At 37.5% G+C, this 72089-nt stretch overlaps 1 protein-coding gene across 1 annotated transcript; it reads right to left on the reverse strand.

Annotated features, from left to right (window-relative positions):
• Positions 1–835: 835 nt before the first annotated feature.
• Positions 836–10701, reverse strand: LOC131940220 (uncharacterized). Its single transcript, XM_059298848.1, has 3 exons — positions 10335–10701; positions 5806–6140; positions 836–5264 (listed from the first exon to the last, which is right to left on the reverse strand). Exons 1-3 carry the CDS (start codon positions 10440–10442, stop codon positions 1331–1333), a joined length of 4377 nt encoding a protein of 1458 aa, XP_059154831.1. The 5' UTR covers positions 10443–10701; the 3' UTR covers positions 836–1330.
• Between the last annotated feature and the right edge of the window lie 61388 nt (positions 10702–72089).

Raw genomic sequence — 72089 nt, forward strand, 5'->3', positions numbered from 1 at the left:
GTACTTGCCTCGTCTTTGACTAATACTTACTTTATCATTTTCACTCCAGTTTTAAAATCTCTTCAAACTGTTGACACAAGTCAATGCCTAAATATATAATTATATATATATATATATATATATATATATATATATATATATATATATATATATATATATATATATATATATATATATATATATATATATATATATATATATATATATATAAAATATATATATATATATATATATATATATATATATATATATATATATATATATATATATATGTATATACATATATGATTTCAGTCAACACTTGCTCTGACTTAAGTCAAGTGATGCTCCAGCAATAATACACAGTAAAAGTCATGCAGTTACATTCCCTCTAGGCCACATAAAGGATTTGCTCTAACATACACACCGTTTAATTCAATTTTTACTCCATAAATTATCAAAGTAAAAAAAAAAATTGCTACAACCATTTTATTGTGTTACAAAAGCGGAGGTTGTGTGTGGTTTCTGAAGAATTTTTATTTTGATTACTTCCCTTTTGAAAACATCGATCACAGATATATACCTTACTCTTAAGTTACACTAACGAAAAATATACATATAGTTTTACGACTATCTCTTAATAGCCTAAATTATGTTAGTTAGTTAGGGCCTTTTTGTTATTAGATAATTTTGGAAATAAGTGTTTAATATTTTATATTTTAATGAATCAAATTGAAAGTTAAATTCATTAATTACTTTAGTAATTTCAAGGGGAGTATTTGTTAAGGGTAGGAAAATTATTTTCTTGCTAAACTCATCCGCATCACAGGAATACTTAGCCAATGTTACGTTATCTACGCCTTGCTTTAGTGAACGAAACAAATACACTTGAAAAGAAATATTTACTTTCTAAATTAAAAACATAAGAATGTTCACTACATTCGGTTTATTAAATTATAAATTTCATTTAAAACAAAGCAAGGAACAGAAAATGCCAAATAACAATTTATATTATTAAAATAACTGGCGCGTTCAATACAAGGAGCTATACACATCATCATCTAGGAATTTAGAAGTATCACTTCAGCTAACCAAATGCTGCACTGAGTTAATTCCCTTACAGTGTACACAAGTAATGGAACAACAGCCGCTATTCGGCGTTGATGCCGCTGTAAAGAGACGCCGCATCTTACTGTGCTACTCAGAGCTAACGCCATTGTGTCTTCTGTACTGGGTATGCTATTCGGAGCTTACGTAACTGTCTCTTCAGAACGTTGACGCCACCTTCGGGTGTGCTATTCGGAGTTGACGCCACTGTATCTTCTGTACATCGACGCCGCCTCTGGGTGTGCTATTCGGAGTTGACGCCACTGTATCTTCTGTACAGCGACGCCGCCTCTGGATGTTTTCTCATGTGCCACGTCAAGGCGTTTTTCTGCCGGCACCTGTAGTCACAGAACTCACACCGTAACGGTTTCTCGCTGACCGAGGACGCAGCACAAGGTTTATCTGGCAACTTCACAGGACTGTCCTCGACAGGATTCGATCCCGCGGGGATCGTAGTCACGCCATGATCGCACCGAAGATGATTCTCCAGTTCTTCACGCGATATATACGCAAAGGTGCAATCAACATGAGAACAAGTCCCGAGACTGGAATGCTTCTTCACGAAATGCATATCCAAATCTTTCTGCTCTCTGAAAAAATGCGGGCAGTCCTCAACAGGACAGGTTAAAGTTTTATGCGCTAAAGACTTCTTCGTCTTTGATGCTTTTATCTTTTTTATCGTATCAGTTTGTACGGGTTCGTGCCAGGGTTGGGGTTTTGACAATTTGTTTTCGTGAACATCGCGAATGTGACTTAGGTAGTCACAGATTTTCGTGAACTCCATGCGGCATAAGCTACAGAAAAGGTGGTTGTTGTTGACTTTGGCTGTTTTCATCCCCGCGGATTTAACATCCATTAGTTGAGAAACAATGGATGAGGCTGTGGTTGAAGGAGTGGATAGCGAACAGTCTAATGGATACGATGCTGTTGTGGATGTTGTAGGGGAATCGTGGAAGGAAAATAGCTTGGATGATTTAATGGATGTATCTATGGATCGGATGCAGGTTTCACATCTGGAGCTGGGGTCGGAGAAGTGTTTCTGGAATATTCTTCCACATGTGACGCAGCATTCCGCCCTGGATTCTGTATCACAGTTCAGTTTGTGCTGGTCTGATAACGGGGTCTCCTGCATGCACGAGTTACACTGGTTGTTAAGGTACTCTTCACTGCCTAAGGGAGTTAAGGCTCCACAAGTAACACACACTGATCTCGGATCACTTCTCTCCCCTGCCTCGTCTTCCAAGCACGGGTACTGCTCGTGAAACTTCCACGCGACCATCGCGAGGTTTTTATCCGCCCTATCGCTAGCAGCGTCTAGAAGTTTCTTCTGTCTGAGATTTGCGATAGTCTCTGCTGCGGCCGCTGTTGTAGCTAAAACATCTTTTCTCTTTTTTCTCGTTTTCCTCGGCATGAGACTTCCAGTTTTAGGTTTGATTTTAAAAGTGGCGTAAATAAAATTTTCGTTTGATTTGAGCAGCCTGGAGACTTTCTTCCTCCTGGGTTTGATTTCAGAACGAGGCTCGGGGAAACTGAGCTCGTCTTTTCTGGTCTCGCTGGTTTCAAAGTTTCCTTCAGCCACACCTGAGGTACCTGCAGGCAATTCAGGTAAATCAAGGTGAGACATTTGTTGAGGGTTCGCGAGCGTCAAGGAATTAGATAAGAAAGACATCTTTTGATCCAGCGCTAATTCAGTTTCGTTGTCTGATTGTGTTTCTAATTTTGGCGTCAGTGCCGTTACGTTTTCTAGGTCAAACGAGTGATGATATGGAAGCTCGGTTTTAGTAGTGAGAGTCATGTTCACTGTTGATACGTTTTGTGTGCTTGTAGGGGCTGTCAGGTTTAAGAAATTATCTGGTGGAGCTGAGATTAAGTTTCCTGTTGAAGTTCCATCCAAAGACGTTTCCTCAGTAGGTCGTGGTAGCGTTGGTGTTTTAGGAGGCCGGCCTCGTTTTCGTGGTGAGGATTTTAAACCGTTGGGATCGAGGCTGGAATACACCATCATCATAGGGTCTCTGGACTGTGGGATAATTTGTTTACCGTACAAGACATCGGACAAAAGGTGGCAAGATGGAGGAATTTGACCAGGAGAAATAGACTGGGGAATTTCGTTATTCATCTCATCCTGTTTAATGGAGGAACCGGGCTGCGATAACATCGAAAACGCGACCGAACTTGGTAGAGACCCGGATGTAGCAAGGTACGACATTTCGATTTGTTTTGTCAACTTCCGCTGCTCTTCTTGAAGCCGGAGATGGTACTGGGCGTGAAGACGCTGTTGTTGCTCAAGATCTTTCTGTTTCTGTGCATGAACTGACTGTTGTTGTAGCTCTTCCTCCAGTTTTTGCTGGCGTTGAACTGCCGTGAGACTATGCTCGTTTACGTTCTTGGCAGTTCCAAGATCTAGCGACTCCCTCCTGTCTTCTAAAAACGAATCACAGTTCTGGACATCGACGTGTAGTCTATTGGCTTCAGACGTTGTAATTTCAGACATTGTCTCGTTAAGTTTATCTTGCGCTATAATCTGTGCTTCTCTTTTCAGTTCAGAAACTGTTTTAACTTTTGATTTATTTCTAGAGCGTCTGCTCCAAGGAAGTTTTAAAATACTTGTGTAGACGCCAGGGAAAAGCGTGTTTTCTGTCAGAAGTTTCATGTCTTTGTTCTGATTTCTTTGTGACGGTCCTCTCCCACCCCTGCCCCTGGGGCGCCCTGGTTTAGACCTGACCTGGGACTGTGTAGGGGAAGGCAAAGGCTCCATGTTAAATACAGGAGACTCGGGGGATGGTTTGGTGGATTGGTTAGTGTTATCAAAGCTGGAGTAGTGCTCCGTGGGTTTGTTAAGATCTGAGACAGCAATATGTGGAGGTGTGGACATCATTTGTGGAGATGAAATAGACGATGAAGTTGAAACGGGTGTGGGATGAGGTGCAAACGCAAAGGGCTGGAGTCCGGTGATTCCCTCTGGAAGACTGTGAAGCAAGGGTATGGCGACCATGTTGCTGACTCCGTTGGTGGTGGATGTGACGAAGAACGCAGGCATTGACATGGATGTTTGTGGATCGTTTATACTCGTCGTCCTCATAGTTTGAGGATCCAGTAAAAAATTTGGGAATTCCGTGCTTTTCATAAATTTTGGATTTTCGGGATTTTCTTGTTTGGCGGCTTGCACTGGTAACATCTGAAATTTAGGAACATCAGGTGATAACTGTGGCTGTTGGTTCGGCTGTGTGGGTTTCTGTTCGTTTGATTCTTTCTGCAACGTCGATTGCGCCATAAACGATTTATGTTGCTGTTCGCTCATCGGTGACATTAATTGCGGGTTGAAGTTAAACGGTATAAATTTGATATCCGCATCTTCGGTGTGGATTTGAAAAAACGATAATCCATTGTTCGTCATGCTTAACTTTTCCTGCGTCGGTGTTTGTTTTTCTGAACTGGGCGCTGTATCTGTATTTACCTGCGACTTCTTAGGCTGTTTGTGTGAGTTCAAAACTGAGTTTAGAGCTTCGGTGTAAGATGGTAAGCCACCAAGTTTGGGAGTACTCACCAGCTGCTGTTGAAAGGATAGAGTGCTCACTAGAGGAGTGGGAGGCTTACTTGAACTGGGTTTTGTTTCAGACGTGTAGGACTCGCTCGTGCGTTTAGCCGTGTTCCACAGCAAACTACTCACGTCGGAAGTGTTTGCATTATGTTTACTGGATGAGTTTGGCGCAGTCCCGAGACTGAGAATTTGAGACAATGTTGATATGTGAGAACTGGGACCTTCAGTTGATGCTGATTCTAAGTTGATGACATAGGAACCTGTTGTTTTTAAAGAATTACGGGCGCTGGATTCGGTGTTCTGAGATGAGGGGTAGGTAGGAGTTGAAGGTGTGAGTTTCGTGGTTATGTCTTCTACGATAGCCGAGTCAGGTGACGCAGCTTGGTCCGGCTTGTGAAGAGTCAGATCCAAAGGTCCCGTGTCGTCGTCCATCTCAGCCTCGTCCACCTCGCTGTTGTACATGCCCATGGCGACCTTGTCGTCTGCCACTGGAGAGTTCGCGCTCCCGCCCGCCTGGCAGCCGTACAGTGCCGCACCTTTCTTGGACAGGTCAAGGATGCTTGTGGTCCTCGCGGCCACCAGGTCGCCGATGACGTCATCGAGCCTTCTCTCACGTGATGCTTGGTTAGATGACGTCATTCTAAAAAACACATAAATCACATTTCAGATGCGCATTGCCGCAGATAGGGTGTATACTTATTTTAACTCATCACACACAAACACACACACACCAACACTATGAGTACATTGTGCTTTTATATTACTAAACCACCCTTCACCCTCTAGTTCCACCACCCACACCAGCCTACAACTGAATACCACCCCCAACACCTTACTCCACCCTTTTCCTTAACAACGCCCAAACCTAACACCACACCTAACACCCTACAACAACGCAACCATCTTCAACCTCCCCAACAACGCTACACCACCCCCAAAAACCGACACCACCCTAAACCCCCTCCATCACCCAACACCAAGACACAACACTACACCACCTACACCAACCCCACAACTGTACACCACCCCACACCCGCGTGGGGAAACCAGTGCCCATATAGCCATTCTCAATCTCGACCAACAATTTTACGTTAGTAACCTTAAGCAGCACCAGATCTATAGAATGTAAAGATCAGTCATTACACGAAACCAAACCACATAAGACACAGACACGCACCCACCTCTGATAGTCTTTGAGTAGTTTTCTCATTAAGTCCCCCGTGTCGAGTTTGGTTAAAGATTTCAGAGCTTCAAAGTCGTGGTAGATATCTGAAGGTATGGCGATGTGTGGCCCCTGGCCATCTCGTGATGTGTGTGGCCCCTGGCCATCTCGTGATGTGTGTGGCCCCTGGCCATCACGTAATGTGTGTGGCCCCTGACCCTCTCGTGATGTGTGTGGGTCAGGGCCATCTAGTGTTACGTGTGGGTCAGGCCTATCTTGGGTCGGGTCATGCCTGAGTTGAAATGCAGCCTTCTTGGGAGGGTTGAGGCCATTGGCTTCATTCTTTGGTGAAATCTGTGACATGAAATGTATCAGAATATAATAATGTATGTAAGTTTAATTAATATAGACCTAAGGCGAGATTGATCACAATAACATATGACAAACAAAGTAGTTCTTGTATTTGTTCTAAAACTATGAGTCACCCCACTTCATTACCAGAACTAAATGCACCTTTAATTTACGGAGAGCACACTTAACGTAATGTAAACAGTGTCTAAACAGTTCACGATGACTGATCTAGTTAACACATGCAGCCCTTTTGTGGTAGGTAAATTTTAACCAAAAATTTTGATTGATAGATTAAAAATAAAAGAGCCTTTCTTAATGAAATTAACTATCTTACCAATGAGAAAATATGTAATTAATATCAAGGTCCTCGTGCTGATGCTCAATCAACCCTTCCCCACCCTCACCGTTACCTCTTTAAATGACCACTGTAGGATATTGACATTGTTATCAATAATTTATTTCACATGAATTGTGAGTTTTCACGTGGTTTTTGTAACCCTTTTATAGTGGGGTTTTCAACTACTTATTTAAGAAATAGTTTCTGCTTTAGATGTTGTGCCTTTTTTTGTTTTCAATTATAATTATAAAACATAATTAACTTTTGTTAACAGGTAACAAACTGGAACACCCTCCTACCTCCACACCCCCATCCCCCCTCACCGATCTAAAACATGTGCTTCAAATATAGATCCCATCAGTTATGAGTCATAGATTCTTATAATTCCAGAAGACACACTTCCATTTACAATTTTAAAATTACGTTGTTCCTTTTTATAAGTGTCGGGAGGCTTTGAATCTTCTACCTGTGAGGAAGAAATACAGTGTTTTGGAACCACTTCTTTATTTACCAGTTATCCCCCTTGTTCAGTATTTTTCCCACGTTTTCTTTAACTTGCTTTCTCTGTGTGTTTATTTGTTTGTCTTTCCAATCAAATCTTGCGATCGAAATTTCTGGCACTTCCCAGTTAGCTAGCGCGCTGAAATTTTCAGGGAAGCTTTGTTTTGGATGACAATTGAATATTCTATTGTTTTTATTACTAAATTGATCAATGGAAACATTTTATTGAGCATTTTAGACCGCTATATAATCTATATATATAATTCTCCTCTGCTAGCCATTAGAAAAAAAACCAGCGACGCGTACCTCGCGCGCAGTGAAGCGAACGATCACATGTCGCCACAGGCTTAGGGGCAGAGAATTAAGCTTGAACCGAGTTTAAACTTACAGGAGGTAGGCCAGTTTGGGGGAGACGATATGGTCGAGTGGTTGGGCACACGATTGCTATCCCACTCGACACGGGTTCAAATCTATGTGTTCTAGTCAGTAACGTATTCAAACAACGTGTTTTTTACGAGTTGTCTTTTTACGAGTTGTCTTTTTACGAGTTGTCTTTTTACGAGTTGTCTTCGTTTACCCAAAAAAAGTGAAAAGATAAAATCGATAGCAAGATTTTAATGCAAACAAACAGACAAAGACTAAAAAGTAGAAAATAATAATCATTAAAAAAGTTTTAAAAAACCCACGTTTTCTGATTGAACTAAAAAGTAGAAAATAAATGCTATAGGCCCTACATCACAATAATGCAAGCGATCACTCTACTATAAGCGAGCAAAAACGTGGGGCGCCGTGATTTTCTTACAGTTTCTAATACTGTTGACTCTCTACAAGCTCCCTAATAAAAGTCAATAGTATTATCTAATCAATAGTAATATAACTTTTACTTCGGCGCCCCACGTTTTTCATCGCTTATAGTAGAGTGATCGCTTGCATTATTGTGATGTAGGGCCTATAGCATTTATTTTCTACTTTTTAGTTCAATCAGAAAACGTGGGTTTTTTAAAACTTTTTTAATGATTATTATTCCAAAATTTACCTATTTAAATACAATTCGTCTATGAACGTTTGTTTCATCATTACATTAAATATAACGATACTGAAAGCTTGAAAAGAAACAAAGATGTGTTTCTTCGCCTAAAAGAGCTTAACGTTATATGAAGATGAATATATATGGCCTATACATATGTATGCATTTATTATTATTATATATATATATATATATATATATATATATATATATATATATATATATATATATATATATATATACATTTATATATATATACATATATATATATATATATATATATATATATATATATATATATATATATATATATATATATATATATATATATATGTATATACATATATATATACATATATATACATATATATATGTATATATATATACATTATAAAGATTGCTTAAATAATATATAAATATATGTGCGTGTTAGTGTGTGTCTATGTGTGTGTGTTACAATTAGGAGTGCAGTTTTTAAGACATCATATTTCATCGCCATGTCAGAGTAGAGAGTTTAACGAAAGAATTCATTTCCTCGCGAGTGTCTGTGTTGTATGTGCGTGGTGCTATATGCGTGTGTGTTTGTGTTGTAAGTGCGTGGTGCCATAGGCCCGTGCCAGGCCAAGTCTGGTCGAACGCGCAGAGAACTAACCCGGTTGTTCCAAATTCACTGGGAACTTTGGCAAGGCAGCCAAGATGTGCCAAATAAGGAAGTGGTGCGTGCGCGCAGGGGCCTGTGTGCCTGCTACAATCGACGTGAGCGCTGTGCATGCATGGTATGTTACCCCCGGTGTGAGTGTGTGCTCTTGTCTGAACTTAGAGGTAAAGGGGGGTGGGGGGGACGTGTAAATATTGAAGGCTGGAAGGTGTGTTGATATTAAATAGAATCAAGCCGTTCATAGGTTTGGGTTAAAATAGAAGGTAGATAAAAAGGGAGAGTAACAGTTGGATTTTGTGAAACTGTAAAGTTATTTATAAATATATTACCTTTTTAGTAAATTGGTCAATCTAATTCCATCCATATTTTATTGGTTAAAGTTAAAATGCTTGTTTTGTAGTTTAACGTAAACATAGCCGTTTTGCGACATAAATATGGCTTTTACTATTTTTACAATAGGACTTTTAGGCTGTTTGTAAAAGTATTTTGACAAAACTAGACATCGTTAAAAGAATGTACTAGTTAGAATAATGTTACAGCAACAAACAGACTATGCGAATGTTTACAATATGACGCTGTTATAATTTCTACACCGAATTAAACAGATTAGATTTTGTTTCAACATTATCTATAAAACGCAATGTCTCATTTTAGCACAGAATCCCGTTCTCCCCAAATAATCTCCCCCCTTCCCCCCCCCCCCCCCCCACCCCTTAACAAAACCTATGTTCTCGTGTGGCGCGAAAGTTTCCCGTACATCGTCTGCTACACGTTCACCGCCACAGTCTTAACGTCTGCTTCTTATACCAGCCTGATATTCTTCCTTTGATTCCACCGTCCCCCACCCCCTTCCCCCTCCAGCCTCCAATGTATGTATTTTATACCGTCTGATCCGACAATTCATCAGTTACACACATTGTGTACGAAGCGCACTACACAGTTTAATTAATTAATTAATTAATTAATTAATTAATTAAAGCGTTTTATCTGAATTATATCCTGCCGAACTTTAAATCAGTTGGCATAGGCCTCTCTCGTGTCATTGACCTTAGAAGAAACAATAACAATTCTTCTAAAGAGAAAAACATCTTATTTTCTATGTCCTAAATACCTTTTGTAATTATAAAAAACACGATATGAAATTTGGTTTTGATTAGGTAGGCCTACTCGTTCTTTCTGAGACGTGATCTTGCAGTGGATATAGTGCTGACCATATATGGTCTCAACATTATTGCTAGGTCACGAATGGATTATAACACATTGCTTCATCCGACCTATGGACCTTCCGATCTCTAAACAGTATTTAATTTTTTCTATTGTATTTATTGAGTAGGCTGTAGTCCTACTAGGAACCACGTTTAAGGATTACTGTAACTAATCCATTCTCCACTAAATTATTCTAATTTCTTTTTTTAAATACTTAAAATATTTTCTAAGAAGCTTTGCGAAACAGAAAACACAATTTTAAACATACCTATATTCGTTTTTGAATCATTGGGCTAAATTTTATAACCTAAGATTTAAAAATTTAATTTTGTAAATTTAAATGTATGTAGAAATTTAGTCAGAATCTTGTTTTTACCTTGTATACTATCACATTTCTTAACTTTTCACACCTTTTCATTTACATTTACCTGTATATTAATCTAGGTAGACGTGTCAACATTTCCTCACCTTAGGTTTCATCGCCTCTATCATCTCAGTAGTATCATCATCGTCGTTTTCCTGTATCTGTTGTCGTGATTTGTTCGTAGGCCGTGCACTCTTCCGTCTTGATGCCATTTTAAATATTTTTTACCTCCCTTGATCCAATTTTACCGCAGGCAACAGAGATGTTGTGTGTATTCACTTCATTCATGTATCCATAATCCACAGTAATCCATGCTCGAACTAATACATCTGTTTGCGATGCTGTGAACTATCTTTATCCATAATCCAATAATCCATCAGAGAAACCGATTCACAAATTAAAGTTTTCACTGCAAAATTACCGTACCCTGTTTGGTTTTTAAATATGTTACTGTTGTGTACCGAATATCCCATAATTTTAAGAACAAGGTTTCTTAGAAATCTTTTCTTGTTGAGTATTGTTTTGTCTAAAATCTGGTATAATTATCACAATGGTCTTTTGTTACCATTTAAAACTGGGCTTTCTAATAGAATATTATGTGTAGAACTGACTCGCTGTTGTGTAGACAAAGTCCGCACTTGAGTTAAATTAAACTCACCACCACGGCACAGTGCACACGTCTTTACCTGCACATTCCCCACCACGCACACGATCCCTACATCACAACAAACACACGAAGAACATCAACACAAACAGGAAAAGTGAACACTCAAATCCCGCGTCACCTATTCCGTTGAGTCCCCGGCGCTAAGAAGTCTAACACAACCACGAAAAGTGAGTAAAATCTTCAAACAATTCCACGGGAGTCAGATCCAACTACCGTTCGTTTTAGTGGGAAGTCACGTGACCTGCCAGACTTCACCCCCTCCCCTTCTCGTTTCGTCCTGGCACTGATTCCTATTTTTCTTCTGCTCAAGCGGGAGATACCTTTTATAGAATTTTGCAGGTAAACCGGCGGGCGATTAAATGTTCTCAATTCGGCCATGGCTTTCAAAGAAGTGGGAAGTGGGAAGGGAAGGGGGGGAGGGTAATGTGTACCTTGCTGAGTGTGTAAAGTCGGGTGGTAGCTCATGGAATCGAGGTGTATTCATGACCAAACGCCTTAATGAAAAGATACAAAGAGAGATTGTGTTTATGTGAGATTTACATAGATAATGGACACGTCGGCTTGGCTTAGATATTCACAGGTTAATGCGAAAAAAAAACAACAAAAAACAAATGCCGATGGTAGATTATATTTTATATATTTTTTTAGAACAAAAGGATTATATTTTTATTGTGGCGTTTATACAAATTAAAGTTTTGAACAAAAGATGATGTTTTTATTATGGCGTTGTGGGACGGTGTGACCGAGTGGTAGAGCGGCTAACACTAAAGTCTCGAGTTCGAATCCGGGTTCAAGTCAGTAGAACATACTTGAGTCCAATTACGTTTCCTCAAGTCCACTCACGTTAGGGGCAGTGAAGGAGGTTGGGCATAGTGGCTGGTGCTGACCACACTGTTCTTATTGAAACAGGTGAACTTCTACTTCACTTGCCCCATGGACCGTCAGGTAAGAAAAGGGAGCTTTACTATTGAGGCTTATATACAAGCTGACATAAGGCAATCAGAATTTCGAAATGACTTTTTTAAAGACACCGTAAAAGTAAAACTCTTGGGGTTAGTATTGGTTATTATATTACTGTTCATGTCCCCTATGAGCTGGGTGGTAAATAGTTTATATGACGTCCCTGAGTCCACTCAGCTCTGATGAGTACACAACTCGCGTTTGGAAAAGTAAAGACGGCTAAACAATTGCCCACAACACAATTACTTCACGTACCAAGGTAACGGTTATAGTCGCACTCTACTTCAACTACACCATCTACATCTAGGATATCTTTTATTTTTCTCCTTTGTTTCATAAGGCTCCTCCCCCATCCCAAACTATGTCAGGTATTTATTTCAGCTGAGTGCGCTAAGTCATATAGCGACATCCGAGTTAAGTCATTATTGTTTTAAGGGGCGATTGCATTTCCTAAGATATACCGATACATTTAAAAAGTTCTGGACTAACACCCAATACTCCCCCCTCCCCGACCCCGACCCCCACCCCTTAACCCCCCACCGGTACCCCACTTCGACATGGCCGTTCTATAAAAGCTGCAAACGATACCTGTTTCTAAGTTCATCACTTGGCAATGCAAGTCTACAGTACAAAGGAAACGATACTCATCATTCTAATGTAGAAGGGGAAGCAAGCAGGCAAACGATTTAAGGTCAAGGTGGATTCGGCATTGTTCCATGCACAGGGGCGGGCTACTCTGAAGAAAAATTGAATTGAAAATATCGCTGTGCTTATCCGTTTGTGCTGTATGAAAGCCCGGTGTAGCAAATATAAAAACAAATTCAACGTTTCAGTGAAATGTCGAGAATTTTAAAGATATTTTAATAGATATATCTTTACTTATATAATTACTAGCCGTCCCGGCCAGGCCCTGCTCTGGCTTCTGTGAAAAACCTTTCTGTTAAAGACCATTACCTGTGTGTTTAGTAATCATCATAAACCCGGCATTGCCCACCCAAACCATCACCAACCAAAACAACAAAACGCAAACATAACGCTAACACAATTACAAATACAAAAGAAAACAAAAACCTAACAACAAACCCAACCACAACCACAAACACCAATACAAACACAAAGAAAAAACAAACAAAAAAGCAAACGAAAACAAAAACCTAACACAAACCCAACCACAAACACCAATACCAACAAAAAAAAAAACGAAAAAGCAAACGAAAACAAACCAAATCCAAACGCAAAACCAACCAAAAACACAAATACAAACCCAAACAAAAAAACACAAACAAAAACGAAAAAAGAAGAACAAAAACGAACCAAATCAAAACACAACCACTAACGCAAACCCACCTAAACACAAAGAAAGCACTAACGCGAACATAAACGCCCGGGGCGGAATCACCTGTTTTAGCTTAATGAACGACTATAGTACCCCAAAGTATTCATAGTCTTTTGCACTCACTTAAACGAACGCGCCTGTTTCAATTTAATGAACAATTTTAATACTCCAAGCTTATCCGTAAAATACCTACAACATTTGCACTTGATCAATCCCCGCTAATTATGTAATTATTTTTTTTTTCCCAACACCAAAACAAAGTAATAAAAAGTAAATTATTTTCCACTAATGCAATGGTTTTATAAAGGGAAGTAATTGTGTTTTCCTAATTTATCAAAGGGAAGTAAGTGCTATAGGACTAAATAAAGACATAATTCGAATTTTTGTAAAAGATGATATTTTTTAAAAACTTTTGTTTAATGAACATGCCGACAATTATTACTATACTTTGAAAAATGAAAAATATTTCCCAACACTTTCAACAGTAATTTTTTAACTCATAAATTTAGACAAATGCGCACGATAATTGTCTAACACTTAAATCCATTCAAGACCAACGACAAACATATGCGTTACATACAGAACTGAGCTTTATATATTAGATAACAAAATTAACAGCGTAAATAACTTATTTAAAATAAGTTCGAAATTTTATTGAAAATTGAAATATTCGTGTAAATTTTAAAGAAAAAAGTGAAAACTTAATAAAATGGTGCTGTTGATGCAGTATTTAATTGAAGAATAAATTAAAGACATAATCTTGTATAGTATTCAAACATTAACATAATTACGAATTGTAAATATCTCACAACAGGTGATCGCTGTAAATATGGAATGTGGTAAAACGGGTTACCGTACTATACAATAATCAAACGAATCACGTTTTATTTACTGGCAATAACAGACTCCCGTTTTTGTTTTACAATTATTCTCACGTGGTTTAATACGTCACATGACTTTATGCGTCACGTGGTTTGGTGTTTACAGGCTATGCTTACGTGCACTGTACGGGCAGGGTGCAAGTCTAAATATACGACGGGGTAAGGGGTGAGGATGTAGTCAACCTGGAATCAAAATAGAATCTTGATTTTTTTGTTTATATTTTTTGCTACTAGATGATCTATTTTTAGGATCTCTCGAATGTTCCATCCACCGAGCACTTGTTCAATAAACATCGAATGAACTTCCTCTCAGCATGAGGTACTTTAGCTACCAATTCTCCAAACCACGATCATCCCCAGTTACCATCATCCAAAGTTTTGAACACCCAAGGTACGAAGGGTAAGAACATCCAGTTTACGAACACCCAAGGTACAAAGGGTAAAAACATCCAGTTTACGAACATCCAAGGTACAAAAACCCAAAGTACAAACATACAAAGTACGAAGACCCAAGGTACGAAGTACGAACCCCCAATGTACGAACACCCAATGTACGAATGCCCAATGTACGAACACCCAATGTACGAACACCCAAAGTACGAACACACAATTTACGACAACTCACAGTATGAAAAAAACACCAAAGCAAGAACATCCAAATTTACGACAACCCAATGTACGAACACCCAATGTAAGAACACCCAATTCACGACAACCCAAGTACGAACTTTAGTTACAAACACAAAAGTAAGAAAGCACAAAACACGAAATGCCAAGACACGTGTACGAATACCCAATGTACGAACACCGAAAGTACGAACACCGCAAGCAATAAACAACAGAAGTATGAGCACGTTAAAAAACAAACAACAAACCACAAGGTACGAACAGCTTAATTATGAATATATGGGTTTCTGTAGCGATAGTTGTTTTACGAGATAAGGTTGCTGACCTTATGCTGAACCCCCAACCTGGAGGACCGGGGTCAGAGGCGTATACAGGTTTTCGTTGTAGGGGGGGCGAAATGAGCAAAAAAAAGGCGCCGAATTTTTAACACGTTCTATATACGTGTATTATATATATATATATATATATATATATATATATATATATATATATATATATATATATATATATATATATATATATATAATTACTAGCTGTATGTCATTACTTCGCTATTGTGTAAAATAAATTGAAAAGTAGCACTCTGAAGAAATAAGAAAAAAAAAGACAACGTAGGCCGACAAAACAAAAATTGTGTCAATCTAAACAAATATATATATATATATATATATATATATATATATATATATATATATATATATATATATATATATATATATATATATATATATATATTTACACACTACAACCAAAAACAATGAACGTAACACAATCTGTCTTGTAATTCTTGTAAAAAAAGTTCTTACATAATAATTCCTGGAAATATATTTAAGACAAGTGAAATAGGGGAAATATTCATTCTCTTAATATAAATATGTATATATCTACACATTTAATTTTAAATGTCAAAACAAATAAATAATTACTTAAGAATAAAATGAAATTGTTTAACACTATTCGTGTTTACAAAATGTTTTTGTCTATAATCAGAATTTAATATATCGTCATCATAAATGTTAATGTCTTACAGCATAATGAAAGTTTTTAAAATCACAGTTGGTATAAAACCACACTTTTCGTTGTAATTGAAAAATATTCGGAATAACAGCCCACATTTAACTAAAGACCGATATTTTAGTTCAGAGCATATATTTTAATAAACTACTGCTTCTTTGTGTTCTTTAAAGATCATTTTTTAAACATAGTGATAGGTATGGGTTACATCACTGTATTGATCACACACCTTTTTGCTGGTAATTGCAAAAACAATATTCACAGAGTTTTACGTTTAAAAAGCTAATTTTCTGGCGGCATGATACTTTGGTACATCATTACGCGTTTTTATACATGTACTTTACAGATCAGTTCGAGGTGGGTTGGGGGGGGGGGGGGGGTTCAACTTCATTCACCACTGTCCGTTCACTTTAGGTCAATTATCCAACCCAGTGTATACCTAGGTGTGACATTAATGTCGCTCTACACAATTGTCGTGGTGGGGTGTGTGTGTGTGTTGGGGGGGGGGGGGGGGGAAAGGGGGGAGATAACCAACTCAGAGTGAACATAGCGTCAGTTTTTAGATGACTGTTCTAAACATACATATATGTTACACAAATATATATTACACAAATATATATTACAGAAATATATTTAAATAAGTAGCAGTGGTATTATGACAATATTTTGTTTACAGAGGGGTCCATGGGGGATGGGGGGGTTGTAACTGTTTCATATAATTTGTAATCGTAATCACTATCGCCCAAACTGTAAGAATACTACTACTTCATCGTTATGACGTTGTTGACCTTGTCAAAATTTCTCCACCACTAGGCAGTTTGCTCATAAGTAAATTTAAATAAAGATGCCACATCAGTTGTATTTGTTTCTGTATTGTAATTTTTTTTTAATTAATCACACGATTCAAACTGTATATATAAAGTAATTATGTGTGAAGTTTTATGTATAACATTTTCTAATTCAATTATTCGTAAGCTAATACATTATACAGTTGCCTTAAACTTAACACCCCTCTTGCCAAGTGGTACTACCGTAGAGGTTTTTTAAACATTGCAATGCATCGTAATGGTTATTTTTAGAATGGCAAACTGATGCAGCTGTTAATACGTGTTGTAAACGTAGACACTACTAGACTAGTACAATAATTCTTTATTGCTGCATGAAAAGAAATCGTGTGATTTACATAGATGGGCCGACCAAAACTATTTTTGTAACAAATATCATTGTTTAAAACTTTGAGTTTAAAAAGTTTCCAAAAAGGCGCCACTTTAATGAAAATGGCCAGAGGGGGAGCGGCCGCTCCCCCTGCTCTTCCCCTGCGTACGCTACTGACCGGGGTGATAGCTTTCGTCTGACCCCTACCCGCGCAGACCTTCCCAGCTTGGTTGAACCTGCCAGGAGTTAACACTCCCGCTGGTATAGCTCTGGGGGTCGTCAGGATACACAAGCTGCCAAGTCACGACAAGGCCCAAGCACCAAATGACAGGACGGATGCATTGACACGCCAATTATGTCAGTAGTTTTTTTACCAACGATTCCAGCAGTCTTTTACTATCGATATTTTAACTGCATATTTCGAACCAACGATCTAAGTGGCAGATGAGGTAGAGTTCCTGTATTTCTAGACCACGGGATGTTAAGGAATCGTGTGGTCAGCTTTGTACCAAGCCGCCTTTACTTGCCATAGCGTTAGTCTGTTACCCTTTAGAGCTGGGTTTACTTTGCTACACGAGTCTAAGGTCTAAATTTGAGACTATCCGGTCAGCAGTCGGTCTGCTACCTGATCGCGATGTCCCAACTATATGTAGGATCACAGTTAAAATATTACTAACTATTAGACACATATTAAGGTTCGGTGTGGTCGAGTCGGAAAATCTCATGGTTGCTAAACCGAAAAGTCTTGAGATCGAACCCTCGGGCAGATAAGGCTCGTTAGCCGGGGACAGCCACTCTTCTAGGAGAGACAACTCCAAAATCAAACAACTGCTGCCTTGTAGTTTGTTCTTGGTTGGACAAAGGCTATGGAAGCAAATCCAAAAAGAAAAGCAGGCTGAAATTGGAGTCAATGGCCTCAATGGCGCATAACCAGTTGACACGTATACTTAATTGTAATGGAGGGAATCCATTCCAACACTAAAATTAGGAACGAAGAAGAAGTTACATCATTCTGCTTCTACAGCTCAGTCCGCGAAAAACAAAACAACATGAACCTTTTCTCACCTGTAAGTGAACGAATGCATGGTCAGCACCCTGTGTGTCTGCTGTTTCAATAACTGGAGTCAGACAAGTTGGGTGACCTTACACGAAATATGAAGCCAGCTCAAGGTTTTCACGTATGTAAATCACACATCTTAAATAACATCCCGCTCGTATATTGTTTCAGAAATAAAGGAATCGTAAACCAGTTATGATACACTGATCACTCAACTTTTGAAACTAACCGAAACTTAGCTACAATTTCTGGCGGTGTTATATATCTGTTTTAAACCTCTTAGGTAACAAGTTGTGATGGCGTTGCCTAGAAGTAAAACTATAAGCTACTAACTCGAAAGTTTCTAGTTCGAATCCGGGTTCAATTCATCAGTCTACCCAGCTCTAATGGGTATCTAACTCACGTAAGGGAAATGAAAATTTAAATTCATCAAGTAGATTTTGTTTACAACTTAAGGCTAAATTTGATTCACTGTAGAAGGGGAAGTAACTTAGGAAATGCGGAACTGTCATCTTTTTTTGTACAGCTAGTCTCCCTTTTGTGTCGCGCCTAACGATATTAGTCTTTACAATACTTTACACACACTTAACGCCTTTTTTTTCTTTCTGTTAACCTTAGAAAAGTAATTCTCAACATTCGCTTAACAGATGTTTATAATGTTTATATGTGGTAATACTTTTTTCTCACTGATACTTGCAATAATTATAAAAAGTGTATAAGAAATACTAAACTTGTACTGTCACATTGATCAATTTATTGATTATAGAATATGCTGTGGAGAGTGAGGGGTGAGGTCTGGGGAAGTCTCACACACAGAAAAAATTTGTTTAGTCTAGGACAGACCAAGTTTTATCGTTTCGATTATCAGAATAGCAAATATTTTATTTATTGACAAATAGTTTTATTAATGTTGATTAAGGTTTTCTATTTTAAATAATATTTAAATGATAATAAATTCTATTCAATTTTAGTGTTTGTTGAAAATTTTTTTTTTACTGCATTTTATGTTAATAAAAATTAATATTACATTGGCATCTTCTCTTTTAATTAATTGTTTTATTGTAATTTAAATTGTGTTTACGGATTTTGAGATTATATTTTGTTGTTATTTCCCTTTTCTTTTTTCAACAGTAGCTCTTTCGTAAAATATTTTATGTTAAACAACTCGTTATATTTTCACGAGATTTTATTTCGCTATGTTCATTTGTTTGTGTGTGTGCTTGCGTGTGTGTGTTAGTGCATGTGGGAGTTGGGATGGGTGTGTATGTGGGTCTGTGCATGTTTAGGTTTGTGCATTTCTTGTAATTCAAATTTGAACTTCATATCAGAAGCAATTTAGTTGAAATTTTACTTATACATTAATCTTAGCACATTACGCATTAGCGTCTAATTTTTAATGCTCTTAAAATCGGGAAATAAACAAACTTGCTTTCTTTAAAAATAGAATTGGAATTTAATATAAAGTTAAGCACGTTTTTTTGTTTTCTTATTTTAAGAAAATTAAAATCTAATTGTCAAGGCTTTTAATATTTTAATATTAGTTTTATTTGAACAACGCACTGTGTCTGAACTAAATTAAACCATAAGTGCTGGGCGTCGACTTCATCGACCTATTGTGATACTGGACATATTGGCCGACATATCACTGGGCCGACATATCACCGTGCCGACATATCACTGTGCCGACATATCACCGTGCCGACATATCACTGTGCCGACATATCACTGTGCCGACATATCACTTTGCCGACATATCACTGGGCCGACATATCACTGGGCCGACATATCACTGTGCCGACATATCACTTTGCCGACATATCACTGTGCCGACATATCACTGTGCCGACATATCACTGTGCCGACATATCACTGGGCTGACATATCACTGTGCCGACATATCACTTTGCCGACATATCACTGTACCGACATATCACTGTACCGACATATCACTGTACCGACATATCACTTTGCCGACATATCACTTTGCCGACATATCACTGTACCGACATATCACTGGGCTGACATATCACTGGGCCGACATATCACTGTACCGACATATCACTGGGCCGACATATCACTGGGCTGACATATCACTGGGCCGACATATCACTGGGCCGACATATCACCGTGCCGACATATCACTGGGCTGACATATCACTGGGCCGACATATCACTGGGCTGACATATCACCGTGCCGACATATCACTGGGCCGACATATCACTGTACCGACATATCACTAGGCCGACATATCACTGGGCCGACATATCACTGGGCCGACATATCACTGGGCCGACATATCACTGGGCTGACATATCACCGTGCCGACATATCACTGGGCCGACATATCACTGGGCTGACATATCACTGGGCCGACATATCACTGTAACAGCGTACGACTGTACAAAAATACGAGTAGAGGGGATGGAATCAGGCGTTGTTACTGAAATATCAATATTAACAGAAATGTTATATTTTAACGCCAAGTGTAGACACAGAACATAGTCCAAGTAGGGATTGAGCAGTTTTTTAAACCCAAGCGTGATCCGAACCTACCAATCCACGAGGCACCAAAATATGATCATACCAACATACAACCCTACCAACATACGACTGTAGCCTACCAACATACGACTGTACCAACATACGACTGTACCAGAATACTACTGTGTCGACATATGACTGTGCCAACGTATCACTGTACCGACGTATAACTGTGCCGACTTATCACTGTACCGACGTATAACTGTGCCGACGTATCACTGTGCCGACGTATAACTGAACCAATAGGTCGATCGGTTTGTACTTACTTCTACCAATCTCGCCCTAATGACATGTCGATAATACGGGTCCACCTCTCATTCTTACATGACATGTCTACGTTGTGAAATAAATCCACCATTCACAACTGCCATACCGTGCTTGAAATGGTATTGCATGCACGTTTTTATTTAAGTTTTATTTGTACGTTAGAATATATTTCACAGCTAACTCGGTTTAAACAAACATATTATTTAGAAATAAAAAAAAAACAAAAAAAAAAAACAAAACAAAATAAACCGGTAGTGATCTCCCCTAAACTTTCTCGAATATTCTTATATAAAACAACAGGGGATGGTAACTGGGGATATAGTTATGATTTTTAATCCATTTTAAATACTTAAACTTTTAAAAATAGAATAGAATCTCATAAAAAAAACATTGCGCACCAAGCAAACGCCGAATAAAAACGCGTATAATAGTGCGCAATATTATTAGTACTTTAAAAATTTACATTAGTTTTTTGAGAAATCGGAAGTAGCGTAAATTACTACTTCCAGTCAACGGAAATTACTCAAAATTTAACAGAAGGTAGAGAATTAGATCTTTTACTTACATGTGAAATTTCATTTATCTATCTGAAATAGTACTCAAGTTATAGGCTTTTAAAAAATTCAAAGTAGGAAAAGTACCACTTCCGGTTATCGGAAATCGCTCAAAAGTTGATACGGATCTACGATTTTGATAAAATACTTATATATGAAATTTCATCAACCTAGCTGTAACGGTACTCAAGTTATCGTGTTTACACACGGACAGACAGACAGACAGACAGACACACACACACACAGACATACGGACAAGATTGCAAAATTATGTTTTTTCGTATCAGTGAGGTGTAAAACGTCGAGATTTGTAAAAATCTCGATTTTTTTTTTTTTGCACGATTACAATACTTTCTCTATACTACGTATATACGAGAAAGTAAAACGGGAGTCTATTTTTTATGGACTGTCGATAGTATTTCAACATTCTAATCCCGTCACCCCTCCCCGTACAAACTACCCCCCCCCCTCCCCTGGGGCGAGCGATGACCCTACCACGACAATACCACAAGCCAGGGACAACATGAGACGGGTCAATAGTCGCTTTCACCCAGCCGCATCTTCGCCGGACAGGCCTGACCCCGGGGCGGCGAGACGGACAAAAGCGAATCTTTTTCTCGGGGCCTCCTTTCATCATCTTACCGAGGGGGGTCGCGGGGGACCCAGGGGTCACGTGACTAGCCTCGTTATCAACCCCGGTATAAGCTTCTTACACAGCGGGGTATGGGGAGGGAGAATAAAGGCGCTATCGCTGACGGAGACGTGGTGTCGGCATGGTCGGGGATGTAGATGGTGAGGGTATTTTCTGTGGGGGGGGGGCATGAGAATGTTGAGTGAGGGTATTTTCTGTGAGGGGGGGGGCATGAGAATGTTGAGTGAGGGTATTTTCTGTGAGGGGGGGGGGCATGAGAATGTTGAGTGAGGGTATTTTCTGTGGGGGGGGGGGGAATGAGAATGTTGAGTGAGGGTATTTTCTGTGAGGGGGGGGGGGGCATGATTGTTGAGTGAGAGTATTTTCTTTGTGTGTGTGTGTGGGGGGGGGGGGCATGCGAATGTTGAGTTAGGGTATTTTGTGAGGGGAACTTGATAGTGTTGAGTGTTTAAAAATAAATAAAAAATTAGTGCAGAGATATGCGAGGAGTGGGGGGGGGGGGAGGAGGTATAAGTATTAAGTGAATACACAAGAGAGGAGTAGAGGTGTGGAGAGTTGCCTCTTTAAACGTAGACATAACTATTAGAAACTTTTTTAAAATATTGTGAGCTGGAATAGTTGGGAGGAAGGCATGGAGCGAAAGAGCGAGGTCTGATGGTGAAAATGATAGATGGATTGATATAGGGTGGGAAAAAATAAAGGATGGATATCATTATGAATATATATGGATTGATATAGGATTCAATAAGTGAAAGGGTGGATAGCATGATGGAATATATAGCGTCTAGTTTCATCGGGCGCCTATTCCCACGCCAGCGAGCCTATACCACTTCACCACGGTAAGACAAATCCGTCTAAAATAACATCTCCTGAATCCATTGTAAAGCTTCAATAGAGGGAGATAATTCTCCTACAACAGAAACTAAACACATTACCTCCCCTGCTAATACTCTACTAATCTACACATCGCACGGAGCCGTTTGTCTCAACACCGCGGTCATCCCCCTTCGTATTAAACCAGTACATTAGTTGTCGCCCTTGTCCGAGTTGTAAGGCTGGGCGAAGCTTAGGTAAAATAGTTACTGCCCCTTGGTTCGCGACCCGCTTCGCTCCCCTGTGAAAAGTGTGTGAACGCAATAAAATGAGCTTAGCGTGGACAAGTGACAGGGACACCTGGACGTTTGACCCTGGGGCCTGTTGTTCTGTTACACTCGGACTGATCTATCTTGATAGTGAATATAAAAAAAACAACTTTTAACATTATCCATTACAGCCGCAAGTACTAGCGACGTACCATGTCGTAGGACATTGACAGTGTTTTATATAGACACCCTTAATCTAAAGGAGGCTCTAGATTTTTATATAAAGACGAATAATACATTTCAATATTATGGTCTCAGTTATGTATTCATAAAGATTGTTTATTTCTGTTTCCATCACCAACTTTTATAGGTCTAGAGTTCGTCATTCAAACTTAATTCATCATTTTCAAGTTTTTTAGTTGCAGTATAGGGGAGGGGGTGACGTTAAAAGGGATGGGTAGGGGTTAAGACCGCGGTGCATGTATTATCGTATTGAATGTGAAGTTGTTATGCATTACGAAGAAGGAAATTTCGTTGTATTACACTGTGTGTCAGTGGCACGCCTGTAACAACTGCTGGATGTGTTAAAAAATTTTTAGTTAACACAATTAACATCATCTGAATATTTTATAACTTTTATAAATGATATTTCGTGAAACAGAAAATCAACGTCATAGATATGAAATTTTGGTTAGCGAAAAACTGCATAACTTGTTCCAAGTCTTTCTTCCGTAAGTTAAACATGCTTAAAAAATAAACTGAAGATACAGTCATTTCCTGGAGTAAAGCTAACTTCATGTATAGAGGACAGTTAATGTTGTCAGGTATGATTCTTATAATGCTAAATCATTAACAAAATGTCAGCCCTTTTTTAATGCGTTTTACTAGACACTTCATAGCATATATAATAAGTCATCTGAGAGGAATTGTACTCGTCATCTACCCGTTAGACCAAGATGTCTTGACCGGGTATTTTAGAATCTTAGAAAAAATTCTAATTAGCCAACCTCACCCTAGGTTCACCTCACCCCTCTGTCTACCTTCCATAGTGGCGTCTAAACTCTCCCTCAACACTGCCCCCCCATGTCCAAATAACCCCTATCCCCCATCCATCCACCCCCAAACCTTGTCCACCCCCACCCTTGTCTCACATCCACAGGTTCATCCAAATCATCCACTCCCCTCCCCCCTTCTTCGTCCACCCTATCAGTAGTAGTATATTAGGTCACTTTTGATTATTATTTTTGGCGGAGGTGGGGAGGGTGAGGAACAATGACATATAGTAAAATACTCGGGAGCAGGATGTGGGCCTGGTACAATGACATATAGCAAAATACTCCCAGCCTGGCGCATCGGGAGGGTAAGGGTGGGTGAGCAGGATGCGCAGCCTGGTACAACGACATATAGTAAAATACTAAGCCAACTGGGGTTGGCGGAGGTGGTGGGGAAGTAGGTCACCACCGGTGACCTTGTGACGTAATTAGTAACATTATGACGTAATCATTGACCTAGTTACGTAAATTTAATGCGTTTTTTAATTAGTTTTAATGAGTTTTTTAAATTTTAATTAATTTTTGACCTAGTTACGTAATTTTATTGTTTGTTTACTTTTTAATTAATTTTTATTGACCTAGTTACGTAATTGGATTTTAATGAGTTTGAATTTAATTTTGTAATTTTAATTAATTTTTATTAACGAGTTACGTAATTTGATTATTTGTTTGATTTTAAATTGTTTACTTTGTTTGTTTACTTGTTGTTTATTTGTTTATATTGTGTAATTTTTATTCAATAGTTACGTAATGTGATTTTAATTATTTTTATTTTGTTTATTTTTAATTTTATTTTATTTTATAATTAGTTAAATTATTATTAACTAGTTACGTAATTTGATTTTAATTACTTTGTTTAATTTAATTACTTTGATATATTTCTTTTCTTTGTTGTTTAATTTGTTGGTTTGTTTGAATGTATGTATGTTTTAAATAAAAGACTAACACTAGCATGTACTAGAACAGTCTTTGTATAGGTACCATTCTCCAACACAACGAACGGTTACCGAAAATAGAACATCCATTTAACCACAGCTGTTACGTATCGATCCGCGATCCTTTGTTGACACGCGCTGCGCTTTTAATGGGAATGTATTGATCGCACCCACGGAGCCATCGGGACAACGGGCGCGTTAATATTGATTCCACACACAGCCATCAAATGATGGTCCGCCTAATTAATTTGGTCATGCATCGTGGGTTTATGTCGACTACAAACAGCCATTAGAGACACCTGTTACTCGCTAATGGCACCCGACACGTATCGATCCACATGCGATCCTTTGTTCTTGTCAACCATCGTACAAGGGCCAAGTTAATATTGATCGCACCTACTGACCATCAGTATGAGGGTCCATCTATGTGTAATTTTTTATTAACGAGTTACGTAATTTGATTTTAGTTTTTTTAATTTTTAAATTTTTTAATTTAATTTTATAATTAGTTTAATTATTATTAACGAGTTACGTAATTTGATTTTAATTTTTTAACTTTTTAAATTTTTTTTAAATTATTATTTTTAAATTTTATTTTTAATTGTTGTTTACTTGTTGTTTAATTTAATTACTTTGTATAATTTATTTGTTTGAAATTCATTTTAATTAGTTTGCTTTTAATTTCTTTGTTGTACGCCGTTTGAAATAAAAGACTAACACTAGCGTGTACTAGAAAGTGTCATTGTGTATAACATCCATTTAACCACAGCTGTTACTTATTAGCGACAGCTTGTACTTATCGATCCGCCCGTAATCCTCCCAGGCGCTCCCCGTGGTTGCTTAATAGCGGGCTCACTGAAGCGATCACAACATGTAATTAATCGAAGCCATTAAGTCCCTCTCCGCGTTAAGTGTGGCGACAGCTGGTGCTGTAATTAGTCACGGCTCTCGGCTTTTTTCATTAGACTACAGCTGTACATGAACTATGTTCACATATCGTACGCCCGGTCATTCTTTGATCAAATTAAAAAATTTTGTTTCCACATGTCCTGCGAACCGTCCCTTGCTATGTATGAAAGATTAATGGTTGTAACTATGCGCTTATAGCGAGGGTCAGCGAAAACAAAAATATATTTAAGGGTCGGAATTTTCTTTCAACCACCGTTAAGTCAGGTTTTGAGACGAAACGAAGTCTCGGTAGGTTCGTGTTTTTTAATGGGCGACAGGGCGACTTGATGCGTTGGGACGTAGGTATGCGGGGTTAAGGTTCTATAACTCTATATATTTAAATACGTTTTTTTTTTTTTTTTTTTTATTCAAATGAGTTTACTCCCCCTAACGTAAGTACATGTAAAGAGGGATTTCCTATAGATCTGTAATGAATTAGGCCTTTTTTGACTATGACTTGTTGCCCAGGTGTTGACATGATACGCTTTTTTGAGACATACACACACACACACACACACACACACACCACCACCACCACCACCACCACACACACACACACACACACATGCGCGCACGCGAAATTCATACTAGGTCGGTAATGGCGGAGAGAACTTATAGGTATACATTATCATGGCGACAACAAAAGCGACTCTTATTTTATTTACATGAAAGCGTGTTTTCCAAAAAGTGTCACCATGCCATTGTCATTTTCGCAGCGGGGTTTATTTTAAGTGTACCCCGTGCACGGTTGTTTACATTTTAAAAGACGTGTCGCGTGTCTTCCCCTTACGGCTTCCCTAATAGAGAAACGAGAGGAAAGACAACTGTTCTAAAATTAGAACAGACTTGTCTACACACACGAGTATCGTCCCTTGTGAAAAAAAAAAAAAAAATTCGCGTCAGATTCCTTAACTAAACAGTCAATTTCTTTAACAAGTTAAAAAATAATTTAGGAAGACAAGGGTTAACAACATTAGACGCTACCGTTTTTTGTTTCCTGTGACGACAAGGCACAATACACTTTTGTATTTTATGTCTCAAGTAGAAGGTGGGATATTTTTTCTTTGTAAGCGTGTTGTAAACAATGGGTAGAGGAAGCGATTACTAGGTAAGAGGGGAGAGAACGTGACGTACATCGCGATATTTGAAAACAGGGCGATGTTTAACCTCAACCAAAAAAGACAATGAACCTAGAAGGAAGACGAATATATATCTTAGTCTTGCAGCAGATTACCTTCCCATGTTCGCTTTAGTAGGCCTATTTCAGTTTTCATCAAACTTCTTTTTGACTTGAACTTCGTTAATTTTTAAGAAAGTTTACTTATACATAATACATTACGTCTAATGACATTTTTATTTTATTTTTACCACTCAATGTATTTTCTTTTTCTATATCTTACATTGTCATCTTAATTTTTGATCACCTTAGTAAAAATTTGCTTAAGATTATAAACTTCAAGTTTTAAAAAACAACAACGTTATAGTACGTCGTGTCAAATGACACACCGTTTAAAATGGCTACATTTAAAGTTCACCAAAATAATGACGTAAAAACTAAATATCATATGACATTAGCATACATATCATTCAACCTAATCACTCTAAAGTACAAATCAATAATTTTTATTGATTAAGGGGCTGGGTGAGTTATTTTTATTCGGGTGCCCAGGGAAGGTTTGGAGTTGGTTGGGACAGATTTTATACACGAGTCGGTGACGTTTTCACCGAGGCAGGGTTCGAATCTAGACCATGCATGTTTTGGAATTGTTAGGGAGAGTTAAACTAAGGTCGGTGAAGTTTTCACCGAGGTTGGTTTTGAACTCGGAACGTGCATGTTTTGGAATCGGTAGGTGTAGAGTCCATACTAGGGTCGGGGAGTTTTGCTAACACTGAGGCAGGTTGCAAAGTTGGCACATGCATGTTTAGGAATTGATGGTAGCCGAGTTCATACTAGTGTCGGTGAAGGTTGGTTTTGATCTCGGAGCATGTATGTTTTGAAATTGTTGGTAACCGAGTTCATACTAGGGTCAGGGGAGTTTTTGTTAACACCGAGGCAGGTTGCAAAGTTGGTACATGCATGTTTAGGAATTGTTGGTAGCCGAGTTCATACTAGTGTCGGTGAAGGTTGGTTTTGAACTCGGAGCATGCATGTTTTGAAATTGTTGGTAACCGAGTTCAGACTAGGGACGGGGGTGTTTTCACCGAGGCCGGTTACAAAGTTCGTATATGCATCATTGGAATTGTTAGGTAGAGTTAAACTAAGGTCGGTGAAGTTTTCACCGAGGTAGGTTACAAAGTTGGTACATGGATGTTTAGGAATTGATGGGAGTCGAGTTCATACTAGGGTCGGGGAATTTTGTTAGCACTGAGGCAAGTTGGAAAGTTGTTACATGCATGTTTGGGAATTGTTGGTAGCCGAGTTCATACTACTGTCGGTGAAGGTTGGTTTTGAACTCGGAACATGCATGTTTTGGAATTGTTGGTAGCCGAGTTCATACTAGTGTCGGTGAAGGTTGGTTTTGAACTCGGAACTTGTATGTTTTGGAATCGGTAGGTGTAGAGTCCATACTAGGGTCGGTGAAGTTTTCACCGAGGGTGGTTTCAAGGTTGGTCCAGGGATGTTTTGGAAGTGTTAGGAGCTGAGTCTATACTAGAGTGGGAAGGATTTTGTTTTCACCGAGGCAGGTTTCAAACGGGGGACATCTCTGTTTCGGAGTTGCTCGGTGTAGAGTTTACACTAGAGTGGGACGGTCTTTGTTTTCAACAAGACAGGTTTCAAAATTGGTACATGGATGTTTCGGAGTTGGATGGGAACGTTGTCAGTTGTGACAGTAAACGAAGGGGGATAAATGTTTGTCTGTTACTTTGTCCTTTGTCTGTCCAAGTAATAGTGTGGGTAGAGGTACGGTCTGTTTATCAAGCAGGTGTTTAGGGACGGGGGCGAGGGCGGCGGACAAAGTTGTCGATGTAGGTAGGGTGCAAGAGATATTCAACGAAGAGTGGTGTCTACAAGTTATGTATCCCAGTCTGTTGGAGTGGTTTCTAGGAGGTTGTGATATTAGTTGAATAAACACTTGTCTGTAAGATTGTCATACAGCCTTAGTCTCTTAAATGGAATAGGTATAGTGTGGGTAGTAGTACGGTCTGTTTATCTAGCGGTTGGTATTGAGGTTAGTGTGATGACGCAGGGTTGGATGGGAGAAGGGGGAAGGATTGCGGACAAAGGGAAGGGGAAGGGCGAGTAGTGATAAAAATAACTCACCCAGCCCCTTAATCAATAAAAATTATTGATTTGTACTTTAGAGTGATTAGGTTGAATGATATGTATGCTAATGTCATATGATATTTAGTTTTTACGTCATTATTTTGGTGAACTTTAAATGTAGCCATTTTAAACGGTGTGTCATTTGACACGACGTACTATAACGTTGTTGTTTTTTAAAACTTGAAGTTTATAATCTTAAGCAAATTTTTACTAAGGTGATCAAAAATTAAGATGACAATGTAAGATATAGAAAAAGAAAATACATTGAGTGGTAAAAATAAAATAAAAATGTCATTAGACGTAATGTATTATGTATAAGTAAACTTTCTTAAAAATTAACGAAGTTCAAGTCAAAAAGAAGTTTGATGAAAACTGAAATAGGCCTACTAAAGCGAACATGGGAAGGTAATCTGCTGCAAGACTAAGATATATATTCGTCTTCCTTCTAGGTTCATTGTCTTTTTTGGTTGAGGTTAAACATCGCCCTGTTTTCAAATATCGCGATGTACGTCACGTTCTCTCCCCTCTTACCTAGTAATCGCTTCCTCTACCCATTGTTTACAACACGCTTACAAAGAAAAAATATCCCACCTTCTACTTGAGACATAAAATACAAAAGTGTATTGTGCCTTGTCGTCACAGGAAACAAAAAACGGTAGCGTCTAATGTTGTTAACCCTTGTCTTCCTAAATTATTTTTTAACTTGTTAAAGAAATTGACTGTTTAGTTAAGGAATCTGACGCGAATTTTTTTTTTTTTTTTCACAAGGGACGATACTCGTGTGTGTAGACAAGTCTGTTCTAATTTTAGAACAGTTGTCTTTCCTCTCGTTTCTCTATTAGGGAAGCCGTAAGGGGAAGACACGCGACACGTCTTTTAAAATGTAAACAACCGTGCACGGGGTACACTTAAAATAAACCCCGCTGCGAAAATGACAATGGCATGGTGACACTTTTTGGAAAACACGCTTTCATGTAAATAAAATAAGAGTCGCTTTTGTTGTCGCCATGATAATGTATACCTATAAGTTCTCTCCGCCATTACCGACCTAGTATGAATTTCGCGTGCGCGCATGTGTGTGTGTGTGTGTGTGTGGTGGTGGTGGTGGTGGTGGTGGTGTGTGTGTGTGTGTGTGTGTGTGTATGTCTCAAAAAAGCGTATCATGTCAACACCTGGGCAACAAGTCATAGTCAAAAAAGGCCTAATTCATTACAGATCTATAGGAAATCCCTCTTTACATGTACTTACGTTAGGGGGAGTAAACTCATTTGAATAAAAAAAAAAAAAAAAAAAACGTATTTAAATATATAGAGTTATAGAACCTTAACCCCGCATACCTACGTCCCAACGCATCAAGTCGCCCTGTCGCCCATTAAAAAACACGAACCTACCGAGACTTCGTTTCGTCTCAAAACCTGACTTAACGGTGGTTGAAAGAAAATTCCGACCCTTAAATATATTTTTGTTTTCGCTGACCCTCGCTATAAGCGCATAGTTACAACCATTAATCTTTCATACATAGCAAGGGACGGTTCGCAGGACATGTGGAAACAAAATTTTTTAATTTGATCAAAGAATGACCGGGCGTACGATATGTGAACATAGTTCATGTACAGCTGTAGTCTAATGAAAAAAGCCGAGAGCCGTGACTAATTACAGCACCAGCTGTCGCCACACTTAACGCGGAGAGGGACTTAATGGCTTCGATTAATTACATGTTGTGATCGCTTCAGTGAGCCCGCTATTAAGCAACCACGGGGAGCGCCTGGGAGGATTACGGGCGGATCGATAAGTACAAGCTGTCGCTAATAAGTAACAGCTGTGGTTAAATGGATGTTATACACAATGACACTTTCTAGTACACGCTAGTGTTAGTCTTTTATTTCAAACGGCGTACAACAAAGAAATTAAAAGCAAACTAATTAAAATGAATTTCAAACAAATAAATTATACAAAGTAATTAAATTAAACAACAAGTAAACAACAATTAAAAATAAAATTTAAAAATAATAATTTAAAAAAAATTTAAAAAGTTAAAAAATTAAAATCAAATTACGTAACTCGTTAATAATAATTAAACTAATTATAAAATTAAATTAAAAAATTTAAAAATTAAAAAAACTAAAATCAAATTACGTAACTCGTTAATAAAAAATTACACATAGATGGACCCTCATACTGATGGTCAGTAGGTGCGATCAATATTAACTTGGCCCTTGTACGATGGTTGACAAGAACAAAGGATCGCATGTGGATCGATACGTGTCGGGTGCCATTAGCGAGTAACAGGTGTCTCTAATGGCTGTTTGTAGTCGACATAAACCCACGATGCATGACCAAATTAATTAGGCGGACCATCATTTGATGGCTGTGTGTGGAATCAATATTAACGCGCCCGTTGTCCCGATGGCTCCGTGGGTGCGATCAATACATTCCCATTAAAAGCGCAGCGCGTGTCAACAAAGGATCGCGGATCGATACGTAACAGCTGTGGTTAAATGGATGTTCTATTTTCGGTAACCGTTCGTTGTGTTGGAGAATGGTACCTATACAAAGACTGTTCTAGTACATGCTAGTGTTAGTCTTTTATTTAAAACATACATACATTCAAACAAACCAACAAATTAAACAACAAAGAAAAGAAATATATCAAAGTAATTAAATTAAACAAAGTAATTAAAATCAAATTACGTAACTAGTTAATAATAATTTAACTAATTATAAAATAAAATAAAATTAAAAATAAACAAAATAAAAATAATTAAAATCACATTACGTAACTATTGAATAAAAATTACACAATATAAACAAATAAACAACAAGTAAACAAACAAAGTAAACAATTTAAAATCAAACAAATAATCAAATTACGTAACTCGTTAATAAAAATTAATTAAAATTACAAAATTAAATTCAAACTCATTAAAATCCAATTACGTAACTAGGTCAATAAAAATTAATTAAAAAGTAAACAAACAATAAAATTACGTAACTAGGTCAAAAATTAATTAAAATTTAAAAAACTCATTAAAACTAATTAAAAAACGCATTAAATTTACGTAACTAGGTCAATGATTACGTCATAATGTTACTAATTACGTCACAAGGTCACCGGTGGTGACCTACTTCCCCACCACCTCCGCCAACCCCAGTTGGCTTAGTATTTTACTATATGTCGTTGTACCAGGCTGCGCATCCTGCTCACCCACCCTTACCCTCCCGATGCGCCAGGCTGGGAGTATTTTGCTATATGTCATTGTACCAGGCCCACATCCTGCTCCCGAGTATTTTACTATATGTCATTGTTCCTCACCCTCCCCACCTCCGCCAAAAATAATAATCAAAAGTGACCTAATATACTACTCCTATCCCCAAATCTTCCAACTCTCACTCACTATCCATCTCCACCCCAAACTCATGTCCATTCCCCACCCCACTCACCTACCCCCCCCCCCCCCCGTGTGTCCCAACACGCCCTCACCCCACAGGTGAACAACCTGACTCACACCATAACCTTGAAACCGAACATCAAGCCAAGGGACATAACTGACCCGCGCGAGTTGACGAATACAAAGGGACATAACTGGCCGGCGTTAGCTGACGAACACAAAGATGAGTCGCAAGGTGTAAAGACGTTACTGACACCTCAAGGCGCGGGCAGGTGGGTAGGTGTAAGGTGAAGGTCACTTAAACTGAAAACATGAACGTGGCTTTCACTTCAGGACTTTTTTTTTAAAACCATAAAAGCGCGTTTTTTCTGTTTTTTTTTTTTTTAAACTTGAGAGTGGGAGTAATATTGAAGAAAAAAACAATTATAGGCTCCAATTTTATTTATTTTATTTACACTTGAAAGGATAATTTACGAATTTGAAAATTATTTCATGAACTTGTATTTAAGACTGTATAGACTTTTATCTTATATAAAACGAAAAATAAGTTTGAATACAGAAAATAATTTAACTTTACACTTTTATATGATTCTGCAGATTAAAGGTAATAATTATATCGTTCTTTCAACAATACAACATCATCTACAACATTGTAATTGCCATACCAGAACAAGATCCGTGATTCGATAACGTGCAATGTTTACAAAATATGTTGTCTACATCATCAAAGTGAACGTACAATCTTGAAGACTTCGATCAATGGTGCTTATATTATAGTCTATCTTGAAGACTTCGACCAATGGTGCTAATAGAATCACATTTATTCGGAGTCAGCTATGGTGGACGTCCATGACCCTTACTATTCTAGCTCAGGGGCTGGTGAATTGGTGTAAGGGTCATTCAACTCGAGTGTCCAAAGACCGGGGTGTTCCCTGACCGGCGGCCGGCAGATAGCCGGTACTGTACCGTGAACCACCGGAGCATGGCGGAGAATAAAGGGTTAACGGTGAAGACAATGAGGGGGGGGGGGGAGGGGGGTGAAAATGTAACTCTCGAGATGGCCAGTTCCTTAGGGGTCAGAAATATTGGAGTGGACGCTAATATGCATATGACATGCATGACAGTCACATGTCAAGAAGGGTCCAACCGCCCAGATGCGTCTCGATGCTACGGTTGACTGCATACGTCACTTAAGAGACATCAATGGTAATCTAAAGCACGTGTAGACCACATTGTGGTTATTGAATGGGTCCACACCGCCCTCCCCTACCCATTCACCTCTACACATTTCACTCACTCTGTACCAGTTTTCTGACACACAGGTAAAATGTAGGTAGGTGTGCTGTATACGGCTTTGAAGTAATATTATTCCAGACGGTTCTCATGCTGTGCAGACGGTTCATATGGATGAAGTAGAGTTCATCTGTTTCACTGACCTCGGCTTAGGAATATAATGTGTTCAGCACGATGCCCAGCCCCGTTTACTGCTCCCAACCCAAACCAGATACTCATATGAGCTGGGTGGGCTCAGAGACGTTTTACGGAAACTAGCCTTTAAACAAAGCTCAATAGAACAATTAACACTTTAAAATTATTACGGTTTTTAAAACGATTTTCCTTGAATCTGATTTATTTAATTTTAAATCAACAACTAAATGGTATTAGTATTCTTTAGTATAATCAAACGTATACTAATGCAAAATGAGAAGGAGTTTTAAAGTTTAGACTAGAAATTAAATAATAGAAATTAAAATGAGACTTTTGATAGATAGTTGAACTACAGATAACCAACAATTACCAGAATCAATCTACATAAAAGAGTAATATCTAAAGTTATGAGTTTTAAAAAATATAACAAATTTTGTTTTTGTCGATGCCTGTCAAACTGGGTTGAAAAAGAAAGTGTGTGACGGCCTTCAAGGTGATGGAGGGTGGACTATAATTTATCCCTGGGTCAGGATAGGGAGGTGAAAGGTTAAGCCCTATTATACTTTTTTATGTAAATTGTGGATTATTCAGATAGGTAAATAAACGAATGCGAGTTTTTTTTTTCTTTTAACCAAAAAGAATTTGCCGTGTTACAAGCAAAGTGGTGTAATATATTTTTTTTTGGTCCTGATTGTTAAATTTAATGTTCGATATGAATTAATAGTTAACCCCGGCTATTTTAATTAAAAATTTATTAAAGCAGACCTTTCTATAGGCCGCAGTCGGCATGGGTTGTTACGTTTAAAATAAAACTAATCATTACAATAAGCAAGAAAACACACGGATCCGGCTCACTGTAGGCCTACCTTACATAAAAATCTGGTAAAGATATTATTTATTTATTTTAATTTTAATGAGGAGCTGTTGTCGTAGCATCACAATGTATCTTTGGTTTTTTAAAAATAATTTTCTTCCTTTTTACTTTCTCGTATATACGAAGTATAGAGAAAGTCTCTAAATCGTGCAAAAAAAGAAAATCGAGATTTTTGCAAATCTCGACGTTTTACACCTCACTGATACGGAAAAACATAATTTTGCAATCTTGTCCGTATGTCTGTGTGTCTGTCTGTGTGTGTGTCTGTGTGTAAACACGATAACTTGAGTACCGTTACAGCTAGATTGATGAAATTTCATATATAAGTATTTTATCAAAATCGTAGATCCGTATCAACTTTTGAGCGATTTCCGATAACCGGAAGTGGTACTTTCTCTACTTTGAATTTTTCAAAAGCCTATAACTTGAGTTCTATTTCAGATAGATAAATGAAATTTGATATGTAAGTAGAAGATCTAATTCTCTACCTTCTGTCAAATGTTGAGTAATTTCCGTTTATCGGAAGTACTTATTTACGCTACTTCCGATTTCTCAAAAACGCATGTAAAGTACTAATAATATTGCGCACTATTATGCACATCTTTATTTAGCGCTCACTTGGTGTGCATTTCTTTTTTCTACGAGATTATATTCTATATTTAAAAATTTGAGTATTTAAAATGGATTAAAAATCATGTCTAGAAGTCTATATCCCGAGTTGCCATCCCCCTTAGCGTTATACTAGAATATTCGAGAAAGTTTATGGGAGATCACTTCCGGTTTATTTCAAGTCAAAATTGTGTCCAAACCGCCATTAAATTAAATGGTCTGATTTTATTTTTAAAATTCTAAATTTACACACAACAATTTTAATTTCGTGTATTTAAACATTTTTGTAACAATACACAATACCTCGCCCAGCAAATTTTCTCCCATTCGTAGTTTTACCAAAAAATCCGACCTCAAGAATGGGCGGGGCTAACTTTACGTGTTGTTAGATGTCCAGCCCCGACAATGTGACCAGTGACGGGTGGGGGAGGGAGGGGGTATTTTTTTCTTCTCTCACAAGGTTCCGTGAGAAGTTTGTACAGGTGCTTCTAGCGACCCCTCCCCCCCCCTTCACCCAGTCATCGATCATGTGACCACAGTCTCGTGAGTACTGGTCACATGACACATTTTCACACTGTTGCTTCAGCTCGTAGTTTAGCTCTAGCAATAGGTTGACCTGTTGCTTCAGCTCGTAGTTTAGCTCTAGCAATAGGTTGACCTGTTGCTTCAGCTCGTAGTTTAGCTCTAGCAATAGGTTGACCTGTTGCTTCAGCTCGTAGTTTAGCTCTAGCAATAGGTTGACCTGTTGCTTCAGCTCCTAGTTAAGCTCTAGCAATAGGTTGACCTATTGATTAAGCTCCTAGTTAAGCTCTAGCAATAGGTTGACCCGTTGATTAAGCTCCTAGTTAAGCTCTAGCAATAGGTTGACCTGTTGATTATGCTCTTCTGTAAAAATAGTTTCGCCATAGTTTAAACTCTTTTGTAGTAACAGATTTACACTATAGGTTAAGTTTAACCGTAGAAACAGGATCACGCTGTTGGTTAAGTTTAACCTTAGAAACAGGATCACGCTGTTGGTTAAGTTTAACCTTAGAAACAGGATCACGCTGTTGGTTAAGTTTAACCGTAGAAACAGGATCACGCTGTTGGTTAAGTTTAACCGTAGAAACAGGATCACACTGTTGGTTAAGTTTAACCATAGAAACCGGTTCACGCTGTTGGTTAAGTTAAACTGTAGTTAAGATCTAAGTTTAACTACAGATGTAGCTACACACTGTTTCTCAAGCTCTTAGTTTAACTGTAGAAACAAGTTTATTTAAAAGTAGTTTTAAAAAGTAATATGATATAATATATTGACACTCCAAGAAACTTCACATATTTACAAAAGTAAGCAGTGTGGGCATATAGACCTTTACATTTGTCCTGCTTGTAAGAATAATATAGCTGACAAAACTGTTTTTAAAATATGCAATTAAAAATCATTATTGAAGATAAACACAGACGTATTTTAAATTATAACATAGCTTCGAACCCTAAATGTTCGCGGTTTTTGCTTTCTTCTGATTTGCGTTTTTCGAAGATCTTACACTGAATGTGACAATATGAACGGTTTTATTATCTAAACTGCTTGGTCTGTTAAGATGATTTTATATTGTCATAACATTATATGACGCTACTACAGATATGATTAAGTTTTGCTTTGTATATTAAACAGCTTTTTATGTGTTTAAAAATAGCAAACGGAAGACGACATTAAAAAAAAATTGATTCATCTTAAAACTCCATTTTAAAGATTTGTGTATCCTTCTATTCCCGATAATTTTCTTAAAATTCCTTGTTTTTAATATTTTAAGTGTCACATTGTATTCACAATCTACCGTGATTAGAGTGAAATATGAGCTCATGGGAAACAACTCTAAAATTTGCCCTTCGTTACTTCCCCTTGACGTGCTTTTGTTTAGCCAAGAGCGCGTATTTATGCAAATGAGACTGACCAAAAAAAATATGAATGGGTCAAAAAGTTATTGATAAGTGTATGCACACGTGAAGATTTGGAACAATCCTCGGGTGTTTATTTAGAAACTGACCCCCGGGCTTTTGTCTGTCTTGGACCGTTGAAACCCGACCCTCTGAATAGACTGAAAAATCCTACGTGTGTCCACAATGCAAGTCTCTCCACATGCCCTCGGTCCAGTACCCACATAGTATTGGAGAACTCTGTGAAGAGGGTTTTTTGTGTGTTGACTTATGCGCACTTGGGTAGATACAGGAGATCATATACTCAGAGCTGCATGGTTTTTTCATCGTCGAATTGTGCTTTTTTTTTAGCTTTATAAAGAAACACTATCATAGTAAGGTTTCTGATTCTATATTTCTCGCACAAAAGACAGCTGATATTAAATAGACTCAACAAAATAATAATGTCCCGTATTTAAATAGTTTACTATAGTGTATCAGGTTTGTGTTGTAAAGTAACTAAACATCCATATGTAAATATTAGTTTTAAAGTGATACTACAGTTTAAACGCATGGTATTTTTGATGATACATTAAGACCTTGACAACTACAGATCAGTATTCGAAAAAAAAAATCTGTTTTGTAAGAAAATTTTAAAATGTATTTACTAAATCCACTGAAAAAGTAAAACAAAAATATTAGAAAAATTTTGAAGATATAAAAAAAGAACATGTAATAAAATCTATATATATAATTCTCTTCTGGGAGACGTTAGAAGACAAGCTGCAAGCGCCTCCTTACAGTCCCCTCTATTTCTCTCTATCACTATCACTACCACCCCCACCCCACCCCCACATGGTCTGGTGAGTTGTGGTCACGCTAAATGTTTACAAATCGTAGAGCCGGGTTTAGTGACCGCTATTAGGGGCAGATAATTTAGTTTGAAACGATGTTAAACTTACAGGAGGTAACTTAGAGGAGGCTGCTTTCACGGGGGGGGGGGGGGGTGTAGGGTCGGGGTTAGGGGAAAGGGGGGGGGGGGTAGTGTTTTAAAGCAAATTTTTTCAGTGGCAGCATTGGTACTGTCGAATTCACAAATTATGAATTACTGAAAAGTAGAAAATAAAACAACTAAATAGCGGCGTATGATACGCCGCGGGTCGGCTCGTTCTATATATCAGGTAACTGTAGTAAAATGTTAACATTCTATATATGAGGTAACTGTAGTAAAATGTTAACATTCTATATATGAGGTAACTAGTTGTGTATATTATTCATTGTTGAGCTTTACCATATGTATGCAATAGCATATAAATAGTTCAACTAGGTTCCAACTAACCATTTTTACCTGTAACCTATCATATTTACCTGTAAATAACGAGTATTATCCGTAACTAACTAGCCTTTGCAATAGCTAACATGTTTTACCGATAACCAGGTTTACCTCTAACCAACCAGCTACCTGTAACCAACCAGCCCCATGTAACCAACCAGCTACCTGTACCAAACTGGTCACCTGTAACCAACCAGCTACCTCTAACCAACCAACTACCTGTAACCAACCAGATACCTGTACCAAACTGGTCACCTGTAACCAACCAGCTACCTCTAACCAACCAACTACCTGTAACCAACCAGATACCTGTACCAAACTGGTCACCTGTAACCAACCAGCTACCTGTAACCAACTACCAACCTATACCAACCAGCTACCTGTAACCAACCAGCTACCTGTAACCAACTACCAACCTATACCAACCAGCTACCTGTAACCAACCAGCTACCTGTAACCAACCAGCTACCTGTAACCAACCAGCTACCTGTAACCAACCAGCTACCTGTAACCAACCCGCTACCTGTAACCAACCAGCTACCTGTAACCAACAGGTTTACCTGTAACCAACCAACTACCTGTAACCAACTACCAACCTATACCAACCAGCTACCTGTAACCAACCAGCTACCTGTAACCAATCCGCTACCTGTAACCAACCCGCTACCTGTAACCAACCAGCTACCTGTAACCAACCAGCTACCTGTAACCAACCAGCTACCTGTAACCAACCAGCTACCTGTTACCAAACTGCTTACTTTAACCAACCAATTACCTGTACCAACCAACTACCTGTACCAACCAGCTACCTGTAACCAACCAGTCCCCTGTAACCAACCACCTACCTGTACCAAACGGCCACCTGTACCAAACTGGTCACCTGTAACCAACCAGCTACCTGTAACCAACCACCTACCTGTAACTTGCCACTTACCCGAAACAGCTACGACCGGGGAGACAAGCATTTTACCATTCAAGTCAATTAATTTGACCAGCACATTACTATTCAAGTCAATTAATTTGTCTATAGAACTATCACGGACTTTCTTCTCGGATATTTACGAGCTGTGGAATTCTCTTTCAGACAGGTGGGCGTAGAGGTGTTGGCGACATCAGTGGCAAGTGGGAGATGGGGGGGGGGGGCGTAGAGGTGTTGGCGACATTGGAGGCGAGTGGGAGATGGGGATGGGGGTGGGGCGGTTGGAGGAACAAGGATCTTGTTATAAAAACGTCTTGTGATTTGAAAACCAACTACAGCTTTAAGAAAACAAAACAATGCAAAATTTAAATCAAAAGATAATGATTTTTATGTTGCTTATACCATGGTTAAACACACATACCTAAAATTGTATTTCTATTGATTATCCTGTCACTGTTAAAGTCACACAAGAGTGGTGTTCTGAAGGTCATCGCCCCTGTGTCGTCTGATGATACAGCCGCCCCCCCCCCCCAGCTGAACCAGCCCCACCAGGGTCCGGCGTCCAGACAAAAAGGTCAACTGAGGTCACACAGGACATAACATTTATTTCAAGGTTACGATCAAAATATAATGGATTGAAAAGTTTTAAAAGAACAGTCATATTTATATTATACTTCACATATACCACAATTATCTTAGTCTTATGAAATTTGTTAGATTTTAAAAATATAAATTCTGATACCGGGTCTTAAATTTTACCAACTTTATAACTTAAACACGGATATAATATATTATATATATATACTGGGATATAATTTGGATACAATTTCAAATCGAGCATAATCATTATGTAAATTAGGCAAAAATATTTCCAGGCTTGGTCACGCTTGGAAAAATTAATTCAACAGATTATCATATTATTTTTGATATGTCGTCCATATATGACATAACTTGTATGCAGGGTTCTAAGGGTTAGGATTTGTGAAACGATGTATCAAGAGCTTGAACAATAATTGTTTATACTGAACTTATGCAGTTTTTATTTTTTAACTCCTGCTTTGTTTTCTAGTTTGCACACAAATTTTAATCATATACATAACCTTGTAAATTTGCAAAAAATAGTGTTTTTAAATTTAAAAATAAACAGCATTTTTAAGTGTGTGTGTGGGAGGGGGGGGCGGGTTGTAGAATGTGGTGAGACTTCAGCTGATAGTGCTGTTAATTTCAATAAAGAGAAGTGTTATGGTAAAAAAAAAATGTCAGTACTGTTAGTTTTTAAAGTTTACTCTGAAATCTATTTGCTAGATTCAACATTTTTACTTTTTTTTAAATCTATATTAAATCTATATAAATCTTTATATTTCTATTCGCATTTTTTTTAAACGTATTGATCTATTTCTAGACCTCCAGGAAGGACAAGACATTTACTTTAAAAAAAAAAAGAAAATCTAAAACGAATTGAAAGATTTGAGACAACCTGTATTGTTACCATCAACAAGCGAGCGAACCCGCGAGGGCTGTGAACTAGCCAACCCCCGAGGGGCGGGCCGCGACTGGTCGGCCGTGACGCGGGGTCAGCTGCCCGGGTCATCTACCGCTGGGTCCAGCTTTATCAGTTCGCTCCAGTTTCCATTCCCTTGGCCTGGATTCGAATGAAAAGATTTTAAAATTTTATCCACCTGGAGTACTCAAATTAGGTCGGTGTTAAAGAAATTGTGACGTGGTGACCTGATTAGGAACCTACGAAATAAAGCTCACCGGCCTCCGCTCGCCACAATGCGGGGTAACCAGGCAAACAGTTCAACCGGTGTCAACTCAAGTTTTACTTCCAAGGTAATTGTTCCGCTCTTCGCTCGCCGTCATACGGAGTTTAATTAGTCTCGTTAAAGTTCAGTTTGGTTTTATTAGCACCGTGTTTAAACTTCGAAAAATTTTCAGGTGATAAAGATTTAAAACTTGTGTTATGCACATCCGTGTAGAGGTGTTATGGTTATACATGTGTTATAATTCGGACTTTGTGTTTCGGATTATACAAATTCTTGTTTTTTCTTTTCTTGATTGTTTCGGAGTTTTATTGTCGTTAAAGTAAATGTGTAGATTTTATAGCGTACATTTTAACACAGAAATACACTTGAACGAAAAAGTAATCTACACACTTCATCTTGTGTTCAGTAGATATTGTTAACTTTCTGAGTGATATATTTTTTCTAAAAGGAGAAACTACCATGTTAATTTTATAATTTCATTTGTATATTGTGCAGCCATATCTTGTGCTTGTGTTTGTTATAGAAGAGTTGGTAGAATTTAAACGTCTAAAAAATAAAAGTACTTGTGTTTTCTGAAGCTGTGTCTAAGCACATTTCTTCTTCTACTTCTTCGTTCTTAATTCTAGTCTTGGAAGGAATTCTCTTCAACAAAATTGCGTATTATTAATTATTATGTGTCAACTTGTTATGCGCCATATAGGCAGTTGACTCCGATTTCAGCCTGCTTTTCTTGTTGGATTTTTTTTTTGCCCAACCAAGAACAAATTACAAGGCAGCAGTTTTTTTTATTTATTTTGGAGTTGAGGGATCGAACTCTGGTCTTTTCGGTTCAGCAACCATGAGCTGAATTGACCCGACTCAATCACGCCGACCTCTGTTTAAGCACCAAATCTATCATTTTTTAAAACTTTTTTTTTGCCCCAGACATGTAATTTACAGTGTCAGTTTCTCTTTACTTTTAGTATTGCAATTTTTATCAACGACTTGTGGAGACTGCACCGAATTTACAATAGTAATATTTCTTTCAGACTTTTACCATCAAATACTATATTTTTAAAATTATTTTGACGTTTGCTTTAATAATTTACTATTTTGTCATTTCTATGTGGTTCGAACTCTGACCTTCACCTTCAAATACTGTACTTTTTCTGGATCACATTGTTTCTGGTTTTTTTTTTTTTAAGATAGTTTGACTTTTACAATAGTTTTCTAGTTTTAATTGTGGTCAATGTATTGAATTATTTATGCTGCAGTACATAATTGCAATTATTCGCTGCAACAAGTGCTAGATGACTAGGATGACTTTTACATTATAAGACTGTTGTGTGTTGTTACAGGCAAAAAATATGTTTAATCTGGTCTTTTATTCAGAGAGGTAGACAAAATTTGCTTACGCCCCCTTTGTATATATGTGAGAAAGCGTTATGTCCCTTTATGTTGATTGTAATATTCTGAATGCCCATAAGTCAGGGGTCGGCAACCTGCGGCTCGCGAGCCGCATGCGGCTCTTTTGATGTCGAGATGCGGCTCTTCAGCTCCATGCACACATATTAATAATTATTTTATTTTATTTTCAAAACTGATAAAACATATTGTTCTGCAACACTCGGTAATGAACGATATATAAATAAACATAAACAATACGCATTCGCTATTCTGTTAGAATATTTAGCTACTTCCTATTTCAATGTACTTCCTATTAACTTGTCTATCTCAAATTGAAATATTGAACTTCAAGGTGGGTATCACATAGAAAATAAACGAGCTAAATGTAAAACTGCAAAGAAAGGAAAACTCAGCATATGCCTTGCTTGAAGAAGTGGTTTGTTTTGTAAAAAATTACTTCATTTTGTTGAAGACACTGAGAGCGGTAAATTACTTTAATTCGAAAAATCTGGAAAAAAAATATCGTGATAAAACCAACGCTACTATTAACATGAATTACATCAGCATTACTATAAACAAAATGAAAGATGAGTTCACAGAGAGATTTGAGCAATTGAAAAGAAATGCAAGTACACTGACGTTCATAGTAGATCCTCTCAACACAAAAACAATGATATTAACTTTGAGCTATTTGGAATTGATGCTGGTTGTCTTCAAAAGAAATTGCTAGATTTGAAAACCAAACATTTGTGGAGTGGTAAGCTCACAGATATCAAGAGCAAGTTAGAAGTGTTGGAGGTCCAGTAAAACATGCACGTTTCGCTGCACAAGTGAACTGCTCTAAAAGAAACGCCACAAGTTGGGACACTATTATGTGACGCATGGAAGTCTTCCAGGATGCTACAGTAAGGTGAAGAAGTTAGCATTTGGAGTGCTGGCGATCTTCGTGTCAACATATTCAAGCAAGCGTTTTCTTGCATACAAAGTATAGGAAGCCAATTAACTAATAAAAATCTAGAGGCGTGCTTGAAACTGGAGACAAGTTATGAGCCAGGTTTAAACCAAACTTTCAAAAGGCATGCAAGGCCAAACTATTGTAAATAGTATTCAATAATTAAAGTTACATACTTTTATTACTAATTTTATTATATATATATATATATATATATATATATATATATATATATATATATATATATATATATATATATATATTTATTTATATATATATATATATATATATATATATATATATACATATATAATCCTAATCAAATATCATAATTTTTGATATAAAAGTGTTAGTGGCTCTTTAAAAACTGGAAAATTCGGTAAATTTAACTTTTGGCTCTTTCGTCTCAAAAGGTTGCCGACCCCTGCCATAAGTCGATCATAGTATTCTAAGTTCCACTAATGTTGATCTTACTGTTCGATGATGCTCTGTGTTAATCGTAACGTATTATGTTCCCCTATGTTGATTATAATGCATTATATTGCTCTATGTTGACCATAATGCGTCATGTTCCCCTATGTTGATCATAATGTGCCATGTTCCCCTATGTTCCCATATGTTTACCATAATGCGCCATGTTCCCCTATGTTGATCATAATGTGCCCTGTTCCCCTATGTTCCCCTATGTTTACCATGATGCGTCATGTTCCCCTATGTTGATCGTAATGCGCCATGTTCCCCTATGTTCCCCTATGTTTACCATAATGCGCCATGTTCCCCTATGTTTACCACAATGCGCCATGTTCCACTATGTTTACCATAATGCACCATGTTCCCCTATATTAATCAGGAATCCAAACCCGCTATGGAGAAACGCCGAAGAGCACGGATAAATGCCAGCCTAGCAGAGTTACACGCCTTGATTCCTGACATAGTTAAACGTGACGTGAGTAGATTGCAACCTGTCTTCAAATATGACAACCTGTTAGCAACACTACGTCTGATTCAGTGTATCATTTTTTTCTGCACTATCATATCCAGGATACATGCTATTTCAATATTTTGTTGGTTTTTTTATTATTATTTTTTTTGTGCGTAGCTTTTGTGGCATAGCTTAGTCGTTAGGTATGTTAGCTGGTTGGGTTGGGTTTCTGAGAGGTTGGTTAAATTGATTGATGGGTGGGTGGCTAGGTGACTGGTTAGGTGGTTAGGTGACTGGTTAGTTAGCTGGGTGACTGGTTAGTTGACTAGGTTACTGGTTAGTTAGCTGGGTGACTGGTTAGGTGGTTAGGTGATTGCTTAGGTGGTTAGGTGACTTGTTAGGCGGTTAGATGGCTGGTTAGGTGGTTGGGTGGCTGGTTAGGTGGTTAGATGGCTGGTAAGGTGGTTGGGTGGCTGGTTAGATCGCTGGTGGTTAGGAGACTGGTTAGTTAACTGAGTGACTAGTTAGGTGACTGGTTAGGTGGTTAGATGGCTTGTTAGTTGACTGGTTAGGTGAATGATTAGGTGACTGGTTAGGTGGTTCGGTGACTGGTTAGTTAGCTGAGTGACTGGTTAGGTGACTGGGTGACTGGTTAGTTAGCTGGGTGACTGGTTAGGTGGTTAGGTGACTGCTTAGTTGGTTAGGTGGTTAGTTGACTGGTTATGTGGTTATGTGAATGGTTAGGTGGTTAGATGGCTGGTTAGGTGGTTGGGTGGCTGGTAAGTTAGCTGGTTGACTGGTTAGTTAGCTTGGTGACTGGTTAGGTGGTTAGGTGACTGGTTAGGTGACTGATTAGGCGGTTGGGTGTCTGGTTAGGTAGCTAGGTGACTGGTTAGGTGGTTAGATGGCTGGTTAGGTGGTTGGCTAGTAGCTAGCTAGCTACGTGGCTGGCTTGGTGGTTGGCTAAGTGGAAAAGTAGATGGTTGGTTATGTCGATACCTGGGTGGTTGACTCGTTTGATATGTGTGTGGTTGGTTAGGTGGCTAGGTGGCTGGTTACGTACCTGTGTGGCTGGGTTGGTGGCTGGGTGATGGTAGACTAGTCGGCTGGGTGGATGGAGGTAAGAATGGTAGTTAAAATAATGCTTAAGAACTGTACAACTGATCAATTGGTTGTTGGGATGAAACATTTATTATCAGTAATAGCATACAACACAGATCCTCACAACTCATTAACATTGATTATGAATACACAGTTACTCTCTACTTTCATTTTAATAATTGCAGTTTAGAAAATAAAACTCTAAAATCTTGAAAACATGGGCATATACTAAACTGGATGTTATTTACATCAATATAATTGCATTTTCTATTTGTATTAAAACTAAACGTTTTGTACTAAACAGAATCGACGTTATACTAAACTGGAAAAGGCGGACATATTGGAAATGGCTGTCAGATATTTGAGACATTTGAAGGCTTCCAACAAAGGTAAGAACTGTCTGAACAGAAGAGGGCTTATAGTTGATCTTTTGCTGTAGGAATATTTTTTTCTTAACATCCATTTTTATTGATGAATTTAATAAGGGTGGTCAAATAGTGATCAGCGACGAAGGAATTACAGGATTAAATACATATCTTTTAATGTTTTTTAGTATTTAGGTTTTCGATAGTCTTTATAGCTCTTATGAAAATTAGACATAGCCTTCTTTTATTTTAGATCTTGGCAATAAAACAGGGTTTCTATACTCTATAATTAACCATCCACGCAGATTTGACTATTTGATAAGTGATGTAGACAAATACATCACATGAATTTTTTTACAAAGTAACATAACACATACTTTAAGGAGAGACAATACCAAAATCAAAGCAACTGCTGCCTTGTAGTTTGTTCTTGGTTGGACAAAGGCTATGAAAGCAAATCCCAATAGAAAAGCAGGCTGAAATCAGAGTCAATGGCTTCAAAATTAATAACGAAGAAGAAGAAACAAGAATACATATTTTCTGAGTTTATTTGAAAAGTACCATAATCAAATACATTTCTGACTGTATTTAAAAGGAACATAACCAAATATATTTTACCCTCTCCAATTGAAAAGGGAAATAACCAACTATATTATTCCCATAAATAAAGGGACTTAACCAAGTGACATTTCTCTACAGACAAGACATCATGTGGTGAAGTGTCCGGACACCTTGGGTTCACTGAGTGCACACAAGAGGTCAGCCAGTTCCTGCGGTCATCCAGCTCCATGGCGGCTAAGATTAAAGGGAGTCTACTCGATCATCTGAACGGATGCTCGTCTTACTCTCTACCCGACTCACCTTCGGCCTTACCTAGCGAGACAGGTACGTTTTATAACAGCCACCCATCCGTGTACTCACTTCATTTCCGACAACATTCAAAATGAAGCAAATTAACTAGTATAAGTTTTTTCGACAACACGAGCATTTTAATATTGCACCTGTAAAATATATTTTGTGATATATACCGATCTTGTATCAAGATATAGCAGACAAGTTAAGTATTTTTAAATGTCAGTGTTTCGTCTTGTCTTCTTAGCTACAGCAGTTGAGGTGGTGGGGGGGGGGGGGGAACAACAGGAAACGTAGCGTACAATAACAGTGTTTTTTTATTACTAGTTTACTAAGCCCACAACAAAAAGGCACCTAGATAAAAAGAAGTTTTAATAAAAGACGTCACAATCATAAGGGGAGGGGGGGGGATGTAGTGAGAAATACTTTAATTTGTTTGTGTCTTTAATTGTAGCATCGTAAGACTTATACATTTTCTAACAAAATGTTCTCTAAAGTTGGTACTTTTTTGATGTTAATAGAACATGATCCATTTTTCGTTTTGTTTTGGGTAATCGGAGGTTTTTTGTTGAATATCGTTGTTTCATTTTTAACTTTTTTCTTTCTTTCAGGATCCTGCGTGGGTGACAGGTCAGGCACATTCAAGACGTCGTCCATCATAGCCCGCTGTCTGCTCTCCTCGTCCCCTTTGCTGACCGTCTGCGGTGCCAACAAGAACCACAACTCCAGCCCCGTGACCGCCGTGACGTCAACATCTGATGACGCAACACCGGAAGTAATGTCCGAAACACCCTCGAGCGATAACTCGAGCGGGAGAGTTTTTCCTAAAGCAGAGGTCACCAGTATCAGTATACTCTATCCTGAAGGTCAAGGTCCCTCGGACCAAAAATATAACAAAACTCCAACTGTCTTTGAATCTCAAGAAAATAAGGAATCTGCATCTCTAACTCAGCAAACGTCGACAGAAAGTTTGGTCAATGCATCAGAGATTGGCAACGTTCTTAATGAGAATAATTTACTCACTTCAAGTTGTCTTCATAAGAGTAGCAACAGCAATACTGACCAACCCATTCATGCAGTAGCAGATGCTGTGTCTGGGTCTACTGAGCCATCTGAGCTCAGACAGATGTCAAAGAATACGAGTCAACAATCAGCTAGTAGTTCTAGTTCCTCAGACCAAACCACTGATACGTCAGATAGACGTAATCGCCCTCGTCACGAGGAAGAAACAGACTCTAGTCTGATCACTAAAACAGTATTTGAAGAACCAATACATCTTGCAGGAAATTTTGAAGCCCCCAAAATACTCACCCAGAATCCCAGTACAGACATCAAGCAAATGAAAGAAATTTTGTGTCCTAAATACGAGGCTCTATACCCATCGTTTCAAAGATTAAAAAATATTTCCCGCTACATGGTTCCTATTTATGTCCAAACATCTTTTGGTGAAGATGATTATAGTCTCTCAAAGTTTGAGAAGTCTGAGTCTCCAGATATTGTCGCATCGGTGGTTAGAAATAACCAAGGTCTAATAGCTAATGATTGCAGCCAGACATTGAACAGCCAACCATATCCACAAGCGAGAAATCAAAGTATCCATTCTTTTCATCCAGAAAAACAGTCAATAAGCCAATCTATGCACATACAGTCGAAAACAAAGTCCGCTTTTCCTACCATTGAAACCGCCTTCTTTCAACCTTTAGGAAAGTACAATCAACCAAACCAGATGCAGAGTGACTTGAATTATAGACATCATTGTTGTGGGGAAATAGACAGAGGCAATTCTTCACAAACGACAAAAGCCACACCAAAAGCAACATGCAGCCACTACGACAATTCTGCTGCAACTCAGTTCTTTTCTAGCTCATCGTTAGAGTACACGAATAGACACAGCAACGACGAAATCGTTCCTGAATCAAATACAACACTAAATACAACGTCGAATACAACATCCAACACAATATTATCCAAGTATTTGTGTCATGAAGACATCTTTACAAACGACCCAGGTTCTAATCCAGCTGAGTACAGGTCTAGCTTGAAAGGAACCAACGTCCCTCCCACAACTCTTCGTAATAATTCCTTCCAGAAATCTTCCCGTGCTTTAAACTTTGAAAGCGACAGGAATCAAAATTTGCATGCAGTTTCAAGTCATACAGTCTGTTGCTCCAGAAAACGAAAATCTAACACAGAATTCGAAACTGCGGCTTACTCACAAAACAGACTCAGTCTTCATCGCAGCCCCGTTAAAATATTTCACCATCAGGAAATGAACTCTACACCAGTAAAGAATAATGTCACAGATGGTTCGTTTGCATTTTCCTCTAGATTTTACGGTGTAAAAGAACAGATATCACCTATATACGCTAAAAACGAGGATACAGTTTTAAATCTCTCTTTAAAACAAGAACCTCTAAATTTAAGTAAAGATAACGTTCAGGGAAAGATGTTCCCGTACCACAAAGTCAGCTCTAGCGACAGAACTTTAATTAATTCGGATGTTTTTATTCCAACACATGATGATTTATTTCAATCTAGTGACAGACAACTACACCACATTGACGTAAGTGGACTAAACATGCGCATATCAAACGACATGGCTTTAGAGCGAGACGTTAGAACACAAACTCTCTCATTCGATTCTTACACATCTTCAAAAACGTATACCACAGACAACTACAAAACTCGTAGGAGTTCTGATGGTACAAGGAAATATTCCACACCTAGTTTCTCTACAACTGCATCAATCAACCCTCACACTGCCTTGTCCAAAGATTCGTTCATCTTTGATGAAAGTGTGAGATTTACACATCATGATGTTTCACAATCCTCAAGTCAGTCCGACACAACAATGGACTCTCAGAATTCAGAGAGTGGGTTGGAATCTGCTGAGGAGGACGTCTGGAGACCATGGTAGGATAGTAGAGTTGACGTCAGACATTTTGTTTTGAGTGAGACTAACCTCGGCCTGTCTCTTACTTCTCTCTCTCTCTCGCTATCTCACTCTTTCTATGTCTCTCATTCTTTCTCTGTCTCTCTAATTCTTTGTCTCTCTTATTCTTCATCTGTCTCTCATTTTTTCTCTGTCTCTCGTTCTTTCTCTGTCTCTCATTCTTTCTCTCTCTCTCTCTTATTCTTCCTCTTTCTCTCATTTTTTTCTCTGTCTCTCATTCTTTCTCTGTCTCTCTCATCAAGGCAAATCACTACGGGATGAAAAGCTTACAGTGTTCTGAAATGACATTAAAATCTGGTAGAGGGATATTACCCTGTTCTGATTCAATAGGAAGCTAGGACCTGATAGCATGCACCAAATATCTGAATATCGTGACTTCCCAAATACATCACAAGTTTTACAGCGTATTGTTGTTGTGAATACTTTATATACACAATGTTTGAAGAGAAACTTAATTGAAAACCAGAGCTTCTCAAATCGCTTGATTGAACTTGTAATAGTGTTAAAATGTTTTATTCATGTTAAGCTTATAATTTAATGAACATTTAACAAGTTAAAGACACTTAACTTATTGTTATTTATTTTCTTTGTATTTCTACGTTTGTTTGAAATAAACGGCACACGTATTAAAGCCTAGCTATTTGTAAGTATGAAATAAGTTTTGAGTTTACAATTATGAGTTTGTTTGAAGAGTTAAATGCTAAAATTTCACAAGTTCACGAGTGAGGAATGTTTCTGCGAATAGTGACATAAATAAAAAAAAATAACAACCCCATGCTAAACATATAGTGGTGTCCCTTCCTTCACATAAACATATGTACGGTAAACTATATGTATAACATACCAATCTAGAAACTAACTAAAAACACACAGCTTTCCATTCCCCAAAATTATCTAAAAACTATACATTTCGTAACACATTCAGACCTTGAGAACTTCGTATACACTACCCTTTCCCTAATTGTGGACTTCAATGACAGAGGTCTTAATCGATAAAACATCTGTCCCCATTTTTTTAGAAAATTAACGGTTACCTCCCTTGAACAGGTGTTAAAAATGTTAATAACAACAACAAAATAAACCGGGAGTGATCTCCCCTAAACTTTCGCGAATATTCTTATATAACTCGGAATATAGACATGATTTTTAATTACTTAAACTTTTAAAAATAGAATATAATTTCATAGAAAAAAGAATTGCGCACCAAGCGAACGCCAAAACAAAATGTGCATAATAGTGCGCAATATTATTAGTACTTTATATATTTACATGCGTGTTTTGAGAAATCGGAAATAGCGTAAATTAGTACTTCCGGTCAACGGAAATTATTCAAAATTTGACAGAAGGTAGAGAATTAGATCTTGTACTTAAATGTGAAATTACATTTATCTATCTGAAATGGTACTCAAGTTATCCGCTTTTGATAAATTCAAAGTAGAAAAAGTACCACTTCCGGTTATCGGAAATCGCTCGAAAGGTGATCAGGATCTACGATTTTGATAAAATACTTATTTATGAAATTTCAACAACCTTGCTGTAACGGTACTCAAGTTGTCGTGTTTACATAGACAGACACACAGACATACGGACAAGATTGCAAAATTATGTTTTTCCGTATCAGTGAGGTGTAAAACGTCGAGATTTTTAAAAATCTCGATTTTTTCGCACGATTACAATACTTTTTTTATACTTCGTATATACGAGAAAGTAAAAAAGTAACCAAATGCTCAGAAGAACGTGGTATTTGACTTACTATAGATAGTATGCTCGAATATTATCTAGATGCGGAGTCTTTTTTTCAGAAATAATTTCTTTCAAAGAGTATGGTCTATTGATATTAACCTATCAGTACCACTATATAAGATATTGAGTAGGACACAAAATGGGAACATATTTTTATATAGAAGGGTATTCCTTACTCTACAAATAAGATATACGCCACATGGCCCATTGACTCCGTCAGCCTGCTTTTCATTTTGGCAGCATTTCTTCAAGTCAGCAGCAGATGTTGTTTGATTTAGGAGTTGTCTCCCCTTGATGGGTTGTCCGTAGCCAACGATCGTGATCTCCCGGTGTCTGAACTAGGGACTTTTTGGCAGTGGTGTAGCCAGGAATTGGTCATGGGAGGGGTTCAAAATTTTTCCTTTGGTGTACAATTATATATATATATATATATATATATATATATATATATATATATATATATATATATATATATATATATATATATATATATATATATATAGTATATTAATGCTATATTTATATGGGTAAACCGCCCCCTAACCCCCCTTGCCTACGCCACTGACTTTTGGACTTATCAATCGCACGCTCATCTGTCTAACTTCAACCAAAAATAAAAGTTAAAGAATGATTGAAATGAAAGGTTAATATGAGAACAGTCGACAGAACTGGTTGGATATATAAAATGTAGGCCAACAAATTCACAGCGAACTTAATAAGATGTCTCATTCTGATGCAGAATTAAAATGCTGATGTCATTGAAGTATTTGGTCTTTCATAGATAAGAAAACAATTAAAATAAAAAAAGTCAAGTAGGAAAGTTAAAATCTAATTTAGTCTAGTTATCAGCAAGGTGAAATGTTTTAGTATGCGGACAATTAATTAGTTGCTATCTAGTGCAGTACAGCTAAATATTTAATGTTTAAAATTTGAAACATTAAATCACAAATAAATATAGGCTCCGAAAATACAATTGTATAGTTTTGAGTCCAAAGTATGACCCTTGGAGAATGCAAACAGATCACTTCCCAAGACAAGTTCCTAAACCGAGAAATGGCTAAATAACGTATATAAATGCGCATATTATTTTAAATGTAAAACATAGAAACAAACGTATAATTTGATGACAGTTTTTAAACCGGCAATATTTTCTAATCACATTACAATATTAACAAACAGCTTTACTGTAATTAAAGTAAGACGTTGGTCCAAAATACGTCATTGTATAATAGCCATTCTACGTAAAAAGTCGTGCTTTGGTCGATAATGTTATGTTTGGTCGCTATGAATGATATAATGTATGGTGTAACAAAGAGCTCCAAGTCCAAATATCATCGTGTTGGGATGTTAACTGATAGCACACATATACACACATATACACACAAACATACACAGGCACACAAACAAACACAGATACAGACAAACAGATACACAGAGACACACACAAATACATACAGACACACACAGATACAAACATATACACACAGAACACACAGACACACAGACACACAGATATCAGGTCCCCTTTGGGTCGCATTTTTGGCGGAGGGGGAGGCACAGGTGGAGCAGGAGCATGAGGCGCATGAATATATAGTAAAATACTTCCTCACCTGGCGGAGGGGGAGGGGGAGGCGCAGGTGGAGCAGGAGCAAGAGGCACGATGAATATATATACTATATATTCGGGGTAAAGGAAGTAGGTTACCTACTGACCTAGTGACATCTGGGGAGGCTGAGAGGGTGAACTTGTGACATAATGACCACCAGGTTAGTGATCTAGTTAGATTTTTAAAATTTTAATTTCTAATTTTAAAATTTTTATATATATAATTTTTAAATTTAAATTTTTAATTTTTTAATTTTCAATTTATATTTATTTTATATTTTTTAATTTTTTAACTTTAATTTTAATTCTTTAAAATTTAAATTTAAATTTATTTTTTATTTTTAATTTTTTTAATTTTTAATTTTTTAATTTTAATTTTTTTAATTTTTAATTTTTTAATTTTAATTGTTATAATTTTTTAATTTTCATTTTTATTTTTTTTATTTTTTCTTTTAATTTTTAATGTTTTAATTTTTAATTTTAATTAATTTTTAATTTTTTTTAATTTTTAATTTTTATTTTTTAAAATTTTATTTAATATTTATAATTTTTGAATTTCTATTTGTGGCTGTCTAATTTTGAATTTAAATACATATTTGTTTATATATATTTTTTTAATTTTCTAAAAAAATATTAATATAGAAGATTAATAAAATTTTGTTTCTGTGATCTCGACATAGCGAGCGATAGTGTGTTCATTACTATATTCAGCCGAGTTTACTTTCCCTAATGTAAGTTAGGAACCATCAGTACTCAGAGACCTTCTATTGATTTGGACCCGGATTCGAACTCTAGACTTTTTAGTTTAGCAACCATGAGCTATAACACCCGATCAAGCGGCCCACTTCATTCACCACTATATAAGTCCCTATTGGTTTGGTTAGAATATTTAGCAGTGGTACAGTTGTCTCTTTACTAAATAAAAATTGCTTGTGTATAGAAGAGGAGTGGTATTTTGGCTTATAGATGGTTTGAATTCGACAGAGGTGGGAGGGCCTGATCTAGCCTGACATTCTACAAGCTTCCCTGTCTATAGAATGTCACCTGTAATGGAGGGGAGGGATGGTCTGGTTCACCCCTTAACTAATACACGACCACAACGATGCATCTTTCATTTTTTTTTTAGTTTTTAATTGTCCCCCTTCAAGCACTCTCAAGTACTTCCCTTCTTAAATCACCACTCACGCCGTTAGAGACGCGTACATGTAATTAGTTTACAAGTAGAGTTATACACCCTCCTTTCACAATCTTAAAGATATTACCATTGGAATTTTTGGAGTGGAAATTCATACTAGATGGGTAAAGGCGGAGAGAACTCATAGGCATACATTATCATGGCGACAACAAATACGGTCCTTATTTTATTTGCATGAAAGAGTTTTTCAAAAAGGTGTCACCATTTCATTGTCATTTTCACAGCTGGGTTTATTTTAAGTGCACCCCTGTGCGCTCTTGTTTACATTTAAAAATACGTGTCGCGTGTCTTGCTCACGTGTCTACCCTAAAAGAGAAACGAGAGGAGGGACAACTGTTCTAAAATTAGAACAGTCTTGTTTACAGACACGAGTAACGTCCCTTATGGAAAAAAATTCTCTTCAGAATGCTTAACTAAACAATAAATTTCTTTAACAAGTTAAAAAATAATTTAGGATACCAATGGTTAACATAGAAAGTACACTAAATAACCTTCATTGTTTCTTTTATTTCGTAAAGGAAAGTCGGTTATGTTTCGAATCTCAAGTTTTGTCAACTTCTTTGTTTAAGTTTATACACTGTTTTAAGTTGTCAGACTACTTAGCTAACTAAAATGAACAATAAAAGTTTAGCTTATTAAGCAATATATGTGTTCCACCAGTGTTAATCTTAGAGAAGTATTGTGATTGTTATGATTATTATTTTTTCCTGTTGTCTTATTAATACTCGACCCTAAGATTTGAGAGATAACGACCAGCATGGTATATATTATATTTATATACGCTGTTATATTTTTTTTAAAGTCATCACTATCTCACTGAAACCTCTTAAATTAAAGACCATTTTTCTATCATACGAATTTTAGTTAAAATCAGTGGGGAAATAAATCTGGTATAGCATGTATTAACACAATTGATGTCGATTTGAAGAAAAGTTGTTGTATATTACAAAGCTCTACCTACAAAGTAATTCAAATTTGTCTTCCATGTTAACTTTTTTTTTCTGGCACACCCTCCGCCAAAAATGCGACCCAAAGGGGACCTGATATACTACTCACACAGTCACACAGATACACAAAGATACACACGGGCACACAAAAACATACAGACACTCTCGCATATACCCACACAATCACGAACAAACATATACGCAAACAAATAAGTACACAGAGACGCGAACACGCGCATACACACAAATACATACATACACAGAAATACGCTCACATAAACAATGCCAAAAACTTTAACGTATATAAGACAACTTGTGCTCATTATTAGGATATTTCAGGCAATCCACCAAACCAGTTGTAACAGTTGTCCAGCCAAACCAACATGCTAGTCTGAAATTCTGCTGACTAACTGTGTGGTCACAGGAGAGAGAAGGTCGCGGAAACCTACGTCAGTCAACAGATAAACACATCACAGCTTCAAGTCGTGTGTTTGTTCGAAATTGTGCTGCTACACTTGACCGATGTTTATTTAAATCTAGCAGAGGCGGATGTATGTAGGGGCAGAGGCGTAGCGACCCTTCCCGGCGCCCGGGGCGAACTTTCAATTTGGCGCCCCCCCCCCCCGCTTATATATATATATATATATATATATATATATATATATATATATATATATATATATATATATATATATATATATATATATGTATTTATGTATATATGTATATATGTATATATATATATGTGTGCGTGTGTGTGTATGATCGTGTGTGTATATATATAAGCGTGTTTGTGTGTGTGAGAGTGTAGATGTGTGTGTGTGTAAGTGTGTGTGTGACAGTCCGGACAAGGTTTAATAATTACAGTGTATGATTTTTATTCATTAAAACTTTACTCTTCGCCAATTAAATTCACATAACGATGCTTTTTCCTTTTACGAAAGATTAGTAATGTCAGGAAAAAAAATATGCATGATCTGACTTAGAGGAAGGTTTGTAACAAGCGCTAATTTGGTTTGACCAGCATTTTATGTTCTATTTTTCGAACGATATTTGTTGTGGCATGGTACATATTAGGATTATAAGTTGGTTATAATAAGGACACACAAGTGACATACAAGAGCAAGTTATCAGAAACATTCATTGTATCCATTTGAATACGACATGGGTATTTCGTTGAATGGTTGATGGTTTAACGAAACAAGCTAGATGAAACAAACTGGAATCCAACGGATGTTAACAGTTCAAAGTCTTGGATTTCGCAGATGTGTCCTGCCTTCTTGCACACAGTCAACAACAAATGCAGAACGAATTGCACTGATTGAAGAAGCTGTAATTACCAGTTTAATGGTATTGGCATTTCCCATGACGTTCTGATTATAATCAGCAGCAATAAAACGCGTTTTAACAATCTAAGACAATGTGAAATTCAAATGCATTGTCGGAGGTAGATTACAGACAAGGGAGAATAAAATACAAACAGTGAAAAAGTGGTGGTTAGGGCACAATATCAGTAAATAACATCACTAAGCCGGTGCTGGTGTAAAGTCCACGGGGAGAGAGAAAGAGAAGGAGACAAAAAAAAGGTCTAAAAAACCGTTTGATATAGAGATGTGGGAGGCTAGATTATTTGGGTTCTATCTTCATAAAAATCAAGTGAGTTAACGAACTGTTGCTTACGTCTATGCTCCTTGGGAAGCCGAAACGAAAAAAAAAAGAACAAAATCAAAATAATTTAGAGCAGTGGTTCTTAACTTGGGTTCAATCGAACCCAAGAGGTTCGGTATGTTAGTCTCAAAGCTTGCGCGGAGGTCAAGGCACACACCCGACATATGATTCACGATAAGATTTTGTCAATATGGGCGATATATTGAAACTATTAAGAAGTATTCAGTGAAGGCGCATATGAAACTGGTAGGGTTCGATACCTCAAAATAAACCGGCAGTGATCTCCCATGAACTTTCCCGAATATTCTTATATAAAACAACAGGGGATGGGAACTCGGGTTATAGACATGATTTTTAAACAATTTTAAATACTTTAAGTTTTTAAAATAATAAAAGAATAAAATCTCGTAGACAAAAGAATTGCACACCCAGTGAACGCCAAATAAAAAAGTGCATAATAGTGCGCAATATTATTAGTACTATATACATTTACATGCTTTTTTGAGAAATCGGAAATAGTGTAAATTAGTACTTCCGGTCAACGAAAATTACTCAAAATTTAACAGAAGGTAGAGAATTTGATCTTTTACTTACATGTGAAATTTCATTTATCTATCTGAAATAGTACTCAAATTATAGGCTTTTAAAAAATTCAAAGTAGAAAAAGTACCACTTCTGGTTATCGGAAATCGCTCAAAAGTTGATAAGGATCTACGATTTTGATAAAATACTTATATATGAAATTTCATCAACCTAGCTGTAACGGTACTGAAGTTATCGTGTTTACACACAGACTGACAGACAGACAGACAGACAGACACACAGACACACAGACATACGGACAAGATTGCAAAATTATGTTTTTCCGTATCAGTGAGGTGTAAAACGTCGAGATTTGTAAAAATCTCGATTTTTTTTTGCACGATTACAAGACTTTCTCTATACTTCGTATATACGAGAAAGTAAAAAGGTTAAGAACCACTGCATTAGAATGCATGCTTATTTAGTCTATTTTAGGTTGTGTCTTTAGATCAATTTCGATAAACGTTTATTATAGTTTTAAATCATCTGTTAGGTTGAAAAAATGGGACGGAGTGGCCTAGCGGTAGAGAGCTGGATTTCTAACTCGAGTTCGAACCCGGGTTTTAGTCAGTAGACCGCCCGAGTCCACCCAACTCTGATGGGTACCTAACTCACGTTAGGGAAAGCAAAGGCGGCTGGGCATAGTGCTGACCCCACTATCTCTTCATATGCCGAGGTCACAGAAACAAGTGAACTCTACTTCACTTGCCCCATAGACCGTTAGATTTGAAAGGGAACTTTACTACTTACTATGTAAAAATGGTAGTATTTGGACTTGTTATGAAACAACCAATTTAAAAAATTATCTATTCGACTTATGTTTTTAGCTCTTAAAATTTCGACAAGAGTTTCGTCTTCCGCCCATTTTACTGATCGGATAGCTATTCAAGAATCCGTTATATTTATTTCTCTTTAATACAGTGATCCAGACAAGATGTAATGCAATCAATCCAAAATATCTGATCTCTCACGTTGAAGTTGAGAGAATCGTAAGAATCTTACAAAAAATAGTCACGTCATTTCTTAACAAAACTAGCTAGTAAAAATGTACATTACGCGTTAATACACTTGGTTTCTTTACTAAGTTTTAAGAAAGTTATCTACTCACCAATCCAGTACGAATACTTGCGATTTTTGTTCGCAAAAAAGCGCCCGCTCCCTCCCCCCCCCCCACACACACGCACCAACACACTCCTCCCAAGCATCTTGGACAAAGTTTGTAGAGCGTTTTTTAAAATAACTAACTTTTTTTTAATGTTACACAATCGTACAATGCACGTTAGTACAATTAGTTTCTTTCTAAGTGCTAAAGGTGGTTAATTTAATTTTGTGATTTTATTTTAGACTTTAAGTGCCCCCCCGCACCATCTTGATAAAAGTCACTAACTATTTTACGGCGTACAATACGTTTTAATAAAATTGTTTTCTTTTAATAGGGGAAACGTTTATCGACTCAACAATCTAGTTAAAATTATTCCGATTTAAGTCTCGAAAAAGCGCCACCCCCCCCCCCCTCTCCATCTAGGAAAAGCTGGAAAGCGGTTTTGCCGGTCACTGATTCTTAAGAGTATATGTTTTACAGTTAGAGGTAGAAAACAGTTAAATCAGTATATAAAGGCGTGTAGCATTACATTTCTTAACTTAGATTGTTTATAATTCAAAACTGTAGCATAAAATTCTTTTTCCACCCCCTTTGGCGCCCCCTCTAGGGTCGGCGCCCGGTGGGGGGCGGGAATTAGGTAACACACAGTTGAAGTTGTCAAACACACCTAGAACTGACACACTTCCATGGCTGGCAGTTCGATATAACATTACGTCGATAGGATTTAAGATAATGATCATGACATGCAATGTTGTTTAGTAATCGATTGACATGTTGAACAAGTTAACGAACCCACGAAATACATTATACTGTTATCTTCTAGTAAACTCCCTCTCCCCTACACGCACCCACCCCCACTCCAAACACGCACATTTCTACCCCCAGATACCGTCCTCCTTTGTTTACACCTTTATATTATGTGTCAGCTAAATAGATTATTTATAGCGACCAATGAAAACCAAATGTGTTGCACTGAGCTATTTTCATGAATCGTTGTTTACACAACAGCAATCCATTGTTTGTAAGCAATTCAGTTTGTTTGTTGCTATTTAATCTTCTTCCTCCAGAATTATAAGAAAACGTCAAACGAAAATCTATATGCATGTGTTTATTACGTAGTTTCCTTAAAAACGACGAATTTGGAACCTGGACTACATTATGTGATTTCTGTGGAGATATTGTATCAGTTTGACTTGTTTTAATAGGCTACATTTCAAGGTTGGGTGTTTACGTACTCTGTATGCGAACTACTTTTTTGTGTAGCCTTCTGAACCAAACTGTTAAAACAAACAGCGTAGTTTCAATAGTTGTTGAGATACTATTCTAATTTAAAATTAAGGAACACGTTTTCTTGATCTAGTGACTATCAGTGTTGTTGAGATACTATTTTAATTTAAAATTGATGAACATATTTTCTTGATCTAGTGACTATCAGTGTTGTTGAGATACTATTTTAATTTAAAATTAATGAACACGTTTTTCTTGATCTAGTGATTATCAGTGTTGTTGAGATACTATTTTAATTTAAAATTAAGGAACACATTTTCTTGATCTAGTGACTATCGGTGTAGGTGTGGAAGATGGTGAACGGCGTGTATATTCTGGGACAGTGTGGCTACACGGTCGCTCTAGCCTTTCTGCTAGCCGGAGCCTGCAGCAATAGCTGGCTGGTAGACGCAGACGACGAGCAGACGAGGAGAGGGATCTTCTGGCTGTGTGAGAGCGACGGCCGGTGCTACCCGCTACAGACCACCAGTATGTTGGCACCAATTTTCTAATGCATGTATTGTACCTAATTTTATATAATTAAAAGTGTTACTTGATAATAATAGTTACAGTACTTGGTACAATGCTCAATTAGATGCTGTAAAGATTTGTGATAATTTGAGTAAAAATGATGAATAACGATACTTAACATACCCAGGCTCACAAACTGACCAAAAAAACAAAACAAATGGAGACCTAACAATTATTACAAACTAGTGTTTTCTATACATCCCATGATCTACGGGAACTAACCGAAAAAATTACTTTATAAACTGCATTACATACTTCTCTCCCTCGAAATTGTGTTATTTATCAATGGATAACTTTTAGTTAAGGCAGTAGCTAATATTGTAAACAATCACATCTAAAATTTATCATTCATCGGTATACAACATTTTAATAGCTTTTTTTTTCTTAATTCACTTTCCTGTCTTTTTATTTATTTTGCTATAACTGCTGAATAATTGCTAATTGTTGACTTGTGCATGTTGTCTAACTGAACCCTTCCTTCTACAGAAGTCGAGACGTGTGTTCAAGCTTTTATTATGGCAGGGATCGGACTTTGTGCTGCAGCCTTGGTGCTTTCAGCCATGTTTTTGATGAAGATGACCAAACCAACATTCATTCTGAGAAAGTATCCACGTTTTAGTTTGTTCCTCTCGTCATTAGCTGGTGAGTGATTGGTTTAAGCTAATTAGATGACCAAACCACCACTCATTCTGAGAAAGTATCCACGTTTTAGTTTGTTCCTCTCGTCATTAGCTGGTGAGTGATTGGTTTAAGCTAATTAGATGACCAAACCAGCATTCATTCTGAGAAAGTATCCACGTTTTAGTTTGGTCCCCTCGCCATTAGCAGGTGAGTGATTGGTTTAAGCTAATTAGATGACCAAACCAGCATTCATTCTGAGAAAGTATCCACGTTTTAGTTTGTTCCTCTCGTCATTAGCTGGTGAGTGATTGGTTTAAGCTAATTAGATGACCAAACCAGCATTCATTCTGAGAAAGTATCCACGTTTTAGTTTGGTCCCCTCGCCATTAGCAGGTGAGTGATTGGTTTAAGCTAATTAGATGACCAAACCACCCCTCATTCTGAGAAAGTATCCACGTTTAAGTTTGGTCACCTCGTCATTAGTAGGTGAATGATTGGTTTAAGCTAATTAGATGACCAAACCACCCCTCATTCTGAGAAAGTATCCAAGTTTTAGTTTGGTCCTCTCGTCATTATCGGGTGAGTGATTGGCTTAAACTAATTAGACCCATTGTCACAATTTGTTTGGGTTTTGTGATGAAATACAACCAAGTGTAAGACTAAGGTGTACTTCATGTACATCATTTTGGTACACATTTGTGTACACACATACGTATGATCTGCTAGTAGCACGAAAATAGGCTCTTTTTATAACAGGTGTTAAATCAAGCGTACGAGGTAATAGTAAAGTTTTTCTTTAGACCTAGCGATCCATAGGAAATATGAAGTAGAGTTCATATGTTTCTTGACGTGGTCAACGCTATGCCTAGCAGCTTAATCTTTCCCAAACGTAATTCAGGTACCCATCAGAGCTGAGTAGACTCAGGGACGTCCTACAGTGATCCGAACTCGCGACTTTCTGGTTAGCAATCAAACGCCCTACTATTTTACCACGCATTTACTGTTAGAAGTAACGCAGTTTATCTTTTGTAAAGCGAATGCAGTATATATACATCTATTCACATGTCACAACAATACGAACATTTTGAAAATATTTAGTCATTTTCCGTAGTTTTCGATTTGTGTCGTCCCCCCCTCCCTCCGCCACCCCTGCTTCACGTATGTCGTGCCTAATGCTAGCCAAATAGAAATCATGATGTTGAATGAGTTTCATAAAGTTGGGTAGGCGATAAAGTTTTGTCCATTTTCAAAGACACATGCCTTCAAAATTTCGTTGTTTTCGTTTTAATTAAGTCTTCTGGGTTTAGTGTATATTTTTTGTATGCGGTGTGCAAGAAGGAAAATATCACTCGGCGTCATTGTATTCAAATACTTGGTCTGACAATTAACTTGCTTTCTGTAATTGACCTGCAACTTCACCTTCTTCTGTTTGGTCAGTCACGTATAACAATATTCTAAAACAAATTTGCAACTAATAATATACCACTATAAAAGCTTCCATGCTTTTATCATATGTGAATGATAAAGCAGAAATACGCCCTAGTTGACCCTTCAGTGTAAAGCTATTTGCGTCTACTGTTGGAATATAAAAAGGGAAATGAGTACCAAAGTATTTAACAAAAAAAAAACAGCGTTGTCATCCTTAGATATGCAAGTTTTGGACGATAAACACATACAACGATGAAACAGACCGAAGAAAATTATAACTTACTAGCCATTTGTACCCGTTATACGTGAATTATAGGCCTATATATTTTTAATGTTATACATATTTGGAAATAATAAGTTATAAAATTGTTTTTGATCAAAATGCAACACTACACGTTGAGATATTAGAGACAAAACAATATAATAACTAAATACCTAAAAATTCGGCACATTTAAATAAACAAAGGCTACCAATATCCTAATATTTTATAAAATAGTTATTGGTCAAAACGCAATGTGCTTTACTACACGTTGAACAATATTAGTGACCATGCAAAGATATAACTAAAAAGCTAAAAATCCGACACATTTAAAATAACATAGACTACCAATACCTATTTGAAAAATTAAAACCAAATTATATACATTATTATTCAACAGATTACCATATTAAATACATACACTGATTAAAAGACTTAAATGATTCCGTTAAAAACCTGGCTATTCAATGGTCATTATGTAATTTTTAAAAGTAATTTGTATTAGTTTGACAGATAAAATTGTATATATTTCATAACGTATGTCTTGATAACTAAATCTATAGATCTAGATCTAAATCAAATTTGAATAAAATAGTTCCTTTCTTTATATTCTAAAATCGGGAGATTCACATATAAAAATTTAAAAAAGAAAAAATCAATTTGATTTATTGTGTCTCGAACCCATACCAACCGCATGGTATCAAGTACACTATCATCTCAGCTATTTAGGGACTTTAAAGTTGAATGAAATGGTTCATTTCTTTATATTCTAAAATCAGAAGATGACGTCATTGGTTAAGTGTACTTTCCTTATTGTAAACATTACTGACGTCATTGAAAATAGCGTTTTTGTTACAACTATAATCACTTATCCGGTTGCATAATTAAAATTGTTTTTCTACATTTGAATATGCCATTAATTTTGTTTCTTTAAATAAAATTGTGTTAATACATTTAAAACATCTACCATATTATTTTCAACAAAAGCGATATCAGGTTCTATATATATTGCTGAAGAAAATATTTTGCGGACAGAGAGAGAGAGAGAGAGAGAGAGAGAGAGAAAGAGGGAGAGAAGTGCGCACATGGGTGAACTTGAGGCTCAGCTTTTCGAAACATGTCATAAAGGTATCCAGTGCATGGAATTTTTCTTGTGGGACCAATGCTACCACACACATGTAATTTCACAATAGACCGATACATGTATTATGTAGGTGTACAATTTTGACCAGAGGTTTTTCAAGTATCTCTCCGTGGGGATGTAGAAGGGTTATAGTCCCTCGGAGCATGACCACCCCGTCCCCTGATATAATAGAAAAATGTACTTAAACGGCCCCTAGGAAATTTTGAATCCCAAGCCGCCCCCCCCCCCCCCACCTCGAAACTTTTAGCTGCGTACACCCCGGAGAAAAAATATCTGAAAGAAACCCTGATGTTGGCTTCCTAGTTCTTCACTAATGAAACCGAAAGCTTACATCGGGCCGTGATCCTAAAGGTACACACATCTGCGTTTTATCTCATCCGCCCTACTCAAAGTCTTTCTTAAGCCCATTCTTACAGCGTCATTTGGTCCATAACACTCACGTCAATGGTATCCATATCATGCTCCTCTTTCAACTAAATGTGTCGTATTTGTTTAATCTCAACTTGTAAATTTACCCATTTTTTGTTTCAATCTAACGAGTAAGAAAAAAAACAACCCAATAACCTAACACGACAGTTCTAAATTTAGTAACAATTTTTGCAGGTCTACTGACTTTTACCGGAGTCCTGCTGTACAGAGTCGAATACTACAGTATTGATAACCTGGGTATCGACGTATACGACGAGTACTACATCGGGTATTCGTTTTATCTGGTAATCGTCGGCTCGATCTGTCTTGTTTTTGCTGGTCTGCTCGTGTACGCTGGAGCCAAAAGAGTCACGGGATCGAGACCAAACCGGACAACTGGACCGTCCGTGTTCCTGTCCCAGACTAGCAGAAACATTGAGTGGTCTTCTACGTTTCATACAACACCATCTGGCAGTGGTTCTCATATTACACTACAGCTGGGTCAGGGTAACGAGACCTCTGTAACCGACCTGCCCCCGTCTTATGAGACAAGTGTCCAGAATTCCAGACAGTCTCAGATAATTCACGACGGGGAGTCTCCACCGTCGTATAACGAGGTTGTAAGTCAACATCTCAATATTCAAGTTTCGCTTAACAACGCCAGTAGTAAATGACATTTCATAAGACTTGACTTTGTACAACCAAAACAATTTCCCCTGTGGATCAACATTAGCAGAAAACACCAGCTACACCGGATATATGCTGAAGAGTAGTATATCAGGTCCCCTTTGCCTCGGTGAGGCGAAGTTACAATGACATATAGTAAAATACTCCTTCTCCTGGGGGTGGAGGAATTAGTTTTTAATGAGTTTGCTTTTAATTAGTTTGATTTTAATTAGTTTGATTTTAATTAGTTTCAATCTAATTGTTTTGTTTTTAAATTTGTATTAGTTTGTTGTTTTGAGTTATTTTTTAATTTTAATTTTTAATTTTATTGATTTTTACTTTTATTTTTCTTCAATTTAATTTTTAATCTTTAATTTTAATTTTAATTTTTTAGAGAAATATCGACTTGTGAAAATAAACTGTGCAAAAAATAATTGACGGGTGCGACATCAATGTCCACTGATACTGAATCACCATTCGCTAAGATCACTTTATCGCGCACGTGTAAATAAGATTTAAACAAATCGAGATAGTCTTCACTGTTGCCAGAAATTGCTAATTCTATAGGTGTACCTTGTGCCAAGGATGCCAGGGGATGTATTTCAACAAATTGACTCTCCTCGACGGCAGTTTATGTCGGTGGTGTACTAAATAAATTCAATCCAGAATGTAAGCACTCACATGAACTCGGGTAATCAAGCAAATATATCTGAATACTTGGGGTGCTCTCTTCTTAGTCTTAGCACACGCCTTCGAATGTTTGTGGTTTGGTCTGTGTGCTAATTTTATCTGTTGTTCGAAGGGTGCACCTGGTGGCCTCGACAGCGCACGCTTTCTTCTCAACCTATTTCCTGATTGGTTTTGTCCCAGGTGATCAACGGCGCCTTGCAATAAACGATGTCCAGCTTCCTTGGCGTGTTCTTTGAACGATTCTCCAACGTTACTTCCTGCTAATGCGTCGTTTGCCGCATGCAACCCGGTACTAACACCTTCTCTGAGTAAAGCCTTACCTCCCGTCTTTAACCAAGGGAGGACCATTCGACCTAGACCACTAAAGAAACAACCAATACCGTGTCCTCTCTGATTTCTTCCACCAATAAAAGCTGGTAAACCATGACCGTACTGGTTACAGCAAAAATCTTCGTACAATTTAGGGTTTCGATGTAAAAGTGTGTGTTTCACCACGGTGTGAGTTATTCCAGATCGAAATGTTTACGTGTTCTAAAATGTAGTGTCAGCACTGACGTCCCACTTTTGAATGAGAGTGTTTGGTTTTTCCCACTCGTCCCTTTTGGTAGTGCTTGTTTTAGTTTTCTTACTTCTGGTACGTTTCGAGGGTGGTGTTTTTTCTACGTGTGTCTTCTTTTTCTTTCTTCGAGGGGCGAATTTTAGAGTCAGGCGAGACGGATTTTGTTTTAGTTTCAGAGTCTGTTATGTCTATTGTTTCTTTTTTAGGTTCCGTTATGTTTTCTTGTGATTTTTCAACCTCGGTCGTTGCGTTGGGGTATTGGCGGGTCGTTTCACATCGACTAAAACTAGGGACTTGTTTCTATAATCACTAAGTCGAGTCGTATAGAGCTGTAGTGCCTTTTGATATTGTTTTACTTTGTCGTGTGGTGACAAATCTTCCCTATTTAAGATATGTTCCATTTGCATATCCAAGAGGCGTAGACTATCGTTGAGTGTGTCGGGTGGTAAATAGGGTTTTTGTTGCATAGACTCTAATATACGAGGGTCTTTTAAAATCATTTTCCTGGCCATCGTTAAAATCCCAAGATACCTTTAAGCTCGCCAATGGCTGGTCCAAGTAAAGCACCTATGAAACCTCAAATCTGTAAAATTTGCTTTCGTCTTTTGACAGACAATCTCTTTTTGGTAAATTGTCTAAAGTTCACTTTGTGACGACGCAAACGCCTCTTCTGAGCCGGTGTGAGGGGAACGTTGCCTTTTAAGACATTTTGACAGCATTCACATAACGTTTTATACGAGCTGTGGCGAAACATTTTTGACAACTGCTTTAACGGCGGGGGGGGGGGGGGGGGGGTGGGGGGGGGTTGCCTGAGCCAAAAACCTTAACATTTCACCATGTCGTTTTATCGACTCAGACATGTTTGCTTTATTTTGGGATTATCCGGTGTTTCCTGTCGAAGGTCGATCAACAAATAACCATGAGGGGCTGACGTTGCGTCCTTAAAACGTTCCTGCAATTACGAAACACGACCTGGGTACATTTGTTTTGCCGAATTTGTAATTATTGAACCGTCTCTGATGGTCCTTTGTTCTTTATTTTTTCCGAATAGGTTTTGGACAATATACATGACACTAATATTACGATGATGACTACCTTTTGTAAACAATTTTGTAATTCGATCATCTGTTTCCACAATCTAATCATCTATGACGACTAGACGACGACGTTTTTAATCCCCCATTGATCCATTTTCTATGTCAGGAAGACCTTCCACAAACTGAACGTTCTTCATAGTATCAAACAAGGTATGCCACTCCCCATAACAGTAATAAATTTCCTCTGGTGCAGGATCCATCATCTCTGAAACCTGGGATAAAAAGTTTTGACAAATACTGTTTTACCACTCCCGGTTGGTCCAGCGATCAGAGCCGTAAAGGGATGTTTCCATCTCGGATCCATAGTTTTAAATTGTTGATTTTGATTTTAGTAATACATCGTATACAGGATACCGAGTTACATAACCTTCAGGTACAATTAACAAAACAAAAACACACATTAAAAAATCACAAAAGACCATTTAAATGTTTATAAAAAATGTTATTGAATAAAAACAACCTCATCAGCACAAATTCATGGCTGTGTCTTATTTACATATTTACATTAGTATAAAGTCTCGTTAAAGTCATGGTTAAATTTATAACTATCAAAGCCTTGTATGTTTAGGGGAGATGTTGTCAAATTGTCTGAGTGTACTTGTCTTTTAATGTAAAAATAAGAAAATGCGTTTCTGTGTTGGGTGTATGGGAATGTCTGTGAGAAGTTATCCTATGGGATATTCGATGAGGTGATAGAGAAAAAATGTGGTGGCTGGTACGACCTCGACCGCTTACTTTGTATTTGGTCTAGTGTGTTGTGCGTACTTCAGAATGTCTGCCGTGTTTAAGTGTTCTGAAAAATCTTTAAAATCTTGTCTATTGTTAATTAATTTAGGAACCTCAATAAAGCATGCATTGTTATTACTCGAATGAAAGAACCTATATTCCCCTGTTTCTTAATGTTTTAATATGGTGTGATGACTGTAGTTGATTTTGAATCGTTTAGTTTGTGTGGTAAAAAGGGAATCTACACGTTTTATATTCCAGTCTATTGGAGTAGTGTCTAGTGGGTTGTGAAAAAAATTGAATGTAGATAAATGTTTCCCTGTAGTCGCGTGTGTCTGTATGGCATACCAATTGTCAATGTATATGTTTTGTAATTCGCTGTTTAGGTTATAAAGGGTGTCAATTTCGTCTAACGGTAAATCTAAGTCGTTTACGTCCTCTAAATGTAGGTCTACCACATCTCCCCTTAGGTCGTCTACACGAAAAATATCAGTGTCTAAATTAACGTTACTGTCGTGCAGTGTCTTTACTCGCTTGTTGTTTGATATGTCGTCATACGGCCTTTGTCGCTTTAATGGAATAGTGTTGTTAGAGGTACGGTCTGTTTGTCTGTCAGTCGCTGATGGGGGTTGTTCAGTTTGTCTAGCGGTCTGTGATGGGGGTTGGAGGGTTTGTCTGTCGGTCGCTAATGATGTGACACCTGACGTGTTTTGTTGTGTGCTATCTTATAGTGTTTCGTTAAATTTTCTCGTCGTGTAAGTACTTTACCGCAGGTTATACAGGGATGTCTTTGTCGGCCGTGTACAGAGTCGTAATGTCGTGTTAAGTGTTGTTTAAGGGCGAATATACGTTCACAGATGTCACCCTTGTTACAGGTAATGGCTGTGTGGGTGTCTGGAGGGTGGCTTGCATTATTGACGATCTGTCTAGTGGTTGACACGGTTGGGTGATTGGGAAGGTCGCTGGTTGTGCAATAAAAAAAATTAATAAATAAATTATTTAAAAATTAAAAATTAAAAATTTAAAAAATTAAAGTAAATACATTTGACAACTTTAAAAACTTTAGCGGGGTTAGTTAAAACAAAAAATAAATTTAACAAATTGAACTTACCTCAGTGTTGGTTTGAACTTCTAAGCTGGGTTGAGTCCAATCCGTCGTTGTGTAGCTGGATGTGGTTGGGACGGCTGTGTTAGTTGGTTTCAATGTCTTAACCAGAATGATATCGGTCCGTATTTGGGTAGCTCAACAGATTGTTCAGTGGTTGGGTTGGCTGTGTCGGTTGGTCGGTTGTACACTAAAAATTAAAGCGAATACATTTGACTAGTTATTTAAAACATAAAAAAAAATTAATTAAAGGTATAAGCATATTTTCGTTGATTGTAATATTCTGAATGCCCATAAGTTGATCATAGTATTCTAGTTTCGACAATGTTGATCTTATTGTTCGACGATCCTCTATGTTAATTATAACATATTTTGTTTCCCTATGTTGATCATAATGCGCCATGTTCCCCAATGTTTACCATAATGCGCGATGTTCCCCTATATTAATCATGAATCAAACCCGCTATGGAGAAACGCCTAGCAGAGTTACACGCCTTGATTCCCGACTAGCCGGCATGGTGGTTGGAGGTAAGAATGGTAATTGAAATAATGCTGAAGCACTGAGCCTCACACTGTCTAATACTATTAACATGAATGATGAACCTACACTTATTCTCTACTTTCATTTTCAATATTAGAAAATAAAACATTAAAATCTTGAAAACATGGGCATATGCTAAACTGGATTTTATTTATATCAATATAAATGTATTTTCTAATTATGTTAAAACTAATCGTCATGTACTGGACAGAATCGACGCTAAACCAAACTGGAGAAGGCAGACATATTGGAAATGGCTGTCAGATATTTGAGACATTTGAAGGCTTCCAGCAAAGGTTAGTGCTGGACAAGTCTCTACCGACGAGGTCTTATAGTTTATTTATTGTTTAGGAATATTGTTTTTTACTTTCTCGTATATACGAAGTATAGAGAAAGTCTTGTAATCGTAAAAAAAAATAATCGAGATTTTTACAAATCTCGACGTTTTACACCTCACTGATATGGAAAAACATAATTTTGCAATCTTGTCCGTATGTCTGTGTGTGTGTGTGTGTGTGTGTGTGTCCGTGTGTAAACACGATAACTTGAGTACCGTTACAGCTAGGTTGATGAAATTTCACATATAAGTATTTTATCAAAATCGTAGATCAACTTTTGAGCGATTTCCGATAACCGGAAGTGGTACTTTTCCTACTTTGAATTTTTCAAAAGCCTATAACTTGAGTACTATTTCAGATAGATAAATGAAATTTCACATGTAAGTAAAAGATCTAATTCTCTACCTTCTGTTAAATTTTGAGTAATTTCCGTTGACCGAAAGTAGTAATTTACGCTAGTTTCCATTTCTCAAAAAACTAATGTAAATTTTTAAAGTACTAATAATATTGCGCACTATTATGCACTTTTTGATTTGGCGTTCACTTGGTGTGCAATAAATTTGTCTACGAGATTTTATTCTATTTTTTAAACTTTAAGTATTTAAAATGGATTTAAAATCACGTCTATAGCCGGAGTTCCCATCCCCTGTTATTTTATATAAGAACGAGAAAAATGGCCCGTTGAGGAAGAATACAACGGGCGCTAGGCTGATAGTGCTGTCTCTTTACTCTAAACTAAAACCACCCCACCCCACCCCCCTCCCTCACACACACCACCCCCCACCCCCACCCCCCAAAAAAACATGTCTGTCGTCCCATTCAACGAAATATAATTATATACTTTTTCCAGTGTCCGCCCCCCTCCCCGAAAATTCTACCCCCGCCCCCCAAAACTTCAAGTACCCCCACCCCTCTCCGTGGAGGAAAAAGTCTGAAAGAAACACTGGTGTCGCGCTTAGCCACTACCGGAAGAATTGCTTTAAAGAAATTGCAAGAAAACCACTTTTTAGATTAGACACATTAATTAGGCGGTAATTTTATTATAGAGTATCGATTACGACATTTCTTTTGAGTTGGGGCGGGGGGGGGGGGGGGGGGCTCAGACGTTCTTACGCGGGGGTGGGGCTTAGCCCCTACCCGAAGAATTGTATGAAAGAATTGTATGAAAGAAACTCTTCACGCAAACCACTTAGATTAGACAAAATTGCCTTTTTATTCAATGTTTACTTGAGAATCAATGACGTCATATTACTCTGTGCACTCTCCGGCTTGAGATTATTTTCTACTCAATGCTAAATGTGACGACGTCATACTTCGTTTTTCGAATTACTATGCATGTTTTTATTTTCCTTGTGTTTTCTCTACAGCGTTCTTGTCAGACAGATAGATAGACAGACAGCGAAACTATTATTATAGACGAGAAAAATGGCCCGTTGAGGAAGGATACAACGGGCGCTAGGTTGATAGTGCTGTCTATTTTCTCGGTACTTTAATCTATTCAAAATATAATCATAGACATATCCCTAAAACATGCACCTAATCTCATTCATGACAAAGGTCGCATTAAGAGTTTCTTCCAGGTAACTCTACTTGGGAGGAGGGGGCTTCGCCCCCCTCCCCATCCCCCCCCCCCCCCACACACACACTCCAACACATGTCTACCGTCCCATTCAACGAAATATAATTATATACTTTTTCCAGTGCCCGCCCCCTCCCAGAAAATTCTACCCCCGCCCCCGAAAATTTCAAGTACCCCCACCCCTCTCCGGGGAGGAAAAAGTCTGAAAGAAACACTGGTGTCGCGCTTAGCCACTACCCGAAGAATTGCATTAAAGAAATTGCAAGAAAACCACTTTTTAGTTTAGACACATTAATTAGGCGGTAATTTTACTATAGAG

This window comes from Physella acuta, unplaced genomic scaffold, assembly GCF_028476545.2.
Source record: "Physella acuta isolate Inbredline_101_S28 unplaced genomic scaffold, ASM2847654v3 ptg000312l, whole genome shotgun sequence".
Classification (NCBI taxonomy): Eukaryota; Metazoa; Mollusca; class Gastropoda; family Physidae; genus Physella; species Physella acuta.

Excerpts from the sequence above, each read along its gene's own strand:
- LOC131940220 (XM_059298848.1), bottom strand. The coding sequence starts at position 10,442 with ATGGCATCAAGACGGAAGAGTGCACGGCCTACGAACAAATCACGACAA. Across the intron at positions 6,141-10,334 it reads TAGAGGCGATGAAACCTAAG|ATTTCACCAAAGAATGAAGC; the intron begins GTGAGGAAATGT and ends TTCATGTCACAG. Across the intron at positions 5,265-5,805 it reads CTACTCAAAGACTATCAGAG|AATGACGTCATCTAACCAAG; the intron begins GTGGGTGCGTGT and ends TGTGTTTTTTAG.